Source organism: Solanum dulcamara, chromosome 4 (genome assembly GCF_947179165.1).
Source record: "Solanum dulcamara chromosome 4, daSolDulc1.2, whole genome shotgun sequence".
NCBI classification, from domain to species: Eukaryota; Viridiplantae; Streptophyta; class Magnoliopsida; order Solanales; family Solanaceae; genus Solanum; species Solanum dulcamara.
The window spans coordinates 7,252,709-7,313,656 of NC_077240.1; the positions used below are offsets into that span (position 1 = coordinate 7,252,709).

Sequence of the window (60,948 nt, forward strand, 5' to 3'; positions counted from 1 at the left end):
CATCCTTAGCCTCTATTATAGTAAGTATGGATGTTTGGAATATGTACAGGTTACATAGAGAATGGAAAATAAATTACTCATTTACTGATCATTTAAAACATTCAAAGTTAATGTACAATAATACATGCATCGTGTGGGGAATAATTAGAAAATAACTTTTACTCTTTTAGTCTATAAGAATTAAATATAAGAGAGTTGATGAGACAATGTTATTTAAGTAGAGAATAGAAATTGATGGAATTTTTTGTAACTCATGGGAAATAATTAGATGTAATATTAAATATTATGTTTTTTTAATTATTAAATAAATTAGTTAATGAAAAGAGTGAAGGAAAATTCAAAAAAAAGATATAAAAGATAAATAATTTTTTAGGCCATAGAGAGATGTCATATCACCTTTTATATATATATAAAATATCAAGAGAAACATACTTAAAATATTAAAATATATTGTCATTTTATAATTAGAAGAAGATCAAAAAAAGAGGAAAATAAATAAATTTATTAGGAGTAGAAATTAGAGAAGTGTGATTTGTGGATAATTCTTTGTAAATTGGCATGTGAAGAGTCTTTGTTGTAAATGTTCCTCCATTAATAAAATATTTATTTGTAATAAATTAAGTAATTCACTTTTACAATAAAATAATTAATTTAAATAAAATAAAGGTCAAAAAAGGAGAAACAAGATAAATATAAATGGACCACCTTGTCTATGATTCTCCATTATATTATATATATAGATTAATTTTATCTATCTTTTTGTTTGGGCCAGCTATATAACTAGGGTTAGACATAATATATACTCCTAAAAGTATATACCAGTTAGCTAGCTATCTGCCCAGTCCAGTTTCATTTATAATTTTCTTTTTACTCAAGTATCGATTGATTCATCGTTTTATGTTTCAAAAGTCTTGTTTTATTATTCGAACTTGTTAATTTTAATGGATTCTCTACAAGAGAATTTCTTCAATTGTTGGCCATAGTTTTGATAATTTCATACCATAGTTTGCAACTACTATCTAAACTTGATGAATACTTTACAACAATGAATTGGTATAGAGAAGGACATAATGAGATCCCCATTACATAGTCTAATAACTATACCAGCTCTACTAGTATTGTTTTCATATCTACCATTACTATTAACTTTAAACTACATTAACTGGTAGTTTATACTTTATTCCATACCACTGATCTCAACTTCTCAATGGTTGAGCATTTCTGCTAATATTATGGCCTATATGGGTCACTTTTGCCAAAGCTCCCATACATGTTCAATTATCATGCAAAAAAAATTATTTTACTATTGATTCAAGGTATAATTCCCTCATACCATGATGCCTCTTTATCTACTGTGTGATAATTTGTAACTTTCTCAGTTGCTTCATTTACATACATTTGTGTACCTTTAAATCTAACAAATTAAATATCAAATATAGTACTATATTTCAAGAGGAATATTTATCAATTATTATTACATTTTTAAAATGTTGCTTTGGTTGCCGAGGTATATGGAGAAATTGATAATAGTATAAGGTATTTAATCTTGACGAAATAATTTAGAACATATGTATTAATAGTACATATGTTACTCTTTTTTTATCAAAGATCAACTTGATATGATGGGGTAACAAAAATCTTATGCTAACAATTACATGAATTTTTTTTTATGAGAAATATTTTATTGTTGCTCCAACATCAGTCCACATGTATACACGTAATACGTGTTTGCTACTATTTCAAACACATGTTGCGTGTGTGCACGTAACACATGAGGTATTGTTTTTCTTAATTAATATGTGTTACACACATGTCTGAAACCTAGTTCTAATTTAAACATTTCTTTTAATGTAAATCCAATGGACTATATATATACACACTTCTTCAATTCAGATTTGATCAATTTTTATTACCAAAAATTCATGATTAGGTTAATGAAAAAAAAAAGCTACATTCTCCTATATAACATTATTAAAAGCCTGATTAGGTTAATGAAAAACAAGTAATTAAACAATAGTTAACATAATAAGCAATGATATATTTATATATATGAAAAAAATATAGACACTATAAGTCTCGTGCAGCAACTCAAAGTTCTACTAGAATCCATTTATTGATCTGTAATAAACTTAACTTTGAGAAATTTATTCAATTTTCTGTTATAATTTTATTATGAGAAAATTTAATTATAATAATACAAACGATGTTTTTCTATTAATTGGTTTGGTTGCATAAAATTTAAAATTTATATTATATTATGTCGTGCAAACAAAAACAAAGAAAAACAAATAATATTTCTTTATGTACTGATCTAATCATTAGATGTGAATTTGGGTCAATTGAACATAAAAAAATACTTTTTATAAGAGATTGATTTATGTAATCAGTTAAACTTAAAATTACCTAGTACAATTACATTTGAGAAAAATATTTTAATGTAAACCAATATATCATATATGGGATGTACACAATACACTAATTCAAGGATTGCATATATATATATATATATATATATCGCTAAAGACTTTAGCTATACTAGATACAATAACATTAACTTAATTGTCATTAAATATTTTTTTGCCTCTAAACAAAATCTATTGTCACTAAATATCTTTTTTGTTATAGTGATCGTGTGTGTGTATATATATAGAGAGAGAGAGAGAGGGGGGGGGGATGAGATGAGATATAGATATATTAATTTTGTTGGAAAATATGACAATAAATCACACTAAAATTAAATCAATGTTATAAAGTAATTAAATTAAAAGAGTAAGCAAAAGGCAGAAAGCAAATTAATAATAAGAAGAGAGGAAGAAGACGAATTTAGACTGTATTTGCATTGATATTTTCTGCACATTCTTTCATTCTCTGCATTGCCTTATTTATAGGTAAATTGAGGGATGATAAGAGGGGACAATTAATAGTGGTAGAATTTGGTAATGAGCAATTACAAATGGTGGACATCCACCATTATTTATTTCATAACACTCCCCCTTGAATATCCACGTGTAATCTGCCTTATTAAAAACTTTACAAGAAACAATATGCATAGTTATCATAAACACCCATAGATGTTGTACCTCGTTAAAACCTTACAAAGAAAAACTCAGTGGAAAAAAGTCTAGTGAAGGAAAAAAAGTACACACATCTGGTAATACGCCTTGAGTGTTGCCTCATTAAAAAACTTATCAGAAAAATTCAGTAGTACAAAACCTTGGTTAAGGGAAAAAGAGTACAGCGCGTATTTTACTCCCCTTGATGAAAACTTCATTTGATATTTTAGAGAAGACGCATTCCAATCTTATATCGTAGCTTCTCAAAAGTTGATGTTGGTAATGTTTTAGTGAATAAATCTACAAGATTATCACTCAAACGAACTTATTGTACATCAATATCATCATTCTTCTAGAGATCATGTATGAAGAATAATTTTTGTGAAATATGTTTCGTTCTGTCTCCTTTTATGAAGTCACATTTCAATTGAGCTATGCACGCAGCATTGTCTTCGAATATAACTGTGGGTACTTTGTCATCATTTTTCAGGCCGCATCTTTCTTTGATGATCTGTATCATTAATCTCAATCACACACATTCTCTACTTGCTTCATGAATTGCTATTATTTCTGATTGATTTGAAGAAGTAGCAACAATAATTACTTTGTAGATCGTCATGATATAGCAGTTCCTCCGTATGTAAATAGATAGCCTGTTTGAGATCGAGTTTTATGTGGTCTGATAAATAACCCGCATATGCATAACCAATAAGGTCTGCACAACCTTTGTTAGTATAAAATAAACTCATATCAATGATACCCTTTAGGTATTGCAAAATATGTTTGATACCATCCCAATGTCTTCACGATGAGGATGAACTATACCTTACCAAAAAATCAACATAAAATGTTATATTGGGCCTGGTTGCGTTAGCAAGATACATAAGTGCACCAACAGCACTGAGATATGGTACTTCAGGACCAAGAAATTCTCCATTCTCTTTTGGAGGCCGAAATGGATCTTTATCCACTTCAAGTGATCGAACAACCATTGGAGTACTTAATGGATGTGCTTTTTCCATGTAAAATTATTTTAAGATTTTCTCAGTGTAGACAGATTGGTGGACAAAGACTTCATCTGCTAAATGTTCAATTTACAGACCCAAATAAAGTTGTCTTTCCAAGATCTTTCATCTCAAATTCTTTCCTTAGATATTCAATCGCCTTTTGGACCTCTTCAGGGGTTCTAATGAGATTTATGTCATCAACATAAACAGCGAGTATAACAAACTCTGATCCCATTTTCTTAATAAAAATACATTGACAAATGACATTATTTATATAACCTTCATTTATCAAGTACGCACCATATACACCCTAATTATTTGAGATAATATAATGATCTTTGGAATTTGATTGAGTACATCTTCCGAGACTTAATACATGTTTCAGGCAATTTTAATCGTTCTGAAATTTTCATGTAAATGTCATTATCAAGTGAACCATAAAGGCAAGTTGTAACTACATTCATTAGATGTATTTCAAGATTTTTATATACATCTAAACTAATGAGATATCAAAAAGTTATTTCATCCATAACAGGTGAATATATCTCTTCATAGTTAATCTCTGGTCTTTGAGAGAATCTTTGTGCAACAAGGTGTGCCTTGTATCTTACAATTTCAATTCTCTCATTTCGTTTTCGCACAAAAATCCATTTATAGCCAACTGGTTTTACACCTTCAGGGGTTTGGACTACAGGTCCAAAAATCTCATGTTTAGCAAGTGAATCTGATTTTGATTGAATTGCCTTTTGGCATTCTGGCCAACCACATCTACATCGATATTCTTTGACGGATTTAGACTCAAGACTTTCACTATCTTGCATTAGGTTAAGTGCAACATTATTTACAAAAATATTATCCATCGTAATTTTCTACCGATCTAAATTTATCTCATCCCCGGTAGAATTTATTGAAAGTTCTTCATTCACTTGAGTCTCGGGTTCATTGATTTCTTCAGAAATATCAGGATTACTCAAATCTTAACCTTCTTTAGGAGGTTCTTTTGTAGTATCATCTTTATTATTTCTCATGCTTCTCTTTCTAATATTTTTATCCTTTGAACCCAATAGTCTACTACACTTCAAGTTTGTTTGGGATTCAGAAGCTATGATACTAGTAGATAATTCTTTTGGGATATCAATTCGGATAGGCACATTCACTGTAGAGATATGTGACTTAGTTATCTATTTTAAATTAGTAAATGCATCTGACATTTGATTTGTTATTTTCTGCAACTGAATGATCTTTTGGACCTCCTACTCACATCTGCGGGTACGTGGATGAAAATGAGATAGTGATGAAACTTTCCATGCAATTTCTCTTTCTCTTTTGGGTTCTTTTTTCTCTCCCCCTAATTATGGAAAAGTTATTTCATCAAACCGATAATTTATAAATCGAGCAGTAAATAAGTCTCTTGTCAACGATCCAAGGTAGCAAATTATGGAGGGTGAGTCAAACTCCAACATATATACTCAATCTTCATTGAGGGCTCATCTTTGTACGTTGTGGTGATACTACAGACACGTATACCGCACAATAAAAAATTCATAGATGAGTTATATTTGGCTCATTACCAAATATTAATTATGACAGAGAGTATTTATTATAATTTATCGGTCTGAGACGTACAAGTGTTGCTGCATGTAAGATAGCATGACCCTACACAGTAATTGGCAATTTTATTTTCATAAGTAGAGGTCTTATTATCAATTGTAGGAGCTTAATAAATAACTCTGCAAGGCCATTTTAAGTATGGACATGAGCAACATGATCTTTAACTTTTATCCCAATTGATAAGCAATAATCATCAAAAGCTTGGGGCGTAAATTCTTCAGCATTATCAAGGCGAATAAATTTAATTGGATAATTTGAGAATTGTGCCTTTAATCTTATTATTTGTGTTAATAACATCGTAAATGCTAGGTTGCGAGATGATAAAAGGCATGCATGAGATCATCTTGATAATGCATTTATTATGATCATAAAATATCTAAATAATTTACTATGTGGATGAATAGGTCCACATATATATTTCCATGTATACGCTCTAAAACGTCAGGATAATCAATGCCAACCTTCAGGGTTGATGGTCTGACAATTAATTTGACTTAATAACAAGCAGTACGTGAAAATTTATCATTCGTAAAAATCTTCAGGTTCTTTAACAGATATCTAGTTGAATTTTTAAAAATCGTCTCACCATTATTGCTCCAAGATGACCTATTCGATCATGTCATAGCACAAATGTATTTAGATTAGTAAACTTCTGCTTTACGATCAAATGTGCTTCAACTTCACTAATTTCTGCATAAAATAGGCCAAACAAAAAAGTTGGTAATTTTTCCAAAATATTAATCTGTTCTGAGACACTCTTGGTTATATCAAGGTATTCAATATTCATTTTATTTAGTGTCTCAACATAATATCCATTTCTACGGATATCTTTAAAACTTAACAAGTTTCTTTGGGATTTAGAAGAGAACAGTACATCTTCTATAATAATCTTTGTCCCCTTGCACAGAAATATAATACCTCTTCCGGAGACTTCAATTATTTTTAAATTACCAAAAATTATAGTAATATTTGCTTTTCTTCTAAGCAAATAGGAAAAATATTTTTCGTCTTTAAAAATGACATTAGTCATTTCTCTATTAATTACACAAATACCCTCATGAGTGATTATTGATCCAAAAAAAATTTGAGGCATATTCATATTTTTCCTCAAAAAAAAAGAAGTAAATATTATAATTAAAACATGACTCATTATACAAATTTTATTTACATGCATTAATCAGAAAAATATAAATATATCATTTAGTACAGACAAATGAAAAGAAAATTATTTAAATATTATTAGGCTTATTAATATTCATATTTTCTTCTGAAAAAATTAAAGAAATCAGCTACATTAAGATTTATAGGCTCAATATCGCCTTCAGATATATAGTTTGTCTCTCGATTATTTTTTGTTCTCTTAAAGAATGTCTGATATAGCTAAATCAGACGTTTTGATGACCAACAGGTCGTGACTAGTGCCCCATACCTCCACATCTATGAGATATACTTTCTGAATTTTTCTTTGGTATAATTTCTTGCTTTTCACTCTTCTTTTTATATTGCTGATTATTTTTCGATGGCAGACAAGTATCATGATTATAAAAAAAATTTCAACCACGATGACGATCACAACTAGGGCCATGACCTCTTTTTCGTTGGTTATAGTTTGTCTGATTCAATTTAAGGAGTGTCAAAGAACCAACAAGTCAACTATCATATTTTTTATTAATAGCTCGTTATGTTGTTCAGCAATAAGAAAGTGAGAAAGTAATTCAGAATATTTTTTAAAATTTTTTTTGCGATATTGTTGTTGTAGGAGCATATTCGCGGGTAAAAATGTGAAATATGTTTTTTTTAATTTGTCTTGCTCAGTGATTTCTTCTCCACATAAATTTAACTTTGCTATAATTCTAAATAAGGCAAAATTATCTTCAGTTATATTTTTAAAATCTATTAGTCTCAAATTGAGCCAATCGTGGCGTGCTTGTGGAAGGATGACCAACTTCAGGTGGTCATATCTTTCTTTTAGACTTTTCCACAGTTTAAGAGGGTCTTTTAATGTGAGATACTGTAATTTTAACCCCTCATGAAGATGGTGGTAGAGAAATATAATGGCTTTGGCACGGTCATGACAAGATGTCTTATTGTCATCTTTGATGACATCTGTCAGACCTATCGATTCTAGGTGTATTTCGGTATCTAGTACATATGATGAGTAATATTTTTCAGATATATCAAGAGCAATAAATTCAAGTTTAGAGATATTAGATATCTTAAGAAAATAAAATTCTTACTCTTTCATTACATGTTTAAAATAACTCAAAGTGAAGAAATCTCGTGCTGATAACGTGTTATAAAGTAATTAAATTAAAAGAGTAAGCAAAAAGCAGAAAGCAAATTAATAATAAAAAAGAGAAAGAAGACAAATTTAGAACTGTATTTGCATTGATATTTTCTCCACACTCTTTCATTCTCGGCATTGTCTTTTTTATTGGCAAATTAAGAGATGATAAGAGGGGACAATTAATAGTGATAGAATTTGATAATGAACAATTACAAGTGGTAGACATCCACCATTATTTAATTCATAACAATCAACAAATTCAAATGTCAAGCATAAATATTTTTTCTCCAAAATTATCTTGAAAAATATAAGTAAATTTTAGATTTTTCACAATATTTTGAAAAAATGTATGATGTGTTATATTTAAGTTTGTTTGTCTTATGTGCTAACACGTGAACATTTTCGTTGCTACGACTTTAACAAATAATGATAAAGGAGAAGTCAAATGTATTTCTAACAATTTTATTTTAAATGCCAATAAATTATAATTTAATATTCATTCAATTCCAATTTATTCAGAGAAATTATAATATATAAAAAAAATTAAACTCGTTTGTAGCACGGTGTGATAGTACAATAAAATAAATAAAAAGTATGCTTTTTTGACAATTTAGACTTTTACTAAGATGTTCACTCATTCAACATGGTATCAGAGCATACAAAAAGTCAATCATGAAAAAAAAATAGTGATTCAATTCAAAAATAAACTTGTATTCCCAATATATATTTACATCAAATAAGTAAATGTAAGATATATAGAGCCTGTTTGGATTGACTGGAAAAAAAAGTAACTTTTAAGTCAAAAAATAAAAAGTCAAACTTAAACGACTTATAAGTTAAAAAATAAAAAATAGGGAGAGTCCTACTTTTGATTTTTAACTTATTTTAAGTCATTTTTAAATTTGTCAAACACTCTCATAAGATAAAAATGACTTAAAATTTGATCCAAGCTCATAGTGTGGACTCAACCTCTAATTTGTTACTTTTAAATTATTAAATCAATATTTTTTTTTATATTGAACTAAATATTTTTTTAAGGTCGGTTTGAACATACGATATGGAATCATCACTTGATATCATAATATCCTAATGTGTCATATTGATAAAACGTATATCTCCACGTTTGTTTTATAAATAAATATTTTACTATTACAAACTTTCAAATGTACATAATCTTATACAGACTCACTGGTCAACAACAATAGAAATTAGTTATTCTTTAATATAATCCTTTCACATAATATGGACAGTCTCTTCACGTCGATCATGAGTTTCTTTTTGCAAAATTAGAAACGATGATTTACAAAATATTGATTTAAGACATTATATCACATTTTCATAATCAAGCTTAAAATAAGATGATCATATGAAAAATATAATTTCACCTCTAATTTGCCTATTCAATTAAAAGATATATGAGTAGAGATAGAGGATTATATCTTTTAAGAGGTAAACGTATGTCCCTACTAAGTATTTATATCATATTAATAAATGCACATGTCGTTACACATAAATGTTTTCTCATCTAGTAATACGATTACTTAATAGGGAAAAATGTCAAAAATACCCTTCAACTTTTATTTATTAATTGACTTTACCCTTAATGTTAAAATAAAATTGTTCTTACCCTCGCCTCTACAAACTTGTCATCCATACCCGTCAATTGGATGAAAAGCTCTAAATCAACTAGAATTACTCAATTTTAATTAAAATTAGACAAATTTCATTTTTGATCCAAAACTGCCCCCCAAAAATTGACATTTTCAGATCTTATATATTAAAATATATTATTATTTTATTATTAAAAACATAAAACTAAATTTATTTTTGTAAATGACTAAAAAATCATTTCTCCTTAACAATATTAGTACACAAGTGAAAAACAGTCGAAAATGTAGTAGCATGCAACACTGCGAGGATATATTTTCAACGGAATTTTTCTTCAAAAATTAGTTAAGCAAATGAATTAATTTTGAAAATCATTATTTCAAAAAATATTTTTTTGTGAAGGTGTAATAAATTGGTTCATTAGAAAATAGTTACTCCACTCGTTCACACTTCCAATTTAGATTTTTCAGAACCCTTAAAAAATAATGACTAATATAAATAACTTATCATAATATTCATATTTATTGATGTTTAGTCTTAAATTTTATAAAATAATTTGATAAATAATTAATTACCAACTATTAACAGTAAAATAATAATTATTTCTTGTTAATATGTTAAAAGTGATAGATAGAGTGAAAATTTAGTTTCATGATTTTTTTAATAAAAAATTAATAATATATTTTAATATATAAGACTTGAAAATGTCAATTTTTTGGGGTCGATTTTGAATTAAAAGAGGAAATTGAGTAATTTTAATTAAAATTGGGTAATTTTAGCTGATTTGGGGCTTTTCATCCAATTGAGGGGTACGGACAACAAGTTTGTAGATGGCGAGGATAAAAACAATTTTATTTTAATGATAAGGATAAAGTCAACTGATAAACGAAATTTAAGGGTATTTTTTTACCATTTTCTCAAATTAATATATATTAAGACTTATTTAAATCATTGTTTTCAGTATATATCTTTTCAAATGTTTTTGCAAAGATAGATAATCTCATCATTAGATTATGTCAAACAGAAAATTAAATGAGTTGTTGACAACATAATCTCATCATTAGATTATGTCAAACAGAAAATTAAATGAGTTGTTGACAACTAAATAAAACATTTATTAAACACACTATTAATAGATATAGATATGTCAATTTTGTTAAAAAATATGACAATAAACCCCACTAAAATTAGATCAACAAATTCAAATGCCAGTCATAAACATTTTTTCCTCAAAATCATTTTTAGAAAATATAAGTAAATTTCAGATTTTCCTCTATATTTTGAAAAGATGTATGGTATATTATATTTAAGTTTGTTTGTCCTATGTATTAATACGTGAATGTTTTCTTTGCTACTACTTTAACAAATAATGACAAAGGAATAGTCAAATGTATCTCTAACAGTTTCATTTTAAAGTTTAGTAAATTATAATTTAATTTTCATTCAATTTTAATCTATTTAGAGAAATTATAATATGAAGAAAAAAAGAATTAGACCCGCTTGTAGCACGACATGAGAGTGAGATCAAAGAAATAAAATGTATATTTTTTTGTTAGTTAAACTTTTAGGTGAGATGTTCACTCAGTTCAACATGGTATCAGAGCACACAAAAAGCTAGCCATTAAAAAATAATTAATAATGTCTAAATTAAAAAAAAAATTGTATTCCCAATATCTATTTACATCAAATCAGTCAATGTAAGGTATATAGTGTGAACTCAACCTCTAATTTGTTACTTTTAAATTATTAAATCAATATTACTTTTCTATATTGAAGTAAATATTTAATTAAGGCCGCTTTGGACATACGATATGAAATTATCACTTGATATCAGAATGTTATAATGTGCCGGATTGATAAAGCGTATATCTCCATATTTGTTTTATAAATAAATATTTTACAATTACAAACTTTCGAATATACATAATTTTATAAAGAGTCATGATCAACAATAGTAATAATTAATTATTCTTTAATACAATCCTTCCACATTATACATGCAATCTCTTCACACCAAGCATGTGTTTCTTTTTGCAAAATTTAAAATAATGGTTTACAAAATAATTGATTTAAGACATTATATCGCATATCAAATACAGGTTTAAAATGAGAGGGTCATAAGAAAAATATAATTTCACCTCTAATTTGCCAATTCACTTAAATAATATATGAGGAGAAAATATAACTTAGGTAATTTTCATATGTTACTATAGAGAGAGATGGATAGATATATAGATAGATAGATAGATGCCACTAAAATCAACAATTTCAGATGCCAATCATAAATATATTTTTTCCAAAATCATCTTTGGTAAATAGAAGTAAATTTTAGATTTTCCTCTACAATTTGAAAAAATATATGATGTATTATATTTAAGTTTGTTTGCCTTATGTCCTAACACATAAACATTTTCTTTGCTACTACTTTAACAAATAATGACAAAGGAATAGTCAAATGTATCTCTAATCGTTTTATTTTAAAGTTCAGTAAATTGTAATTTAATATTAACTCAATTTCAATCTATTCAGAGAAATTAAAATATGAGAAAAAAGAATTAGACCCACTTGTAGCAGGGTGCAAGATTACTATTTAATAAATAAAAAGTATATTTTTTTGATACTTTAAACTTTTAGATGAGATGTTCACTCAATTCAACATGATAGCAGAGCATGCAATTAGTCAGTTATAGAAAAAATAAAAATAAAAAATACCTAAAAAAATTTTTAAAAAATAATTGTATTCCCAATATATATTTACATCAAATCAGTAAACGTAAGATATATAATGTTGACTCAATCTCTAATTTGTTACTTTTAAATTAAGTTATTAAATCAATATTATTTCTATATTGAAGTAAATATTTTCTTAAGATCGGTTTGGACATGCGATATGAAATCATGAGTTGATATCGGAATATCCTAAAGTGTCGCATTGATAAATCACATATCTCCATGTTACTTTTATAAATAAATATTTTGTGATTACAAACTTTAAAAAATATATAATTTTATAAAAATTCACTGGTCAATAATAATAATAAATAGTTATTCTTTAATATAATTCTTTCACATGATACAAACAATTTCTTCACGTCGAGCATGAGTTCCTTTTTGCAAAATTTAAAATGATGATTTAAAAAGTCTTGATTTAAGACATTATATCTCATGTTCAAATACAACCTTAAAATGAGAGGGTCGTATGAGAAATATAATTTCACCTCGAATTTGCCAATTCAATTAAATGATATAAGTAGAAATAGGGGATTACTTCTTTTAACAAGTAAAAGTTTGTCCCTATACATAAATGTTTTCTCATCTAATCATATAACTAATTAATATATATTTAGACTTATTTAAAATCATTATTGGCAGTATATATCTTTTCAAACGTTTTTGCAAAAATAGATAATCTCATCATTAGATTGTGTCAAACGGAAAATTAAAGAAGTTGTTGACAACTAAACAAAACGATTGTTACACATATACTATTAAAGAGGGATCAAACACAAAGTAAAATGCAACACAAAAGCTTTCAGTCTTTAAGTCAAGAAAAAAAAGAGTAAATGGCAAACAACACAAGCTCAAATCTAAGTGATAATATGATGATAAAATATGGTGTATGTCTAAAAAATCATGCTACTAGGTTTGGTGACTACTTGGTTGATGGATGTCGTGAATTTACGAAGAGTGGTGATGATGGAACTAGAGAAGAATATATTTGTGCTAATTGTGGGTGTCTTAGGGGTTATCATCGAATAAATAATCAGTCATTGCATCGTTATCAAGTAATTCAATGTCCTTGCTTTTTTTACCCATATGTTATTTTAAATGGTAGTGAAAATCCGCCGCCTATTTTTCATCCTTTCATGACTCGAATTGTGCCAGTTCAGTACATCAGAAGGCCTGTTTACTATTTTTTTACCTGATCCGATAAGAGCTTCACTCCGTGAGAATGTTCTTTGTGACATGACTACTAGCTCTTATTTATCTCTATTGGCGTTATTTACTAAGGATGAAACGAGTCAAGTTCCTAAGCCTTTTTTGTTATTTTCAGAGACACCATCTTCAACTAGCGATACAATTATATTTGAGATTCTCAAAAAGAAAATAAGCTATGAATATAAACTAAGAGGCCAATCTTTATTTTATTAGCATGAAGTTGTGTTTATTAATCTTAAGTTTGTTCTTTCACATTAGAAAAAAAAAGGAAAAAATTAAAGTTAGATTCCTAAAGTTTTTCTTATTTTGATGAATTGTGTAAGTTTTTATTTCCATCTGTTTATCTAGTTGCTTGATGAAATAAAACTGTGACTTGCTTGATTAATTGCTTCCTGCAATATTTTACAAAAGAAGTAAAGAGAGTAAATGCGTAAGTTTGACTATGAAATAAATATGTTTATCAGCTTTGTTTTCTACTCATTTAAATAATTATTTATTGCAAAAATTACCTTATAGAACCATATCTAACTATTTGTTGTTTAAAAATGCATGATATCATATTTTTATGAGTCTATTATTTAATTATTTAGTTGTTTTTATTTTGTGAAAAACATGTATTTGTTTCACATTAAAAGCATGGTTTTGTTTCTTCATCTGAGAAAAAAAAATTAATAATAAAAAAGCATGTTCATTTTTCAAATCAATTTAATTAGATTTTTCTTTAAATCAAATAAAAAATTATCAACTTTTAAAAAAGAATTTAATACCAAATCAAATTAAATACTAAAAAACTTAATATATGCGGCTTTTCAATTTTCTTTGTACAACCTTCCTTGATTTATTGAAGAAAAAATCACATACATAATGTATTTAAGAACTTAAATTACAATACATAAATATACATTTATTTATTTTTTACAAAACACAAGACTGAGGATTTAGGCTGATACGTCCATCTTCCACCGTTGTTAAATCAAGATTAAAATGTTGCCACCATCTGCCGTACTTGCAAACGTTTAGAAGTGGCTCCTTTACTGTAAATAAAAATTGAAGTTCCTAAAGCAGATCGACGAAAATTGAATACAAATAATGATGTTAACGAGAGAGAAACAAATTATGTAAAGGAAGAAGCGGAATCGTGGAGGTTAGAAAAAACAAACTCCAAGAAAATAAAGGAAAGAATATCAATAATCTAGTTACACACTTAATTGTTGTTATTTTATTTATCGTGTTTTTTTTTAATTTAATTTTTTACTTTATTTGCTAGGTTTTGTTAGAGATCAATTGCTATTTGTCACGATCCAAAATGGACGATGAATGACACCCACACTTAACCTTCAATGTGGGAGAACCAACGATACAAACCTCAACTTATATTAACGATTCAACTTATAAAACACGACAATATTGCGGAAGCTCAAACTTTATTAAAGTAAGAAAGAACAATCCACTAGAGTCTACTATATAACATTCCACAAAATTTGAAAGTTATCACATCAAGAACATCTAATCTCAAAATATCAAATCTAAGAGTATCGAACACCAAAATAAATAAATAACACAATGTGTCCGAAAACTAAGGACATCATGTCATGCCCAAGAGAATCCAACACGAACTAGGAGGATAACTCACCCTCGAATCCGATATACCGGAGACTTGCTAGAGCTGAGGACGAGTCGAAGTTGCTGGTACATTCCCTGCACTCAACAAAAGAAAAACGAAGAAAAAACTAGTAGGGGTCAATACATGATAACATGTACTGAGTAGGTACCATCGGCCGACTCAAAATAGAAATCAATATGCATAAAATAATAGCAGAAAATCAACTACAACACTTAACATGCGGCAAACAACAAAATTAAGATCAACTGACAACATAATAAGACAATTATGTAATCAGTCAATAATATCCAAAGTATACATGAGAACTCAGGCATCCACACCACGCACTTTTGAGAAATGAGTTATTTGGAATTGAGTAGATTGAGTCATTTTAATATGTTTTTCTTTAATATTATCGTGCCGAAATATGACACCTGATCTAATAATATCATGTCGGAGCGTGACACTCGATCCAAATATACCATGTCAAAATGTGACACCCGATTAAAATATACCATGTTGGAATGTGACACCTGATCCAAATATATCGTGTTGGAATGTGACACCCGATCCAAATGTACCGTGTCAGAACGCGACACCCAATCCAAATATACCATGTCAGAATGTGATATCCGATCCAAATATACCGTATCGAAATGTGATATCCGATCCAAATATACCGTGTCGGAATGTGATACCCGATTCAAATATACCGTATCGGAATGTGACATCCGATCCAAATGTACTGTGTCGGCTCGTGACACCCGATCCAAATATAAGTAATTTATCATTCTTTATTATCACATTTCACTTCATTAACAATATTTCATCAAGCCTCTTTATCCAATACATCATTTTTGATAGGACAAGTTCAATCAATCATCCAAACCACAACAATAAAATGCATAACAAACTTCACAATATTACTCAACGACTACCGAAAAACCAAATCCAAGCAAACTAATTCACCAATAACTTTCCTTTCTTCGATGCCTCAAAACATTTTCAAACTATCAAATATATAATATTTATAAGTACACGAGTCCATAAACACTCGTATCACTATATATCTAGCCTAAACTCAATAACCCTTTCAAATCTATAATCAAATTCCTAAATTTTGATACTAACTAATATTTCAAGTCTCATATACCTAAATCTTAAGCAAGGCTTAAGTCTCAATTCTTCTAATATTATAAATTTAATGATATTTATATAATATAATACACCTAATATTTAATTATCTATCTCAATAAATCAAACATGAATTATAATGCAATAATTAAATAAGAATAATTAAAGGCGAAATAGTGGCGGGCATATGCAAATACGTTGCATAATGTTATATGTAACAATTCCATATACACTTCTCAATCATATGATAATCATTACTTAATTATTCCTTTCCACTAAAGCTTTGTCCAAAGTCTCAAAATAATGATATAGCAGGTGCCAATTTGCAATGCAATTGATCAGTAACTATTATGTCCCTTTCACAACTCAAACACTACATATAATAATAGTAATAATATGACCCTTAATTCAATCTTATCTGATCGATTTGCAGATTTTGTTATTTGTGATGCGGTGTTTTTCTTCACTGTTAGCGGCGGAAGCCGCGTTCCTTTCTCCTCTAACACGCTCTTCTTTTGTGCCCTCAATTTATGATCTAAAAATTATTAAATCGTACTACTTATTTTAATAAATACGGACAAATGGTATAGAGTATTAAATAAATTATCAATTTAGCCCATCAACTAAATTAAATATCTAAAGTTACCCCTCAACTAAATAGTTGTACCTACCAAATAGTCCAAAATACTCATAAAAATTAGTTCTAGTATTCAAAACGACTTAATGAGTCGTTACACTATTAAAAAAGTAGAAAGTATTGTTAGGTTTTATTTATTATATCGATCCTTAAATAGTATACGCATGGTTTTTTTTCTTTATTGATTTTTTTTTGCTTTCGATATCCGAAATCCATATTGGAGCCTCGATTAAATTCAGGTTGCACACTGCAGGGCCCATTCGAATGTGACGTTTCCAATAAGATTTTCTCTATATCCAGGACCCGTACTCGAGACCTCTAATTAAAGGTGAATCAATTTTACCACTACATCACAACCCATGCTGATTCCCTTGATTGAATTTGATTTTTTATTTTGGTAGAATAGGGATATTTTTATATATATCTTAGAGCATTACATCGGAAGGAGTAGATACAATATTAGCATCTCTACTAGTTTCATCATTAGGAATAACCATTTAGATTCCCAAACATTGATAGCTTAGTACAAGTAGATACTGATATTCGTTTACCAGTTGCCACTCCCAGGCCGTCTCAACAAGTTTGGGATCTAAAGCCAAACTTCATAAAAAGACTTTTTTTTAGTTATCATGTATATATTGAATAACTATAACATACTCATATGCAGACTTTATGAAATAAGAATGTTAACAATGAAAATATTCAATGAAAAAATATAATATAAAGTTGAAATAACAGAATCTGGTTTAAAATTTAAAAAGTTTATATAATGATACTAGTATGAATTTGTTGCAGTGCTTAAAATTTAAATAATACATCAAAAAATAAATTCGATCTTTTTATAAACACAAAACAATAGATTTTACATAATGCATAAGGTTTGACCATTTGGTAGACGTTAGAATATTTAATAATAAAATAATAAAAATTGATTGGGGAATAAAAAAGATAAATATAAGAATTGTAGTGTGGTTCATGATAATCACCAAAATATAAATAAGTTAATAAAATAGATAGCCACCTAAAAAGAATGCTATAATTAAATAAATACTATTCAATTTCTCAATTATTATAACGACATCCACATTAAATAAAGTGAACAAATACTATATATATATATATATATATATATATAAATAAAGTAAACAAATACTAAAAAATTTAGATCCAAGCAGTTGCTTTAGTGCCTTATGGTCGAGACGCCCGGCCACTCCGTCTCTATCTACTTGCAAAATAGGTCTGGCACTACCGAGATAGAGGTTTGATTAGTAGTACCTAATATGCTTCCTTCCTTTGCCACCTATTATCCTGTCGAAAGTTATGGCGTACCACTAGAATCCCCAACTTCTTCAATAGAGACCTTCAGAATTCCACAGCAGACTGATAATTAGGATGAGTATGCTGAAGAGTTCAATTACCTCAGTGAAATCAATTTTCACTTCTATTGGCACCATATGCTTTTCGAGATCAAGTTGCAGTCCAGTTTTGATAGCCTGCAGTTCTGGCATTAGTAATAGTAGGTTGGAAAAATAAATAAAGGAAAAATTACTAAAAAAAAAATACTATTTAATAAATAATTACTGATTTTAGTTATACTTTTTATTTATTATCATTTATAGTAATATATAACAATATTATGATATATCTAATATATATTAAAATTGAATTATGCATACAAAATAAATGTATTATAAGTGTTTTAAAATATATTATACTTGTTTGGTTAGAAATTGACACAATGTATTATAAGTGTATTAAAGTATGTGATAAATAAATTATCCATAAATAAAACTTGTATTATATGAGTTTTATAAATTATTCTGGCTAATATGTATTAAAATTATATTATACTTGTATTATAAGTATTCAGTGAAAAAAATATTATTATTATAAATAATAAATATTTTCTTAATGTAAATTTCCCATAAATAAATTAGTAAATAGTACTTTTGGGCCCAACTTATTATAGCCCAAGAGAATGCCTTTTTGGGCCCAACTTAGTGCCTAAAGGAAGTAAACAGGAATGCTTTCTTTTTTGGGCCTAACTTAGAGCCCAAAAGGAGTTAAACATAAAGGCTTTTTTAGGGTTGCCGTTTAGATCCTGTTATATATACGTAAACTTTATACTTCTCTTCTTCCCTAACGTCCCCTTTGCCTTTACTGCAGCCTCTCAAAGCAGATTGCTTCGTCTGTAAGCTCTTGAAGGTCAGAAACTCTTTTTCCTAAAACTCAACTGTTAACTCATGATTTTGGTATTTTCTTTAGTGCCTGGGAGGTTTAATTGGATCTTTTTACACTACTGTGAAATCAATTTTCTTTTTTAAATTTGGTGGTAGTTCAATTTTGGATGAGTTGACACGATATATTTAGTATGAGGGTTTATGGAGTCTTTTATTGATTCTATTTACCTGACTGAGTTTCGTGTTCGACTTTTTGGAAACAACAGGTTGCTGGGTTTTGTGGGTTTTAACATTTACCAAGAAAGGAAAAAATGTCTGGGTAAGTGTCGCCATTTGTAAGATCTCTTGTTAAAATTCAGTTTTTTTGATTCTTTCTAGTGATAAGTTGCTATCTATTTCGTTTGTAGTGATCTAAACATGTGATAAATTTTGAACGGTTTGATGAATTGCTTGTCCATAATAATGAGAATAGTCTTTACAAGTTCAACGTGCTAATTTGTTTTGTTCCGTACATTTCATGAAACAAGAACGAGAACATTCCCTGTACTCAAACTAATCTGTTGTTATTTTAATTGTTATTAAGGAAACCAACTAGTAAAACTATGTAAGACTTCACATTTGATGTGCCAATTGCTTGAAGCATAACGAAATACATTAGCCTAGCTGAGTTTTTTTTTAATTCTGCGTTATTTATTGTTAGAATTTCATTACATTATACTCCACTTGAGTTTTTTTTTTAATTCTGCGTTATTTATTGTTAGAATTTCATTACATTATACTCCACTTAATGTTTTATTCATTTGGTTGACCACTTAATCGCTATAGCAGTGTGGACATTGTTTATGTGATCTGGATGTAGACAAAATCTATCATTAAAAAAGGTGGATTGGCTTAGCCTGTATTAGAAATTGCATATGTAGATTAAGTTTTTTTAATTGCTTTGCTGTTCCTATCTTTAGTTAGAATGAAACTTTTTACAGCATTCTGTTATGATTTTTGTGATTCCTGTGGAATTTTCTTTTGACAATGGATGGTTATTCTTTTTTTGCCAATATGGTCATTGATGTTTCCTCATTTTGAACCTTTGTTGTAAGGTGTAGTTTAGCTGACATTTGTATACCTGTAGAGAGGATGCTGCTGTTGCTGTTCCTGTTGCCGAGACTCCTGCTCCGGCTCTTGGAGAGCCCATGGATATCATGACTGCTCTGCAGCTGGTCCTCAGGAAGTCTAAAGCTCATGGAGGTCTTGCTCGAGGACTCCATGAGGGTGCTAAGGTCATTGAGAAGCATGCTGCACAGCTTTGTGTGCTAGCAGAGGACTGTGACCAGCCAGATTATGTCAAACTGGTGAAAGCTCTTTGTGCTGATCACAACGTCAGTTTGATTACAGTTCCCAATGCAAAAACTCTCGGCGAATGGGCTGGTGTAAGTAGTTCATGTTTTTTCAATCTTTACTTTTCCTAATTAACTGCTTTCTTATGTGAAAATGAGAGATTGGACTTTGTTTTGTATTAGTTACCCTTGCTTTTAGGAGGGGAAAGCATATTTGGGAAATGTGTTAGATAATCCTCAGAATGATGTGACTGCAGTCTTAACTTTAGGTTCCACGTGAGTTATTTGATTTTGTTTAATCGATCTATGCTTGTTTCTCATTGTATGGAGTTTGTTTTGGTGATGGGGTTGGAGGCACAGGAAGGTTCTGCTTATCAACTTTGTTGATGTCTCTTTGAAATGTTTTGCTGTATTCAATTTTGTTGAAGTATATGATGTAAAATCAAAATCCAGTTACTCATTGGCTTGTGATCTTTCATCATTTACAGTTATGTAAGATTGATTCTGAAGGAAAAGCAAGGAAGGTTGTTGGTTGTGGCTGTGTTGTCGTGAAGGTACATACTATATATCCTTTTGTTGTTTGCATAAACAGTTCCTGATAAGTTACCAAACTAGAAGTTGTTTTCAATCATAATGAATTTTCTGATCGTTCTTTAGGATTACGGTGAAGAGACTGAGGGTCTCCATATCGTCCAAGAGTACGTGAAATCTCATTAGATAGAAGTTGGAGATGGAGCTTTAGGACTATGGAGCTAGAGATCCCGTTAAGCTCTCTTTTTTGATGATTTATCCGTACTTGCATTAGGATTGAGTTTGTGAGATTTCAAACAAGTTATTGTTATGTACTTTCAATTTTGTTTTTCCAGCAGGGAAGATCATCATACTCCTTGAAACTGCACTCTAGTCTATAATCCTATTGCCTACATTTTCTTCTTGAAGGTAGAATGGCTGATCCAATTACATGTCCTTACTCAAAAATGTTATAAAAATATTTTCTCTCGAAAAGTAAAGTTCAATCATGAATGTTAATGTTGTCTATTCCAATTCAACCTTGCTCCCTTTCTCCTTTTTCTGAATCCAACGTTCGTTCAGCTTGGTTGCAATATGGATGTTGAGGACTAAATAAAAGGTGTCATTTGACAACATTCTATTTTCTTTTATAGTAAATAAATAAATTGTAGTTTTAATTTATTAAAGTGAGATAAGGGTATCATGTTTGTTTAATCACAGAAAAAAAATTGTGCTTACTACTTTATTCATCAAAGTCCTTATTCCTTCTTCTCTCCACGTACGGCTCATTTTGTTTACAATTGGCAAAGATCATACAAATCTTCCGAAACAATAATATAGTACAAGCTAAACAATAAAGTAATTTTCTTTTTAGATTAGATAGACTTTTGTGAAATGGAATACAGGAATTATGATTCTCAATCTCCCCCAGAAATCCTAACTAATAATTTATTTATTTTTTTAAATAAATTCCTTTTGTTGCATGAACAACAGACTGGACAACACGATACAACTAGATATTGACACGAGCAAAAGAAAAAAACAAGACATTAAGGGATTATGATGTGTCATATTGGAGTACGAAGAAATTTTTGTCTAATCGAAACTTTTCTCAAATTGAAAATTCCAAGTGCGGTGCACCTCTTGTGTGATGTTACGTGACAGAATTAATCTTGAGTAAATAAAACAAATTAGAATGTTAATGAAACGTTAAGGTTGAGATAAATTTTCGATAGACCCTCCACTCGACAAACAAGAAAATATAACAAATACAAATGTTTCAGAAACGTGAGTTGCAAAATCAAACTACAAAACATTCTCCCAATGCAAATGTTGGAGAATTTCTCTATATTTCACTTGAGAGTATCCCAATAAAAAAAAGCCATAGATAGAAGCGTAACGTCAACAAAGTATAACACGGCATTTATAGGAAAAAAGAAGCATGCAAAATAAGCAGTAAATTACAGTATCTCTGATAAATATTCCCACTTCTACCTACTTTTGGGAATCTTGTGTTTGGCAATGCATGCCCCTAAAAAGCCTCATTATTGACTGCTCCGAGTTGTAATCCACTCAACGAGTCCATTCACTTATTAACTCAATCCGACTCGATTTAGATCAAAACAAATTCTCCAAAAGTTACGAATAGAGTATTAGACTTGTTCTGCTTCCATAACAGCATGATAATTATAACTAAAATAACAATCACTTAGTTATCCTCATATACCATCATTCATCAAATCATAGATAAATATATATATATTCAACATAATGTACATAGGTTTTTTTTTGGATAAAATTAACAAAATTGCAAAAATCTAATAAATAATAAAAAGTCAATATTCTGAATTCGCCTCTCGATTTACTCTGTGACTTTATCCGCCAATATTTCCCTAATCAACTTCTTTTCATGTTGTGCACATGTCTTGGTAACATTATTTGTAGTAATAATACTACAATTTTTTCTGCATCTTTTTCTTTTCCTTTTCAAAAGTGTTAGGCCTCGTAATATATTCCATAAAGGATACTTAATTGGCTCAATTATCACATTCTCCATTTCCATCACAATTTCTTCAATTGATGGTCGCATTATTTTCTTTGGAGAAACACAACGTGTGGCTATGCTTAACATGTTCTTTATCGTGGCCTCCATGTACCATGGCACATGCATTCTTTTATCACAAATTTCCAAAGCTTGTCCCTCTTTAATCAATTTTGTTGCCCAATCAACTATAGAAACGGGCGATTTCGATACATCGATCGCTTTTCTTGAAGACATAATCTCAAATAGTAAGACCCCAAAACTAAATACATCATTTTTCGTGCTTAATTTGCTTGGTTTGGTGTAAGCAGGATCGAGGTATCCGATCGTGCCAGCAGGACGAGCCACTGAGTTGGAACTATGAATCGGTGACTCGTCATCATGGCGATTTTCACGATCAATTTTCATCCTTAGGGCAAGTCCAAGATCAGCCAACTTAGCATTCCAATTTGAATCAAACAAAATATTGGCCGACTTTATATCTCTATGAACAATTGAATTAGGCTTAGTTTGGTGAAGAAATTGAATTGCTTTAGCAACTTGAATGGCTATTTGGGCACGTTTAGGCCAATTAGGAAGGATATTATTTTGTGCATGAAGCATTTGATAAAGGGTGCCATTTGGCAAGTACTCCATGATGAGAAAAGTTTCATTCTTGGACGAGTCGTCATGATAATGACAACTCGTTCCAAGAAAATTAACTATGAAAGAGTTTTCTGACAAAGACGATAAAATACTTACTTCGTTTTTGAGTTTGGAGTTGTCCTGAATTTTTTGAAGACCCAATGATTGTTTCTTTATGGCTATGATCTTACCTTCTTCTAAGATGCCTTTGTATACAAAACCATGGCTTCCTTTACCAATGAGTTTTGATTGTGAGAAGTTCTCTGTGGCTTTTACAAGCTCTTTATACTCAAATTCCTTCATTTTTCTTTAATATTTCTACCAACACTTGGAGAAAATTAGAGATTTTGGTTGTGTATAATCATATCTTGGTTATGAAAGGAGCATTCAATCTGTTGTGACTTTGGAGGTCTAATATAAATAGATAAAACCAGGGAATATATTATGCAGCAACACTTTTTAGTCTATTGGAGTAGTACATATAACTTGTAAATAAAATATTTATTGTTACAACGGATCACTTATATCAAGGCGAATTATTTTCTTGGATATGACCAAATCTAACAAATTTGAGTTATATGCATTTCTCACATTTTAATTTGATTGGCTCCAACACATTCTTGACCATGCTTTTAGGTTAATTAACAACACGTTTTTAGTGTAAACACTTAGCCGTATTTTTAGTACATATACAGGTATAAAAAACTTCTTATGTTTCAATCTGTTTGACACGGAATTTTTAAAAAAAATTAAGATTTTTTTTTGAATTTTATGAACAAATTAAAGATGTATGGGATATACCAAAATGTCCTTTTAACCTTATATTTTAAACATGTCATATTAAATGCTAGAATGAAAGAGTTCTAAGAAATAAAAAAAGAGACATTCATATTTAATTGAATTTTAAAAAAAATTAGATAAACAAATTAAAACGGATAGAATAAATTTCTGAAGAATAAACCTAATATCTTCTGAAATGTAAGGGTGTTTCTTTTGTTTCTCTCTTTTCACATTCATATTAAGCTTTTCCACTCCACAAAAAAGCCCTTCTAATCAGCATCATTTACAACAAATGTTTAAACAATTGTGTATTAGAAAATCTTAATTTATCGAACCTCACGATATAATAATGAGTCGAAAAATGCTACAACTATAAGTCCAACTAGACAATATAAGATAATTGAGGTTTTATTTATTTTTCCAGTGGTGGGGTTAAAAAAAGTTACAAAAGAAAAATGCGCCTAGTTGTCATCTAATAACTAATATGTGTTGAAAATAATTTATTCAAGTTTAAATTTGAACAGAAATAAAAGTACTAAACACTTTTTTTTTATATGTCCAATCAAAATTACCTGATATTTTTATTGGCGTAAAATAATATGTATCTCGTGTAATTAATTGACATGCTCACAAACGGACTGTACCATTATGATTTTTAAAAAAAATATCAAGGAGCACAACGAAAAAGTGAAGGGAGTTGGGCAGACCAAAAGGAAAAAATTAAAGGTAGCAACTCTGACGATGAATGAAAGTGGTAAAATTAGCTGGTTTTTGGGCCCTATTCTCCTTTTTCTTACTTTTTTTGTGTACCATAAGGACTAGTGAATTTTTTTTCTGGGGATCTATAAAAGATTCTCATTTTATGGAATTATTAGGTCTTAATACGCTTAATTCACTTTTGTAAAAGCTGAACTAAACTTTTTCATATTTTAATTTCATTGTCTTGGGCTGTCCCTTACTTTTTTGCTTTTCGAAATTTAGAAAATCTCACTCTCATTTTAGTCCTGGCATAGTTGTGGTTGTCACAGCTAAAATCACCCATTAAACTACAATTTCTTTACGAAATGTTCTGATTTTTTTTTATACCAACCTTAAAATGTCATTAACTTTCTATGGAGCAAAACACTCTATAGTGATTCACATTCGAGACATCTAATTAATAAACAAGAATTTCAACTCAACTCTTACACGTAAAACTCCAGGATAATATTTACTCGGAAAGTGGTTATTTGTGAATTTTTCCCTTAAACCTGCATGCAATTGACAAAAATAATAAAAAAATGGATTCTACCAACAGACAGCTGAATGTGATACATCCTTCAGGCTGGCCCAGCTTAAGATTGTGGATGTACTTGATTTTGGCCCACAAAATAGTTTTTCCATTAAGAAGCAGCGAGCCCATTAATGGCCCACAATACATATTCATTTCACAAAGAACTAATAAAAGCCCAGTACTCAACAACAAAAAAAGCCACACAATCAACAAACACTTCAGTTTCAACTATTGCGAGGCCCAGGTTTAGAGCACTAAGAACTAATAAAAGCCCAGATTCTTTTGCCAAGAGTTAAGCAATTACAGGCCAATACTTTTGTGTGATCTATTTTACAAAATATGTATGCAATATATTGATAGTGAACAGAGATGTCAAAAGAGTAGATTGAGCAGAATTTAGAGGAATTAAAACGAGCTGAGTTAATTAATGGGCGGGTTATTGACTCACCCAAAAGCTACTTAAACTTAAATGAGTTGGGTTGAAATGGGCTAAAATGCCGGTCATAATTCAACCCGCCCAATTCTTGTTAAACTTTAATTACATTATTTGTTCTCTTTAGAAAAATTTTAGTAACTAACAAAATAATTTTTTTCTTTATTATGGCTATATATATAATATAACATAACACATTTTATATATATATATATATATATATATATTGACAAGATTTATCATCAGTCAATTTGGGCTATATATGAACCCAATTTTTAATGAGCTGAAATAGGTTGAACTTATAAATGAGCGAGTTAACTTGAATGTATTGTGCAGGTTGAGTTTGATTTTGATTTTGTCTTCCCTAATAGTGTATACTTCATGTATATATACACAAATACAGTACATATGTATAAATACTTTATCTATGTTGGTAAACTAGATGGCCTAAGGGTTCACTTAGATAAGTTTCCCTAATCATTACTATTATTTTTAAAGTGGAACAATATTTACAATGTTTATAACGCCATCTTATATTAATTTGTACAATCTGGCACACACTAATAGAAAGAATATCAATATTTAAGTTAAACACCTACCTACATCCATATAAGGTACTATGGATGCTTAAAATCGACGAGTGTAGATGTGCCTAATAAGTAGGGAATCATATAAGTTTATAATCAATGTGTTGTGTACAACAAATTTGAAAATGGATCATTTTACACCAATAATAAATGCCCTACAAAGGAAGCTAAGTTCAAAATTTATGTAGTACCATCATAGAGGCAATAATGTTTCATAAAAGAAGGAATTTAGCGTCTCAACTTTGAGGGAAAATAGGCCCCCATCTTTCAAGGAATTGTCACAATCCTAAAGTTATAGGTTTTGTAGTTTATAGTATGATATTCTATTTAAAAATTTTATATCAAAAATCAATTTAATGCATATGAATGCTTTTTATTTGGAACGACATAGTAAGAGGAAATGATACTCCATATGCTTTTATTGGCATCTTGAAGTGGGTAAGAACAACAAATTTTTAGGTTCAAATTTTAATAGAAACAAAAATATTAGATGATTTCTTTTAATCTGTCTTAATTTTGATGGATAGAATTACATGCTATCTATTGCTAGTGGAAAGTGTTAGATATCTCGTAAAATTAATCAAAAATATGCACAAGCTGACCTAATAAAAAAAAAGGAGGACATAATAAAATAAATTTGTATCTATCATTCCAGCTTTTATGATGAGACTAAAGATTAGCCCTTAAGAAATAAGAATTACTTGAGAAGAATAATTGCGCTGCCACTCTACCATGGTTTTCTTTTAATTTAAATATGGAAAAGCTAAGTGATAGTGCAAAATGGTGAAAACTGATTGGAGTCCAAAATATTGACTGCAAAATTTTCACTCTTTAATTGGATTTGCAAAACTTTTGGACTTTTTTCATCTAAATGCAATCTTCTTTCCACCACCCCAAATCTTCAAGATCATATTTACCAAATATAATTAATCCTTTCATTAACCCTCAAATGATTGCATTTTAAACGTGTTGCTTTGCTATTGATCAATTGAACTAATAAATATCTTATGAATAATTACTCAATTAAATATCTCTCCTCCATTCAAGTTAAAAACATTTCAATGTTGATATACTGTACTAGTGGAGAATACAAAACTTTTGTAGAGCTTTAAATATTTGTTTTTATTTTCTCCAGTAGTACTGCACAGAATCTTTTATGTCATTTTATACATTTTGAATGATTATAAAAACAACTTACTCTAATTTCACAAGTGCAGTTGTGTGATTAATTAACACTATTTTTTTGTATTAATCATTTACTAATTTTATTAACTGATCAGCCCATTTTATCGATCCACTTAATTCACCCAATATAAAATAGGTAGATATGTGATCTATGAGATCTATTGTCTAAATATTTTTTAATTTTAATTTTATGTTATATATAGTAATATTATAAGGAAAGAAAGGTTATGATAACTATTCAAACAATTTACTTTTTTTAAAAAAGAAATTTAAATCATAGTTAGAATTGGATGTGTTAGTTTATAATCCGACTTTTAGCTCAATCCAATTTGTTTCAGCTCAAGAAATTTTTGAGCGGGTCAATGATCTGATTATTTATTAACCTCAATCCGTTTTGATACACTTAATTTTAATCTAATCCGCCCATTTAACACCCTATAGGATAGTGATGTTCGGATCAATATATGAGCAGTTCTACTAATTAGTTTTGTGACTCATCAATGAATATTTTACTTTGTAATATATATATATATATATATATATATATATATTCAATCTTCTAACTAGGGCAAAAAGGGTTAATAATTAAAGTATCATTTTTACCACCCATTAGGGAATTCAGGTAGCTGTACAAAGTTAGTAAAAATGAAATGATGGGATCAGATAGCAGAATTCAGGTGATGTAAAATTAATTCCTATTATATTACCCTAAAATGGCAAATAATTGGGTCAAATTCACTCATCACCATTACTAACAATACCAAATAAAATAGTACTATAAATTTATGTTTGACTTGGTTATAGGTGCATTGATTTTTAGCAGAATAGTACAAACCTACTCATGTGGTACCAATTCAGTCAATAATTCCACACACACGTACAATTCAGTGAAAATTAAAGAGGTTGTTCTACCAATTAATTACTCATAACTGATTGTAGGGTCATTTTTTAGGTGCTGTGTCTATTTCAATTTTATTTATTTATTTTAACTCTCCAGTGTCAATTTTCAAACTGTTCAATATCCTTGGAATTACGTACAATCAACTAAAGGAGGTCAAAAAATATATATTTTTTCTTTGAGACACTTTATGTGATATGTTTGAATTAATACGAAATTTAAAATTATTTTTTTTTTGTATTTTGTGGTCTAAAGTCTTCATTCACCCTTTTGACTGACCGTAGATCATTTTATTAAGGATGAAAGTGAAATTTGAGGATTAAATTAATTTTAATTATAAAGATGACATTATTGTTTAGATAAATTAAAATAAAACACCGTATGTTGCATAAATTAGAACAGAAAGAATATTGTATTTAATACTAGTTCATTGGATTCTTCCCATCTTAATCGTTTGTCTCCCAAAAGAACTTCATTTCTTCAATGGTCAAAAATATTTGTTTTCCCTTTCTTTTTACCGTGAAATAATTCCAACATTCATCTTAAAACGTTATTACAACAATATATGAGTGGTGTTGTTCAAAACCTTTATGAAACCCCGTTAGATTCTGAGAATACCATGTAGAGCATCGATCCAACATAAGGTGAAAATAATATTTTGGTATATATAAATTCTCGAATCTCCTAAACATAAAGGGAGTTTAATTTATAGGTATTTTTTTTGCATTTTTGAATTCCTTTATTAGGATTCCCGTAAAAAATAATTGGCGTCTCATATCTATTTTGGAAACTGACTAAATCAAATTTGCATTGTGAAGTCTACTTTGGGGGTACTCCCTACTAAGGACGACTTTATATTAGGGCTATAACTCGAAATCTGTAATTAAGAATTAAAGAGTATTTTATATTCTAGTTATATGATCTAGTAATACAACCTTTGGTCGTAATCATTTCCTTAATTATATACTCAAATGTATAACATTATTACATAACTCAACATGAAAAATCAACATACTTATGGAGAAAAATGAGTGCAGAAGCTGTTGTAATTGCATTAGCTCTATAGATTTAGTGTACTTTTTTAGAGGATGGGTGTTAATTAATTAACTTCCCTTAAATAAGGGTATGTAACTCCGCCCCTGGTAAAAGTTTATCTTATTTACTTGTACGTTAAATAATGTGTAGGTAAAATGCAATTAAACCAATATTTACTTAGAGTCTTTCTCATCTTGACGAATATAGAAAATATAGATAACTTTGTTGTACTAAAAATTCTAAATTATATTATTGAATTTTGGCTCAAATATAGCGAAATGAACATAGTGAAGATTCATATAATTGTTTGTTTTTATGTTCCTTACCTAACCTTCTGACATTTTAATCCTCTCAAAACACTGAAAAAAAGAAATTGAAAAGGAGATGCTTATATAATAAATCGAAAAACATTTACCTAAGTCGATCGTACAAAAAAATAAAAATCGAAAATAATTCTAAAAGAAATCTTTGGAACATAGCAAAAAATTCCAACTACTTTACATGACACACAAATTAAAATGGAGAAGTCTTTTGTAAACAAAACAAAATAATAGCATTTCCATTCAAGGCCACAATAATATAGAATCTCATAATTACTATAATCAATGTTATTGAAGAAAGTGACATTGATAATGAGAGATTAAGAGACAAATTGCCAGTAGTTGTCTAGATTGAAAAGACTTACGTGCACCATTTTATAGTATTCATAATAAGTTTATTCCATCAATTATATAAATATATATAGAGTTCACACCTCTAATTGAAAAGGTTTGTTTCTAATCCAAATATATATAAATTTGGTGATATCATTGTTTTTTATTCTAATTACCTCTTATCATATAATGCCTAAAAATAAGATTTGTATGTATGATTTGCTTTGGCATATAGACAATAATGATCTTCTGTCAAATTCTTTTTTCTTGATTGAATAGGTTGTTGTATCTAATTTGTTAGATAAACTCATAATCGAGATATTTTAATTACGCCCACCTCCTATTATTGATACTATCTTGTGAATTGTGAGATAAAAAACATTAATCATTTCGAGCTCTAGTGAAAACTAAAACCATAATACAAACTATTGAAAAATTAAACAATAATTGAATCCAATGAGATATTTAGTTTCCAAGTCAGTTTTCTAAGATAAAAAGGCGGGTTTTCCTCTTAGTGTGACAAATTGCCACGACACAAACTAGAGGCCCATGGTCGGTAACACAAACTAATTTGGTGCTACTAGCAAACTCATTGAATTCACGGTGTGTTTTTAAAGTGCTCACTTCTAAAATTTGAGGTATATAATTATTATTTTTCAAAACAAGTAAATCAATTTTAACCCACGACGATTCGATAATGACACAAAAAAAGATTCTATTCTCAACTCTTTAAAAGCTATAAGATAAGCGGACGAATTTTTCATTGACGTGACCCAAATTTCCTTTCTATAAAAAAAAAATTCATCTTCAATTCCTCCTCTTTAAAATTTGTCATTTCTCCCATTTTGAATTCTTCTATTTCACACTTATACTACTTTTTCAAGCCCACCATACACAATCATTATTCACCTAAGCATAGATCGAAAAACGAGTCAATGAAGAATGGATTACATTACATATACATGGCATAGGTCGACATACAGCGGAGGAGCGACCTATTGCTCACGGGTTCATCCGAACCCCTTTCGTGGGAAAATTATACTATTAATACATAATAAAAATAATTTTTATGTATCGAACACCTTTCGACAAATTCATTTGTCTACCTCTTCAAATTCTGAACTTCTAAATTAAAATTTACAAACGACAACAGAAGCCTCCACAAGGCTATTGGGGAGATCGCTATCAAAAGTCACTTAGAAGTGTGGCAGGACGTTTAAGCTCTTTGATAATGTCGAATCTTTTAGTGGAGAGCATTGTTAAAGTATCTATCATGTGCAAGTTCGAATTAATGATGAACTCTCGAATACTGAATGGTTAAATAAAAAATAAGTACAAAATTAGTTTCGTATGTTTTGTTGGTTTCATTGATAAAGTAATAATGAAACAACAACCTAGATAAATCTCACCAAACACACTGTTTTCACCCCACAGTGTATGTACCCTTATGATTTGCTATTGGACCATTAAGACAAAAACCCCTAATTGATGTTGAAAGTGACACATGATACATTTCACACTTTCTCATATAAATATTACCAAGCCACTGTAAAAAAAAAAGTACTAATGCACTAAAATAAAGGCCTACTTAACAAATAAATATATAAATAAAGAAATTCACTTCTTCAACATATAAGTACACTTTTTCTAAAGGACTCGTTATGTTTACACTTACTTTTTACCTCATCACAGATTTGAAATAAAAATAAAATTTCCAGAGAAAGTTAGAGGCAAAGTTGCAGCTTTCAGTTACTTTAGGGTAACTAACCCCACAAAATTTCAGTCTTTTTTCTTTTCTTCTTCTTCTTCTTCTTCTTCTTCTTCTTTGGGTTTTGGGTCAATCTGGACAGTAATATTTTCTTTTTTTAAACCTTGAGAGGAGAGTAAATAGTAAATATTTGGAATTTAAAGAGGCCAAAAGAGGTAAATTAAGGGGAACAGAAAGAAATGAAGATTAACATTTAAGTGCAGAGTAATTTGAGTACAAAATTTTCAGGAGTGTACTCTGACCAATAATAAGTTTGTTTCTTCTTTTAGCCCCTAGCTATAGGTTTGAATATTTCTGACAATTGTGTAATAATCAATTACTTTAGTTTGTTTTTTTAAAAAAAAAAACTCCTTTTGGGGGGAAAAAATAAAATATTGGTGATGTCATTTTATTAATTGGAAAAGGATTGAAGAGAAAATGGAAGGTCACAATCAATTAACTTCTTTGCATATGAGAAAGCAGACAAAAATTAGTGTCTGTAAACAGTAAATCCACAGTGAGCATTGTCTTTGCATAGCAAGCATAACAGTGAACAGTTTTCACTAAATTAGGAATAACAGTCACCAATTTTGGAATTTATATCTGTTCCCAATTTAATGTTAAAAGATTATTTTTTTTCAACCAAAAGAATTTTATTCATCTTCCAAAACAAATAATTACAGCTGATTTGAGGTAGACGTGTAACCCAAGTCTTCCCTATAGATGGAAGATGGGATGATCTACTTACTACAGTTGAGATGATGAGGTAAATGTCTATGATAGAATTTAATGTTAAAGACGTTTGATTCCATACGTAATTGAAATATTGACTTGTTGTATAATTAGGAGTTAGGACCACTAAAGTTTGAGGTGAAATGGTAAATAGTACTTATTTATGTTTAATTAGATTTTTTTGAGTTTAAGTTTAAATATAGTCGGTAGAAAACATTTTATTTGAAAAAAAAACTTTTTTTATGTAAATTTGAATTAATTGAACCTTAACAGGAACATGGAACCATGGTTGAGAAATCACAAAAAGTTGACGGAAGAAAACATTTAATTTAAATGGTTCTCTACACAAGTATACTCAAAAAGATTATTCTGAAAATAGTTTTTTTTTTCTAAAAACAAGTTTTACGAATTAAAACTAAAATCAAGCGCCTGGGGATCCTCAAAAGTTGATTTATAGAGGTTGATGTACAGAAGCTTTACAACTAATACCAAGTCAATTTAGCTCTTTTAAAAAAAAATTATTATGCATTTGTATAATGATAAAATTAGATACCATGAGAAGTATGGTGTTCCAAAATGAGTGGGTAGTTCAAGGACAAAATGATCAACACGAAATATGATGGGATAATTAAAATTCTTTCAAACTTATTCAAAAATTTCAAAATTGAACATCTGAAAATAACAAAAAAATCACGTTATCAAATATCAACCATGCTTTCCAAAAGTGGACCTTCCAATTTACCTATTTTGATTTAATCAAATTCTAATAAAAATATTGAATACAAAATGAAAAATGGAAAAAGAAAAGTGGGACAAAATGGGAACAAAAAGAAAGACATCTATAAAGCAGATGCTCCAAATCTAAAAACCTGGAAGTATCATTTGCCAGAAAGGAAGAATGAAGCAAGCTAATTGTCTTCCTTTTTCTTAAGACAATTAAAAAAACATTATATACAGATTGTTTTAGTTTTGATTACTTATATTATTTTTTAGTTTACTTTTTAAGTCATTCATTCAGGAATACTATAAACAGTATATCTGTATATGTCGTTTGTTAACATGGTAGTGCAAAAAAAAAAACTCAGGGCGTGGAAATTTAAACTTTTTAATCTTATATTGATGGGATTAGAGATTATAATCTCGGGATAAATATTGAAATTATTTATATCATGCTTGATATAAATTTTGATTCGACTTAGTAATTCAGAATTGTTTATATGTACCACTAGGGGCGGAGCCACATGGTGGCTAGGGAGTTCATCCGAATTTGTCACGCCCCGGAAGGGTATTCTAAACGTGGACGGCACTCGAAAATCATTATTGACCTTTAAGTTAACCATTTGGTCCAATCACACTTTCATTCAATCACATTCTATCAGCGTAAGACTCAACTTCCAATAATACTATTTATAAATAAGGCCAAAGGCCAACCACATATCCAATCAACAACTAGTAAGAGTGAAACTAGTCAAAATGAAACAATCAACATCATCCACACTCTAGTCCATGAAGCCTCTATCAACAATCTAAGAGGTGTCAATGACAGGTTCATGTCTACCACAAATCAAATAAAGGAAAGCTAACTCAAGCTGAAAAGATAACTACGGTATCCTCCAGAAACAGGGAGGACTCACCAACTACGGTATCCTCATGAAACGATGCAGGACAAATGACGTCAGTACGTGAAATGTACGAGTATGTAAAATGGAGGAATGAAACATGCATCAGGGTAGGATCAATCAACTCAAAATCTCAACTTAGAAGAAGGAACAATTAAATCAAGATGTCCTAAGTCTAAATAAGAATATGATTTTGACAAGACCAATCATTTACAACCCAATTAAATCCATTCTAATCCGACTCAGAGTACTATCAAGACTTATATGGGAGTTTTTCTTATCCGACAACTATCACTTATGAGCCAGTGATAGTACAACAAGCCGACGTTGTTGCCATGTCCGTTCATACCTTGACAGGGTAGGAACGAATCAACAAACATGGATCTGTAACCAATTAAGTCCTATCATGTCAGGACAGTAATTTAGGAAACATCCGATTTTAACGATTCAACCCTCTCCTGCGTTTGGTGACGTAGTTATTGAGTTCGAGTTATTACTTATCCTTACCCAATTCGGTGCTCGATACTCCTCCCAAGAGACAATGCTAATAAAACTCTATCCAATCAGTTCAATCTAATCATATCGACAAGTCTCCTTTGGACCCTTATCAATTCTATCACAATCAAACCTCTTGACCGATCGTACTATCCAATCAATCGCAATCACATTTTTTCAAAAGTAATTTAGGTATGCATTTATGACAAAAATTAATCCTATCCAATCATTTCTCCATTCATTTAACCAATCTTTTGGAGCTAAATCGTGACTCATCAACACTCCAAATAAACAATTAAGGATACTCAAAATATTTACGTTTATAACAAAAATATATATAACAACTCATACCAATCAACTCTTAGACCCAACCATAGTATAAAAATATTGTAATATAAGAATCAATTCGGGTGCATGGGGGTGAAGATAGGAAGCATTTATCAATTTCTCAACTTATCAACATCAACATAACAACATCAAGTTAGTAGATGTAAAAAACTCAGTAGGACATAGATTTATCAAGAAAACCCAATTTCTATAAACATTCAACTCAAAGAAGATGTAGGACACATGGGTGAATTCAATCCATGTTATTGACAGCCTTACATACTTTAGAGTAGAACTTGAAGAAAACTTGATGTTAGGTCCTAAATGGAGAGCTTGAATCCTTGAGTTTGAGAGCAATTTTGTTGGAGATGATTTAAGAGAGAAGAGAAGGAAGTTTGGGGGTTTTGAGGAGGCTAAAGACTAAAAAAAATCCCTAAAAACGCGTCCAAGATCGTATGTATATAATAGGGAATGGTCCAAGTTGCCCTTACTAAAATTTGGAAAAACTGGCCAAGTCTGCGCTAGGTCTGCGTCGCGGACTTGGCGCGCGCCTCTCTGGTCAACAGGGCATAACTTTTTACTACGAACTCCAAAAAATGCAATCTTGGTGGAGTTGGAAAGAAGACTCAAAGACCTTTAATTTGATAGGTCATTATCCACCCAATTTGTTATACTCTACTAGATATGATCGTTTAAAGTTGATCCTTATACGAACTCATATGAAAACTTAGCCGATAGAAATTCTTTGGACTCGACTTGGTGTTAGAGATCCCTTATGACCCTAAAACACATCTAATACTCCTTAAATACTTATTAATTGATCCTATCTCATATATACAATTTGAAGTCTTCGAGTTCAAGCCTATACACCTACAAAGAATGGTTCAAATCTTAGAATAGAGATTTTCAAGGTGTAACATAATCTCTCGGCTAGTTCGTATGTCTATTTCTTCAAATTTTAAAAAATTCTAGCTCCGCCACTATGTACCATCATACTCGATGATGGACAATAATACTAGAATATTATTCACGAGATATAATATCAAAATGACACATTTATCCTTCTTCAAAAAATTTCTCCCATAATTTTTAACAAAAATAATATTAAAAACACAAGTAATATGTATTCCAATTTAAATAAAACACCTGTCTAATATTATATCATGTATATTTTATTTATAATTATTAAGTCGTCTTATTATAATCACGGTATACTTTGTACCCAACCCTAAAAATACTATAATCGGATTAAAATGATTGAGGATGAGGATGTGGGTTGTGTGGTTTTTATGCTTAGTTTATATTATCTTTTATTTAATTTAATGGTAGATATACGACTGGGTCCAGATGGGACTTGTCTGGTTGATTATTATTATAAACTTTTTAAATATTTGTTGGCTTTTTTGAAAATATTTTCTTACGGTCAAGATGGTATGACTAGAGCCGTGAATTAAAGACTTTTAGTAGGTATAGAATTAGGAGTAATACCAATCAAATCAAAAAAATATTTACACCAATTTAACGAATTACTTAATTTTACATTCACACTTAAAAGTAAAAATATTGAATTATTCATCAAGTAATTAATAAAAAGTAATACTATACAAGAAATTTGTCCATCCATGAAGAATTGACAATAGTAGTTTTGTGAAGATAATTTTCTAAATCAACATGTTATGAATTAAAATCATATAATATGGAATAAGTCCATAAAAATGACTTTACAAAAGGTAATTTGTCAACATTATATTTTTGATTTTTTTCAAAATCTTCTTTTTGTCCTTTCCTCCGGGTGAGCACTTTGTGAACACTAGGTAAACCTCCATTAACTACTAGCCTACAAACTACAATAACATGCTCAATTCATAAGACGAGTGGGGATTAATCCCGAGTCATTCTTGTGAATAATCACCTTCCAAACCAACTGAATCATTCCGAAGAAAAATATTTTTCAAAAGTAGAAATTGTCATTATTTGAAATTTCAAAGTAGTTGAAAATCCCATTATAAAAATAACTAATATATTTTTGAACTTTGAAAAAATTCATTCATTCTGAAATTTGGACTGTCTAACAATTCATTTATATTGGACAAAAGAAAGCATATTGCTATTGGTGTTTGTTTGTACTGTCTTTTTGTCCAAAGTACAGTTAATTTTTAAGAAGATTTTTCGGGAAAAAAATCCAAATAAATAAATAACTATACAAATGTTAAATAAAAAAATATCAAGTAAGAAGCAGTGTGGGGTTAGGTTGGTATGAGTTGTCCTACTGCATTTGATGCTTTATCTGATGCACCCCTCACCCCCCCTCCCTACCCAACAACAAACACAAACAACACAGTTGATGTCTATCTGCTACTCTGAACAATATTTATACACGTTTAATGGTGTTTTAATCTTGGAACATCTGCACCATACAGTTAATCTCTCTGTCTTAATTAGTTTTGGGTTAGGCAAATGAAGAAAATAATGCTATACTAATACACCCATAATTAAACATGGTGGCATCTATTGGCAATGTAACACCTGTTACCAATTGCTATGATTATGTTATGCTTAAATCATGAGGTTAAAAAAAAACCTAAAGTAATTATGAAACATGGCATACATACTTTACACTCAGTTTCATACACTTACTATTTGTTTCTTAAAGTTTGTGTACGATCTAAACAAACACATATGATAATCATTAACCATAGTTATATTCACTTAAATCATTTTCATCTCCTCTATTAAGAGTCTCAAGGGAGTAACTAAACCGGTAAAAATAAAATTAGGAAAAAACAAATAAATATTTTTGAATTAAATTTCGCGAATTATCAATATTACTAAAATTGAGAGTAAATAAAGTAATAATAGTTCGTATGTAAATGATGCAACCACAATTATGGAAATTCAAACTTGGCAAAAAGGATACCATTGCCGTTGTCTATCAAATTATAACTCGTTTGGATAATTACAGTTTAAAAGAATGTTACGAACCCGTTAAAATTTTTGGATTTGGCAAATTTTATCTATTTTGATGTTAGTTAAACTGTAAAAAGTGAATTAAATCAACATCAACATAACATAACCCACCCCCCTATTGCTTGTTAGAAATAATGTAGTATGTAATTAATTATCGTAAGTAGATTAATTTGTGAGTATGTAAAAATCCTATGGTCATTTGTATTTTGTTAAGCATTTTTCATGCCCATGGTAAAATAATTTCTGGTGGGCACCTAACTACGTGGAGGATAATGACGACAATCTTTGTCTCAATTTTCTAACAAATTTTTTATTGTCCTAAACATTAAGATTAACAGACACAGAATAGTACTACTGCTTATATTATGAGAATTATGTGTGTCTAAATTACAGAAACACGATATTTATAGCCCATCACCTTAAAATGCATGCAATTGTTAAAAAAAATAAATAAATTTACTTTCATGCCTTCACCATGAAAGTATTTCACAATATCCTTTAAAACACTAGAGAACTTCTTTTTATTATAATATTAATTTAGGTCAGCTTAATTTTATATTTATCTATTAGATATTAAAATTTAGTTAAAGTAATTTTTGAATAACCTCGATGAAAATCATGTCTGCAATGGTCACAAAAATAGTAGATACTTTAAAAGATAAAAACGCGCAAAAAAACTACTCATTACTTATTATAACAAGTTAAAATATAATGATAATAATTATGAAAAAAAAAAAAATTCTTTTCATCCAACCAATTTTTTTATTAATTTTTTTAAAAAAAAAACATTTTATGAACAATACTTCCAACCCCACCTCCCCTACCCATTCCCATCACCTTTATCAAACTCCAGAATTCTTCTTTCTCCCATTCAGGTCCTCATCCACTTCTCTCTCTGTTTCTCACTGGGAAGAAAACAATAGTCAATCAGAGAAGAACCTCATGAACCCCACAAAAACTCTTACATCAACTTAGCCCCTACCCGCCCTTTGTGAAACACTTCTCTATCTCTGTTTTTCTATTACTTGGCAAATTAAAGATTTTATTTTAAAAAGAATTTTTCTTGTGTTTCTCTCTCTTCCCCACCTTCCTCTCTTTCTTTTTTAAGTTTGGAAGAAGAGACTAGGGGGGAAGAGATGAAGATGGGGTTGAGAAGTTAGAAAACAAAGAAGAAGAAAAAAAATAAATATCAGTTTTCTTGAACCCACCAACAAAATTCTTGATTACCCCACCCACCCCCACATTCCAACCCAGGTCCAGGCCACCACACACTCTCTCTCTGTCTCTCTCTCCCCTAAAAAAAACCCCAAAATATGGAACTCACTGATTTACAAAACAACAATACAAATAGTAATAGTAAACAACAAAGTACCACCAATAATACCACCCCTTCTCCACCTCTACACCACCACCAGCAACATCCGTACCAGCTACTCTCCCAGCACCACCACCACCAGCAGCTTCAACAACAACAACAGCAACATGGGAGATCATCAGTTCCTTTTATGACCTCTATTTCTATCCAACCTTCTGTACCAGCTGGGCTTACTAATTCTGCAAGTCCTACTGCTGCTAGTGCTTCTCCGTCTACTTCATCTCCTACTCCACCGCAGCAGCAGCCACCTCACCAAGTCGATGCTTCTCTCGCAATTGCCACTAGATCCGACTCCTTAATTGACCCAAATAAGAAATCTCAGCTGCTGGCAATACAACAAACACAACTTGTGCAACAACAGCCGCAGCAACCACCGCCTAAGCGACAAACAAAGGATCGGCACACCAAAGTTGACGGCCGAGGGCGCCGCATCCGAATGCCAGCAGCCTGTGCAGCTAGGGTTTTCCAATTGACCCGAGAATTAGGCCATAAGTCCGATGGGGAAACTATTGAATGGCTCTTACAGCAAGCCGAGCCAGCCATCATCGCTGCCACTGGCACCGGCACAATCCCGGCTAACTTTTCAACTCTGAACATATCCCTCCGTAGCAGCGGCTCCACTTTCTCAGCTCCTCCTTCTAAATCTGCTCCGCATTCTTTTCATAGCGCTTTAGCTCTAGCCGCTGCTCACCATACCCCTCATCCTTTTGAAGAAGGATTCTCGCACATGCTAGGGTTTCATCATAATGCTCATCTCCTGACGCAAAATCCAATCGCAGAATCAATACCCGGAGTTGGAGGTGGAGGTGGTGGTAGCAGCGGCGATGGTGGTGGTGGAGGTGGAAGTGGACAAGAGGGGGCGGATAATTACCTTCGGAAAAGATACCGAGAGGATTTGTTCAAAGAGGAAGGTTCAAGTAATCCACCAGGAGAAGCTTCTGGAGGATCTGGTTCACCTTCGAATAAGCAATTCAAGGGAAATTCATCCCAATTGCCTAATAAGCCTAATTCCCAAGAAGGTGGTGTAGCTGGACCATCGTCTAATATGCTTCGGCATACTAATATGATGCAAGCTACTGGCTTATGGGCGGTGGCACCACCGCCCAGCAGCGGAACGACTGGCAGTCCCTTCTGGATGTTGCCGGTCACAGCTAGTGGGAGTGGACAGACTATGTCCGCTCCCATGGCAAGTACATCAGGAACTACAACACTGGAGTCTCAAATGTGGCCTTTCCCTATGGGAAGCTCAAACACTATTCAAGCGCCATTACATTTCATGCCTAGGTTTAATATCCCACCAAATCTCGAATTTCAAAGTGGGAGAGGAAACCCATTACAACTAGGCTCAATGCTAATGCAGCAGCAACAACCATCTCAACATCTTGGGTTGGGAATGTCTGAAACCAATTTGGGCATGCTAGCCGCCCTTAATGCGTATTCAAGAGGTGGTTTGAATATGAATTCAGACCATCAACAAAGTCACTCATTGGATCATCACCAGCAGCAGCAACAACAACAACAGCAGCATCATCAACCTCAACCTACAGATAGCGAAGAAGATGATCCAAACAACTCTCAGTAAAATCTATAATATTGGTCAGTTCTTTTTAGTATATGCATTTACAAATGCTTATTTTCTTGATAATTTAATTCAACAATGAGATTTAATTTGTTATATTGGTTGTGCAGGATTTAAATTACTAAAGTGTGATGGAATGAGAGTGCTCGAAAGATTCATTTCATGGAAGACAGACAGAGAGGTATATGTTAGTTGTCATTTGGTTTTGTCTGTCATTATTACCTTTTATTTTTTGTTTGTTTTGGAGAACCTTTTGCTAGAGAGTTGTGAAGGATTTGAATTGTATTTTGTTAGTTTTGGTCCTTTGGGACATTAGCTAGGAGTGAAGAGAGAGAGAGAGAGATTTGTATAGGAGGATTATATATTTTGCTGTTGTGTGTATGAAAAAAAATGCAAAAAAAAAACAGTTTCAAGAAAAGAAAAATTACCAAGTACTACTATTACTATAGTATCCAAATATATTGTTTTTATAAAAAATTATATAAAGACCATTTTTCTCAAAGTTACTGACAATGGATAGTAAGACTGGAAAAGCCCTTTTCCATGGTCTCGTTTTTTCCCCACGGTGAAAGATGAGGAATTATAGCAGCTTTTCTTTTTAATTTTCTTCACTCCTCTTTTATTTTTCTTCCCCAATTTAAAATTTTTTTAAAAAATGAAAGAAACAGAAACTTTTTCTTGAAGGGGAATGCATAAGCCAGGAGCATGCATGTTGTTGTATTTATGGTACTAAATACCTTTTTTTGCTTTCAATAATTTCATTTTATTCTTTAACGTGTCCCCATGTGACTTCTCTACACATTTCTGGATAGAAATTTTAACAATGAAAAATGTAGTGTAAGTATTTTTGGAAACAAACCATATCTCCAGGCTACTGTTTTAGAGAGTGACATTATATTAAGGGATCTTTTGTTGGCACTTCGAGAAGACGGAATAAATTTTAACTTATATAAACACTCCACATAGTATCGTGTTTTAATCGACGGTAACAAATTATTTACTACATTTTATATGTTAGTAAAGATAAACTCTTTTGATCTCTATGTTCTGTTCATACGTTCTTAGAGTGACATTTTGCAATTTGACTTGCACAGTCAATTCATGAAGACTTTCTTGTTTTCATTGCATAGTGATTTTCTTGCATTAAATTATTAGGGGCGAGGGTAGGTTTGCCATTTTCTACCATTTTTTTTTAAGCACATCTGGCAGCAACATTTTGTCGTTAATTAGTGATTTGTTGGTACTAATAAATCATTTTTTCATGTAAACCCAAATGTCATTCTGACATTTTATTACACCTCTGGCAAAAAAGAACAAATATTGTTTTCAAGATTTTGTTTTGTAAATTATAGTAGTGGGTCACATGTGACTAGCAAGAATTTTATACGACTGAAAATTTATTTCCCTTCTGTCTTTGTTTTCTAATTTTGAAACTTTTATTTTAATGTACTCTGGCACTATTTATTTTTTATTTTAATATATGATCATACTTCTCTATATATAATAATATTTTGTTTTAATGCTTAATCTATTTTTGAAATCGACTTTTTTTTGGTATTATAGTATATGTTTTTTATAATAATATTATACTATAGAAATTTAAATATATTTGAAAAACTGATATCGTTATACAGAGGCTCGACTGTAGTACAATATTTCTTAGCATTGGATTCTCTTTTGGTGGCTTTGTTATTTATTCGTAATAATAATTACAGAATTCTCAGTCTCGTCCGTTGAGATAATTTTCTTTTAGTTTTTTTTTATCGGAAATATTATAAGATCGGATATATAGTATTATTTAAGATACAAACTAGGTCTATGATAAAACTTAGCTTTAATCAATTATTTACAAGTAATTATATTATTTTACTTTATAGGGGGGAAAAAGCCCAGAAATGTGCTTTGGGATGTGAAAACAATTCGGTGAGAATACACAGATTGCACATGTCTGTCTGAAAGGCTGAGCAGTCACTACGCACCACTAAATTATTTTACCTTTTCTATTTAACTACTATTAGTATAATATTATATACTCAATGTTCAGGCTAATTTGAATTCGTAAGATGCAAGTCTATAAAAATTTCTTCATTTTTAAATCTTAAATGTCAAAAGATTTATAAGGGAAGGATTACTATACGAGAAGACCACACATTGTTCGGTATTAAATGCTCCACTATCACTGTTCGACTTTGACACTATATTAAATGAATCTCGACTATAACTTAATTTCAAAAATTAGTTCACGATGAAAGAATTGTCCAAAATCATATAAGTAGACCACTAATTTCATTAATCGTGTGGAATTTTATTTATCAAATTTACTTCTAATGCTACAATTAGGGGTGGAACCACTTTGAGTACGGGGGTTCATTCGAATCCTCTTTGGCGAAAAATTATATTATTTATATATGATTAAAATAATTTTTTATGTATACCTTCTTCAAGTGTGTCTATTTTTTAGATTTTGAATCCTTAATGCAAATTTTAGCTCGGCTGAATTAAGTGTATTATATAACTTATTGTTAAGAAAGAGTAATTGCGCTAGTTTGAAAAGTAATGCTAGTTGAGTTTCCATTATTCCGTGATTTTCGCAACAAAAGAGTGAACCTTTTGGACTTGCAATCAATTTTGTATAATTATTATTATTATTATTATTATTATTATTATTTCGGCAGGAAAACAAGCTTTTACGCTATCCCCATGGTTTACTATATTATAATTTTTGTTGACAACCAATAATATATGGAATTGGGCGATTGACTTACTTAGGTGGTAGCTTTAGAACTCATTTGCTTGATAATTGATTTTTTGTTGATTAAAAAATTATATAATTATAAATTTTATATATCCATATTGAATAAAAAATAATATATATGTCATACGCTGTCGAGTGTATTTAGCACTAATATAAATTTAAATTAATAGAATCAATAGATTTTTGAATACTACTATCATATGCCTAAAAAAGGAAAATGTTGTTGCATTGTCATTTACGTCATACGTTGTGTTGGTGTTGACCTAAATTGAATGGCACTCAGCTTATTATATATTGATATTAGGAAAAAAAATATATCTTAAGAGTTACATTGCGGAGGCTGCTGTTTTGACGAAATGACTGGAGGACCACATTTCACAACTTTCTTCTCTCCCCTATTTGTTTTTTTTTTATTTCTCATTCATTCGATAATGAAGCCGGTGAAATTCCAATTAAATTCGAATCACGCACGCATTGTCAATTTGAGTGGCTCTTCTAATAGGATTTTTTTTCATTTTTAGGACTCAAACCTGAGACTTGTGGCTAAGAGGTGAAGCAGTTCTACTACTGCACCATAACCCATATTGGTCTCTCCCCTCTTTGTACAATTTGTTGTTTTGTTTTTGTTGGTTTTATTTTTCCCGAATTTTGCATTTGTTTTGGGGTTTGATTTGTATATTTATTTGGATTTATGTCGGAATTTGGTGAATAAAATATTTACAGGACTCAAACATTAAAACTTCTTATTAAAAAAATGGAGATATTTACTTTTCCGGTACATTTTTTTTGATGAAATCTGGAGTTTGGGTATTGTTTATTAGATGTAGTAGAGAATACTATTTTATTTTAGTTGTTTTTTACTAAGTGGATGAACGGTGTTGTCAAATGGTCACGGATGAAACAGTAATACTACTAGCCAACAAAATACAATATATATGTAGTAATACATGTGTTTGTATGTGTGAGTGTATATGAATGATCGAAGAAATAAAAAACACTTCAAATATCCTTATTGTTTAAGTTTCATATCTAAATTATTAAATGTGCGAATACGTTTATTGAAATGCATCTAATTATTTCAACTATCAGTTGTTCACTTTTTTTTAACCTAAAATTTCATCACAGTTCAGGTAGAAAAAAAGTGAACAACGAATAGTTAAGGTGTGTTTCGATAAGTATTTGATGATAATCAAGATAGAAAATTAAACTTACATATTTAATAATTTAGATATAAAACTCAAAAAATTAAAATATTTTAGATATGTTTTTGATACTTTAAACTCGAAATAAATATATTCCATATACTCTTGAGAAATTTGGAGTTATTGTTATGGATTTGTTTCTTCTCCCACGGTCTTAACGTGCACCCACTAAATGTACATTTTTTTCAGTACATCCTCCTCTTTTCTTGCATTGATTCTTTGCAGGACATCATCAATCCCTCTTACCTATAAAATATGTATCCACGTAAAAATAAAAAAATTACTCAGTAAATTTGGTTGTTTATAACCAAGTACACTAATTTGTCTTAAACGAAAAGGACAACATACACTAATTAATCATGATTAGGTATTGAAAATAATTCAACATCCATATTTTCGCAGTCTTTGGAAGGTTAATTCTTCGGAAATGAGTTTATTTTGGACCGAAGAAAAAGTAATAAAAATTCACTATTTTTTTTTTATGGAAGATAGTATATGATATTTTCTCTTTTTATTTTTATTTGTCACGTTTCATTTTACGAGAATCAAAATAACTAATCTTCGAAGCTAAATTAAATTAGATTAATTCAATATGTTAAATTTAAATATTTAAAAAATATATATAAAAAAATATAAATTACAATCTTTATTATATTAATAAAAAGTAAAATGACCAAGATGTATTTGCCAATACCCACATATTTATGAGCTCAACACACTTAATGGAAAGTAAAATTTCCGCAATCTTTGGAGGCATGGAAATCCCTTTTCCAACTGTAAAGACCATAAGAGCAATTTTCTAGAAAAATATTGACTAGCCAGCAAAAAAGCAGGGCTGGAAAAAGTAAAATAAAAAAATATATAAAAAAAGTGGGAAACTCAAATTTCAAAAGTTTTATGATACTCCATCAATCCACATCATGACATAGATATTTCTATTTTATACCTCAATTTTCCATACAAATTTTCAAAGTCTTGCTTTTGATTTTGGCTCAATCTTATTACTATTAGTAATATTCTCTTTCTATCTGCCAACAGCAAAATGTATTATTCACATTGTTAGTCTTGTTCCACAAGTTTTAACTTGTTACTCACAATAATTATTTTTTGTACTCAAACAAGAAATTAACTTTATTAAGACAATGACACTTTAACTTTCTTAACATACGATGAAAAACTAAAATATTTTAATAAATCATGACACGACCAATTGATTCGGTTAAATTAGTTGCCTACAATTAAATGTAACTAATGATATAAGATACCCCTTAATAAATGAGGGGTTAAAATTTCACACTCATAATTTTTTTTACTTGATACATAACCAATTCCTTAAACTTGTTAGGACAATTTATTTAGGCATTCAAATTAAATTTTATTTAATTAAATATTTTAACTTCTAATAAAGTGTTCCAATGCACTTTTGGTTCAAAATTTGGAATAAATAATGTGTGTCTTCTTATTTATCTATTAGATAGTTAACTTAATCTTATAAAATATGTCATTTTTTTTAATTATATGCATTCGCTTTGCATATAATTAAAAGAGATGACACATTTATGTGGTTAACTTAACTATCTAATAGAAGAAAGAAAACTCATGCAAACGGTTTCTAAAAAAATTGAATCGAAAGTGTCACACTGAAACTTTATTAGGAGTAGAGGACCAGAGGTTTTCAATTGAAACATGATATAGTTTAAATGTCTTAATGAAATATCGTGACAAAATTAAATGCCTATTGTTTTTTAAGTAAATTAATTTTTTCTATCATATGTACATGCATAAGCTTTAACTATTCAACGAGAATCTAAATTCAGCCGGGCCCTATTATAATGGTATTACATGCTCGGAGTACATAATGCTATTTAGGAATAAGTAGTTCCAAGACGTGAATAATGTTAAATCAGCAATACATACTAATCGAAAATACATGTAGAGAAAGCTAAGATTTATGTTTATTAATGAAAGCTCAGCTGTTTCAAGACTTGGCATTAAGATGAGTGTCTAATTCCTGAGTAAGACATAATCTGTATAAACCTATGTATATTAGTATATATAATTTATGTATATAGATTAGAAAAATTAAAGAATATTAAATTTGCTTGTTTATTTGCATAAGCTAATAGCACCACTATATAACAAACAAATCTAGAACATTAAAAAGACAAATTTGAGGTACCCATCCCATTACCTATTTGGTAAAGCTAAGGCAACAATTTTGTCAGCTTGTAAGGTCAATTGAAGGCAAAACAAACTACAGGCAACAACAGTAATTATAAGGATTCTTTTACCCACTAGCTAGCCAACAACAGCAACAACTGTGGAAAAAGTATAGCCATCATCCAGTAGCTCACTTGCGTTAGGAAACAACTATATATCTAGGACACAATGATTTAATTGAAAAACATTATGGCACATTAACATTTGTAAGATAGATAATCTTTGACGGATCGACTAAAATTTTCGCTAAGGAAAATTAAAATATAAATAAGTAAACACATGAAGTAGCTGGCAAGTGAATTCAATATATAGCATATATATACTCTCTTTTTTTTTTATTAAAAAAAAACATTTTTTAACTAATCTACACAATATAATATTCCGACGAAAACAAAGGTGGTTCCATACAATTTCATAAACTACTGATATTCTTGACTCTTGAAGCAGAAAATTTGTCGAAAGGGATAAGTGATTGGGGAAGGCCCGACCATAAGGGTCTATTGTACGCAGCATTATCTTGCATTTCTGCCAGAAACTGTTTCCAAGGCTTGAACTCGTGACCTCCTGGTCACATGACAGCAACTTTACCAGTTCAAGGCTAGGGATAAGTGATTGTATGATTAAAAAAATGATTCACCCCAAAGAACTAGGCTATTAAGTTTGAACAAACCTCTGCTGATCATAACTCTGCTCAAGGTAAACAAAACAACCAAATAAAAGGTAATATTTCCCTCAACCTAAGGTGCCGATAGGATTTGCAATAACTTTCTAATAAATAATTTTCTTACTTACTTTATATGTAGATATAATATATACAAGGGTTATAGCATGCTGGGGTCTTTTAGTTATTGATTAATTTTAATTTTAGTCCTTTTTATATATGACTAAGCATATTTATTCTTTAATAATTTGAAATATGCACTTTTGATCCCTTTGTTTAAGAATATTCACAATTTTTCAGGATTATTACTGAATGTTACTTCATATACGAGGGTAGTGTACTTTTATATAATAGTTCAATATAATATATTTTAAAAATAAGGACTATTATTTATGGATAGGGGTAGCAATTAGGCGGGTTGAGTCAATTTTGGACGGATAATAATGGATTAAAATAATAAGGGTCAAGACCTAACTCAATTCAAATTAGATTGGGTCAAAACGGGTTCAGTCAAATTGAGTTAGGAAATAAGTTATATAACGGATTAAGACCCAACTCAATCTAATTTTTACTAAGCTTAATTATTTTATTTGTTCTTTTAAACTATTTTAGTACCTAATAAAATTAATTTTTCTTTATTATGGCTATATATGACATATCAAATTGAAAAAAAAAAATCAAAAATATTTTAACAATATTTTTCATAAGTCAATTTGAGTTACATATCAATCTCATTTTTAATGAATTGAAATGGATTGAGCTAATAAATGAACGGGTCAATAACCGACCCAAATTTAAACGGACAAGTTGGATTTGATTTTGTGAGTACTATTTATGGAGTACTTTGCTTGTTGCAAAGCCTCATAAACGCCGAAAGGGTTTGTTATGGAAAATTTAAACACTCTTTTTGAATGTATATTTTTTCCAACTAAACACCAGCTTAAGACTCCTAATGGACATAAAAAAAAAATACATGCAATTTGCATGGTTTTCCTTTAAATTGGTTGTTGATCGCTAAACATGAGTTTTATAAGAATGTGGACCATAACTTATGAATATAATGATATGAAAAATATAAATTTATGTCACACTTTGTCTCGAGGTCAAAAATGAAAGATGAACACAAAACAGGCCCAAAGGGCAAGTGGCCCATCCAGTTTGACTACGGGTAAGTCAAAAAACAAACGGAGCTCCGAATAGAACCTTACATATATATACCCGAAGTCGGCTTCAATTCAACGCATTGAAAGTTGAAACATGAACAAAATTTATTGAAGATCCATTTAGAAAGTAAGAATTCTGGAAAACCCAAGAAGAGATTTAAGGGTTTTTAATGAAGGTTTGAAGATACAAATCATTAAATTAAGAAGAAATGGCACAGGCGAGTAAAGAGCCCTGTAAGAAACAGGCTTGCGATATTCAGGCTTGTCTTTCCAAGAACAATTTCCTTCCTCAAAGGTCTGTTTCCTTGCGATAAATTAAGTTTTGCTGCTCTTTTGGTCTGTTATCTTTTAATTTGACATGTGTTGAAATACACAAACATCAAATGCGGGATCCGCCTTTGCCTTTCAGTTTATTTAAGAGATTAGTATGTTAGTAGAAAATGTAGAGAAGAACCCCCAATTTGCCTTGGACAAGTTATTTAGGGTTTGAATAAAACAGGCCCATATAGGGCAAAATGGATTTAGAAATTATACAAGAGAGATTGTGTATTAGTAATTGTTATATAAATATTTTTGGGGGTTGGAAAAGCAGGCAGAGAAAACTAAGAATTGTTTGATGCTACGGGGAACTAAATTATTGAGAGGTGAAAAGTCTTATTAGTTGCTTTTGGATTGTTGTCACGTCCTAGAGAGAGTTGTTTTTCAAGTAATTTTGTGTGTAATCAATCAGTAAGGTTTCTGTTCAAGTGAATTTGCATACTGTAGCTGAACTGCCACTGTCCTACCAGAATGCAAAATCAAATTATTTTCCTTCACCTGCTGTTCTTTGACAATAATGGTTAGGGGAAGTGTCTGAGGAATATCGTAAACCTACTGGATATTGTGTTCAAAATGAGGAAAAATTTGCTAATAAAAAAACTCTGCTTTTTTATATGAGGTGATGTACAGCATTTAAGTTTAAAAAAGATCTATTTAAACAGTCTTAACCCTAATGTGATGCAAGATTAGTTATTATCTATCCTCTATTTTCTTATTCTCACTGCTCTTTGGTTGCCAACAAAAGAAGGGAATTATCATCAACCATGGAAAAGTGCTAGGTTTGCAGATATGCAATCTTTCACATACATGCTCAGATCGAAGTGTTCTTTCTAGCCACTTCTTGAATTGAATTGAGAGAGTTTGTTTTTTTGATGAAGTAAATAGATTTGTTGAAGCATCACGATTAGCAGAACTACTGAAGTTACAAGAATGATTTTGTTAGCTCCAATACATGACATTTAGACTAGGACTTAGGGAGCTTACCAAATCCAAGTAGATTCATAAGACACCTAGCCCTCAAGGAGTGATTTGAAGTAGTGATGCCATTGAACATCTGTGATTTCTTTTTATCCAGATACACCAAAAAATACTAGCAGACGCCATTCTCCAGATATTCTTTATGGTGAACTGAATTAGGAGACAATAAAGCGATAATGTGGCTATAAGTTCCTAGACTGCAAACTAATTGACAAAACCTGGCAATAGATGTCATTTCTAGTTGCTTCATAGTCTGACTGGAAAAATTTCTAACATTGCTCTACGTCCACTTACTTCTGGTCTTTATTTTTAGAGATACCTATTTATCAGAAGAAAATTGTAGAGAACCTCCGGTTTTCGAGAAATTTTTTATATCCCCTCTTAGGCAGATTTTTTCTTTTTGAGTATTTCAATGAAATGAGTTCAACTAGTGTGGAATATATATTGAGAATTTATATAGCTGACCGACTGCCCCGAACTAGTTTGGAATTAAGTTGTAATAGCTTTAAACTCTTTTTTCAAGATGAGAATCATAGACTTTTTTATTGCCCAGGCAAGGGAATCCATTTGCCTTTGACTCTTATCATTGTGTATTGTACATCTGCGTGGCTGCCTCCATCTGCATTATTATAATTTTAGCTAATAGATCCATAGGCACATTTCATCCCTTAGTATTTCTTTAAAATTTATGTTTAAGTACATGCTTATTTAGTGAGCTAGAGGCAGTAGCTTGTAGATTCCCGAGGACGATTTGGGAAGCTACTAGCTCAACCCATTAGTGTGGAATACTTTTACTGACTATTTCCTATTTTGCCTGTGTTGATAGGTGTGTAAAAGTGATCGAAGCATTGAAATATTGTTGTGAGCAATGTGAATACAAGTCAACACATTGTGCTTCTCTGTCTGGGCTGCTAAAGCAAATACAGAAAAAATAGAGTTCAAGAAATGACTTCAGACCTCAGATAATACAATATCCTGGTTGTTCTCCGTAGCAAAGGGAGCCAAAGTGAGGTCCTCCTCAGAAGATCTCAGAGCCAAATATCTTGTTACTTTATGGACGTTCTTAGTGCAATCAAGAAAGCTGGATCACTGCTCAGTTTTAGAAGTTGAGCATGACATTTGTGGAATTATTTTAGTTTTATGTCATAGGTACCATAGCGTATTGAACCTCAGAAGACAGCGGCATACTTAATTTCATTAGCAAATAAATAGTAGTGATGATGGCCGTGGCGTACTGGAACTTGTAGATTGAACGCATTCTCTCATTTTGACCAGCTTGTATTGATGAACAGAGCAAGATTTTCTCATTCGGCATCATATACTATTTCAGAATTTGAATGTTTGAAATATAGAATTGAGATTTATTTCATTGTTTTAATCCATGAAACGTTGATTTTTTTTTTAAAAAAAATAGTATAATGTACATGCAAACACAATTGTGCAAGTTTGGATATAAGCAGATTTGATGCTAGAGTCGATTTTAGTTCCCTTTTTGTTAACTTGGTACAATAGGTCGAATTTTTTTAAAACTTATTTCAAGCAATCCCAGGGTCTGCGTCCTCATGGTAAAGTCGAGCAGATTGCTGAATAATGAAATACTCTTTGATTTTCCAGAATTCTATTCTTAGCACGCTGCTCTGGGCTCTGAAGTATATTACTAACTGGCAAGAGTGTAATCAACTATAGGCACTACAATTGCATAGTTTCTGCAAATTTCATGGCTATAAGGATTGGTAGAAAAGCTCTTGTTACTCTCACTACATATAACAAAAACAGTCCATAGAATACAATTGGTGTGGTCTCTTCTCGGAAGAAGAAGAAATGAGGGAATTGTGTAACTGAATTTGGGTGGTTAAAATGGTTTCATGGACAAGGGTGAAAAGAAAAGAGAGGAAAAGGGGGGAAAAAAGAAGAGGAATACAAATATCACCCTATGATCTCAAAGAATCTTGCCGCTTCAAAGGAATACCTTCTTGTCCAAAACCATCCTCCTCATCCGTGTGCTTGGGTAGTCGCACAGGTAACATTGGGGGACCTGTATCAGATTCCACAATTTGAGAGCATGTTATTTAGAAACTATCGATGTAGTAAATGTATTGAGTATAAACTTGTGCAAGAATACCAACTTAAAACCCAAAGAGCTTACCATCAACCATGTCTTTGGTTTTGTGAAGAAGAAAAGTCCCAGAAAGAATAGTCACAAACCCACACAATTCTGTTACTATTTGTGTTGGATTTTGCCTATCCCAGTCCTGTTCACACAAGTGAGAAGACGAATAAGGAAATCTGAAGCATATCCCGAGGATTAAATAAGCTTTCTAAATTAAAAAAATGAAAAACAAGTCCACTTGCTCAAGGCCTCAAGCACTAAAATGCATCAGCTGTATTGAATGTCACTAATATTTTGCAACATGCACTACTGAGAGGAGTTACCTTGAACATGATGACACTGGCCAAAATAGTTAAAGAAGTAAACATGACATAGTATATCGGTGAGACAACAGCTGTATTGAATGTGTCGAGCGCCTGCATTGACGAATCACAAAAAGGGAAGGTGAGGAATATCACAGATGACAATAGGGTAAATATCCTTCGCATGTGAAAAAATCAATATCTTCAATTTGGCCTTATTTGGGGGGAAATGGTTGCTTCACGTGTAGGAGCATAGTTGAATCTGATCCTAATGCACTGGCTGATACACCAAACAATCTGAACGTAAACCTTACCAAGCTCTACTCTTATTTTGAGCTAATGTTGATTTTGCATGATTATCCCCCTCGAAAGCAAATACCTGATATGGGCTACAAGTTACTGGTTTCCGGTATATCTCATTCATCCATGTACAAGAAAATGCATATGAATTAAGATGAATAACTATTCTCGAAGGGGTCGTTTAGTTGGTGGATAAGGTATTATTATCCCAGGATAAATTGTGGGATTATCTTATTCCAATAATTGGTACAATTTTTTATTCCGGAATTAGCAATCCCAGAATAATTGTTGTGTTATTTTTACACCATACTATATGTCGGATAACAATTAAGGGATTACCAATCCCGGGATAAAACAATAAAATGACACATTTGCCTTACTATAAAGCTTTTCTCCCAAAGTTCTTAAGAAAGATTACGTTACAATTGTAAATAGAAGTTTATCTCAACTTTTCCAATTTAAACCAAACACATGTTCTATATTATACTCGATATATCTCATTCTTAGTCCAATGAACCTATCATCTAGCAATAAGAGTATATCCATTATATAATCCCGTCATTATTATCTCAGGATAACTTGCTCCAAAACCAAACGATCCCTAAGATTATTGAGGCTCTTTTGTTTTGTCTTTGCGACTTAATTCTTATTATGAATTTTGACATTTGAATTTCATATTACATGTAAAAGTAATTGACTTGCTCATTTTACTATGATATTTTGCTTTTAGCCCAAGCTTCATCATAGAAGTAAGATCGCAATCCAAAGTGAGCATGATCCTAACCTTTATGATCCGCAGTCTTAGATCACAAGACACTCCTAAAGAAGATTAAAAAATACATCTAAACTTGAACTAATACTACCAAAATAAAAATACAGAGTGCATTTTTTACTAAGAAAACAATCATTAAGCATAATGTTGAATAAATCGTGAAATCATAGATTTGCGAAATGATTTGTTGTTAGAGCAGAGAGGTGATATTCTCCTTTATGAAAACAAAACAGATGGCACTTTATTGCTTATATTTATTTCAGCAATGAACCAATAATGTCTAACCCCAACCCCACTTCACCCATATAAAACTATGTTCCAAGAGCAAGTAGGGACTGCAGCATGCAAAAGTACTGGAAGAAATTTGGGGACAAACAAGGAGACAAGAAGAAGGAACAACTCTCACCTTATTTAAGTAATTCATTTGTGTAATAATACAGACAATGACAATCATAGTAAACGCCCAAGTCTGTGGATATATTAACTGATTCATTCCTGATAATGTCAACTTCAAAGCAATGCCAATTGCTTTTACACTCATAACCTGTTATACCACAGCATAAATTTCTATTAGAAAAAAAAAACACGTGTTGAAGTTAAAAAACTCAAAAGCAACATCATTCAGATAGAAATAAATAAGATAGTTACAGTCACATACCGATAAAGAACCTACTAGCGAGCAAACTCCAATATAAAACATAATGTGTGTCTGCCCATATCGTGGAAGATAGTGAAATATGAGAACTAGGGAAGTTGTCATCACCAAAGCGGCATAAAAGAGAAAAGCTGCAGGTGAGCCAAAAGGTGCTCAAGGCCTTAAGCTCTAGGAGATTATATTAAAGAAAACAAAGCAGCTAACATTACCCATATGAAAAAAGAAACTACCTGGCTCAGTAGCAAGATCCCACACTTCTGTCACAGATTCAATCTCACGTTCTTGTGGAGCATGCAACACAATTGTGATGGAACCAACAACACATAAAGCACAACCTAAAATTCCAAACGTATGTAGCCTCTCCCGCAAAATAATATGTGCAAGGACAGCACTGAGATTTACAACATCATCAATACTCAAGATTATAAAAGTCAAAATTTGAACTAGCTATGAAAATTACACAATACCTTATTATAATACTGAGAGCACCAAGAGGAGTCACCAGAATGGCAGGGGCAAATGCATAAGCCGCAAAATTAGCAACCTCTCCAACAATCACTGTTGGAATAGAAGCTAGATGTTAGAAGCATATCTTCAATAGAATTAAGCCAAAGGTTAAAAATATCAAAAGAAGAAAAACATTTGCACGCCAGACAGGATAATGTGCAACATTTTCATAGCTCCACACAATATCTTTAACAAAACATAAAGAACAATGGAAAACAAGGTGCAACAAACACCTAATGAAAACCATACTTTTAACTAAACCTAGCTCCACTAGAAATTAACCAAGTAGATGGGAAGAGGAGTGCACCTTGCAATTAGTTAATCTACACATCATGAGCCATAATGGCACTTCTTATAAATCATTTTCAAAAAAGTTTTGATCGATGAACAAGTACGGAGAAGCCATGAAGCTCCTGCACAAAGGACTGCTATACAAACAACTTCATCTTTATTAATTAAGGTCATGCCTAAAAGGCTAAAACAACCATGAGAACATAAGAAATAAAATGGTAACCAACACCAAGGGCCACCACATTTTGGGCAACTGAACTCCAAAAGAAACCAGAGAACGTCTTTTAATTGTAATAAATATGCAACTTGAAGAAAAGCAGCATCCCCAAGCTTGTCGCAAAAGGGGGCTATCACATGCAAGAATAGTAGTCCATAAAACTCACTTGTTATCATGCCCACCCACCAGAGTGGCTCAAAAAGATACGAGTATCCTCCAACTCCTGTAAAAATATATCAATGTCAAGTCACAGAAAATGTGCATCTGAAATGAATAAAAGAACATTGTGAACTGTAAACTAAATTAGTGATAGGAAAACATTTAATTGCATCTTAGATTCTTAATCATTTTTATGCTAGCAGTTAACCTACCACAACCCTTCTTTAATAGAAACATATAAATCTGGAAAAACTTTTGACAGACAAATGAAAGAATGAAGATCACATATCAAAACTTTTAAATCATAAGTTAAAGACTATATAACATTAAGCGTTTTTCCAGGTAATAAAATCATTCAAACAAATGTTTTGGGTAAATAACTGGCACCAAGAAACTTTTGTAGTAAAATCAAACAAATACAAAGAATGTCAGCAGTACTTTACAGATGGATCAGGTCATCCATATCAGGCTAGATTGCATCCATGAATCCTAAGGAGTAAGGATACAAATTTAAGTTCAAATTTCATTTGCAACGAAGCCCAATCGATTCGAATCGGTCAGTCGAACAAACAAAGACTATAGTTCGCGATCAAGTCGTTCGCTTCTATAGCGACGAGATTTATTCTACTGTTTCATCTTTAATGACAACCAAGACCTAACAGCATAATAAAGAAAAATACAATGAGAATCACGTTCGGAGTAGCAAGGAGTCTGTTATTCAAAGAGATTAACATCATTCCTCAATGCCACAGTTGAACCTGTGATCATCAAGTGAACTCTCAGCACTTTAGTGTCCCGGAAAGGCGGAAACCACAAAGCCACTTATAACTAAATATCAATTTCCGACACAAGGCAAAGTCCAGAAAGAAATATCCATTTACAAAATCCTATTCCAGATGGGCATGGAATAAAGTATGGTATCTGCCTGTATACCCCCACACCACACCCAAAGCATCAAAATAGTAGCTTTTGTCACTTAGTTAGATAGATGGTACTTTTTCCCTTCTACTATCTTTGTAACATATGACACATCCAAAGTTGAATTACTTAAAATACGTTTGTTCACGTTTTAACTTCCAGCTGATTAGTTTGATTTAGCGAAGCAGGTAGGTTACTAGCTAAATGACACTTTAACTCAGGACTCATGGAAACTTATAGTCCTCAGACCACATTACACTTCAACACTCTTCTGATCTACCAATAAATCCATAAAACCCTGCTAAATATGACAGGTTATGATCTACCATCCCGTAGGTGATAAACATCAATCAACTACACCCAATCCCAAACTAGTAGTAGATAGCCACATATCCATTCTCTCTATTTGGGCCCATTTCATTCCATCAATTGATAACAAAATCTGAAAACGTCACTCTACTTGACACATCTACATGATAACTTGAGATCTCAGCCAAGAAAATACCATTACAGCTATAGCAACAGTGTTTTATCATTCATGAGATCAACTTAATACATCGACAGACACAAACTAAACCCACTAGTAAATTAAACATAAAGCAAGTAGTTTGGTTTTCAAAATTTGAATAGGAAGTTACCAGCCCTGACGCCAGAAGCACCAGCTTTCTTTAGCCCCTTTTTCTTAACGATGAAGCTAGCACCAATGAATATGCTTGAAGACAATGCAAGAACCAATCCTTTAATATTATCAGATGACATGCCTCTGTACACATCTTTCCAGCTCTGAGTAGTACCCACAACCTCTGACGCCATCAACACCCCCAATAAACCCAATCAAGAAATGAAAGATCTTGAACCCTAAACTTCACTACTCCATCATACCCACGATTAAATTAGCACTCCAATGGGGAAAAAAGGGAAAAGACCCAGGTGGGGTTACATACACTGCAACAAGTGTGCAGTGTAGGATCTATGAAATACCAAGAAATGGATATGGGTAGCCAAGAATTGAAAAGGGGAAAGTGGGAATTGAAGTGGGTATGAAGATCTGTCGGTGCTGAAGCAGAAGAAAGCAGAAGATGACGAAGAAGAAGAATGAGAAACACACAATTAAGATGAAATAGCTATAAACAACTGGGGAATTTACGGGTTTAGTGAAAGAGTATAGTTGATAGATCGAGTGGGAATTGAACGAAAGAGTAATATATAAACTTTATTTACCAAAATTAAGCCTCTTCCCCGACTCGGGTTTATCTTTTCATTTTTTATTTCTAAATGACATTTTTATTTTTTGTTATTTTATGCATTGTTTAGCTTTATATATTTCAATTTACTACGTTTATAAGCTGGTCAACTTAATTTATAAATATTTTTTAGTTTCTTTTTTATATTTGCTAACACGAAAAGTTTCTTATAAATCAAGTGTTTATTTTGAAATATTTATTTTTTATAAATAATTCTCAATTGTATCGTCCATATTGCAATATTTATTACAAGTTTATTCGTTGTTCTAACATTGCTAACAAATAAGTTTAAAGTAGACGAAAAAAAAATCTTATGAAAGACTCGCAAAAGAAATCAAGAAGCTTACAATTTTACATGTTTATATTCATTATTTTATTAAAAACCTCACAATAAAAAAGAATAAAGATGATATTTTGCCGCTACACTACATTAGTGGGATGTGGACAGTAGTAATGTCATTCTCATAATCTCATTAGGTTACTGTTGATCGTCAATATTTTTATTTGATATGTCTACTTTCTATTTTTGAAGTGTTATTCATGTGTGGATCACATTTGGTGTGTTACTTTTGAATATTTGCTTCTTTTTTAAAAGTAATTCTTGTTGGCTATAAATATATGATTCTTTTACAGATAAGAGATGATTTTTTAAAAGATTTCTACTTTATCTTTTTGTAAAATATAAGTGCGATTTATAATCGATGAGTGAGTTTGAAGTTCAACGGAATTTAATGTATTGCTATTTTGCTGAATTAATATAAATCATTTTATCTTGAAAGGATATATTGTATATCTTCAAATGCTTGAGAAGAATAGTTTTTTGAATGTCTCAATGTGATTTTAGTAAACTCAATTTTTTATTCTTTTATCTTGTTTTACTATTTTTTTAAAATAGTATTTATGTATTCATATTTTATTGAATACATATCCAAGATAACACATTCACCCATAGGTGATATGATTTTCTTTCTTAATTTCATTAAATTTAAGTTCATACACAACTTCTTCTTCTAAATTAATTAAATGACAAAGAAATAGTTATTCAATTTTAATTAGAAATTACTTTTATCGCAATTAATATTTCAGTTATCCATGTAGTCTTCTTGCAATTAAGATCTAAAATACCAAAAATAAAATGATAAGTTTGAGAGTTGAGACCAGTAATATAAATAGAAAACCCTGACACATAAAGAAAATAATAATTTGTATAATTGTATGAAAATAAGGAAAAAGAAAACACGTTGAAAAAACTACTAGTATGATTTGTCTTCTCTAAATAGAAAAAAGAAGAGAGGAAAATTTACAAGACAAATCTGACAGTGTGTCCTATATTATCGAAATTTATAGAATATGTGTTCAAAATTCATTAGAAATTTATATTATGTGTAATTGTTATTGTACATATGTGTGGGTTGTAGGGACATGAAAACATAGAGTTTGTCATCATGTATCAACTGTCTTAACGTGTGATAATAGCTAATTGCCCATATACGTGTTATAAAATATTAAAAGTTATGCATCAGGCTGTGCTTTAACAATTGTGAGAGTTATTTCTTTTGATTATATTTGGTTGGGTTATATTCCTATTATTTTTTATAGAATTAATAGTCAAAAACATATTTAAATTATCTCAATTTTTTGAAAGTTTCTCATCTGAACTATCACGCAATAGTTAGCGAAACTCACCTCAACTAATTTATGATGATTTATGTATAAAAATTAATTTATTCCTATAGTAACATCCACCATCTTTTTCTCCACTGTTATACCCAAGAAATATCACAGGGCGCTCGCATAACGTATCATTCCTATTTTTTTTTACCAATCCGAGGCCAAAATATCGATTAGGAGGGAAATCATGTGATAAATGGTCTCAATTGAATTTTAGGCCAATCGGATTGAAAGATAATTTTTTGGGGCAAAATTGCATTTCCAGAAAGGTGCGCGATCAGTCTGCGTCAAGGATCTGCTCCCCACAGTACAATTTTCCCGAAATCTGGCCAAAACTCAAAAATTGCTAAAAATCGCATGTCAGGAATGCGATTTAAGAGTTGTTCATAAAACGCATTCCTCGAATACGATTTACGTGTATTTTTTTTGTCCATTTTCAGTTTTAATAAGGGGCGTTCTGATCTTTTTTCCACCCCTCCTATACCTAACTCACGATGTTTGGGACCAAAATCCGTCCCTTATCAGTTTCTAAAGGAGCTTTTCTCTTATTAAACACCCAAAACTTTTGAGAACGAGGATTGGAGAAAAGAGGAGAAGCTACAGTTCAAGAGTTTTTAAGCCAAGTCTTTAATTTACACTTAGATAATCTTCATTTCAGGTACGTAAGGCTAACCTAAACGTTGAACTAAGTTTGTTCACATGCACTTTCAATTCTATTGACCTGAATTTGAGTTTGAGATCCCTAGTTTCTTGAATTGAATTCTTGAATTATTTGTTATCTTGTTAAGTTTCTAGTACCTATTTAAACATGTATTGATGTTATTCATGAGTTGAGTAATTTATTTAAGACACATGTTTATGTTTTCATTCACATGAACCTTAATTGATGATGAAGGTACGAATTGTGATGGTCCTAATTGGATTGAGCCGAGCACGAGTTGAGTTGAAAGAGTCTTTAAAATTATAATTATTTTGATCATGATTTCACTATGCATTATTTTGAGTTGAGATTAACGATTGTCGTGTATTTAACGAAGTACGATTTTTAAATTGAGTCTTTGCATGTTTTAAAAAGATTTAAGATAATTGAGTACTAAGCTCAATGAGTTAATTTGATTGAGTTGATTTGAGATGAGATTGAGTTTTGAAAAGAGTCCAATAAGACTAGTCGAATGGTTTGATTGAACTAATTGATTTGAGTTAACCGAAGGGATTGATTGGAGTTTTATGAGCATTGAGTTTTGGGAGAAGTATC

General features: G+C 30.8%; 4 protein-coding genes and 1 long non-coding RNA gene across 5 annotated transcripts; 3 read left to right on the plus strand and 2 right to left on the minus strand.

Moving 5' to 3' along the window:
* The first annotated feature begins 18,977 nt into the window (after positions 1 to 18,977).
* Positions 18,978 to 21,328, plus strand: LOC129885875 (40S ribosomal protein S12-like). The gene is made up of 5 exons (XM_055960340.1): positions 18,978 to 19,084; positions 19,326 to 19,378; positions 20,186 to 20,483; positions 20,879 to 20,944; positions 21,048 to 21,328. Exons 2-5 carry the CDS (start codon positions 19,371 to 19,373, stop codon positions 21,105 to 21,107), a joined length of 432 nt encoding a protein of 143 aa, XP_055816315.1. The 5' UTR covers positions 18,978 to 19,084; positions 19,326 to 19,370; the 3' UTR covers positions 21,108 to 21,328.
* A 1,349-nt stretch (positions 21,329 to 22,677) lies between these two features.
* On the minus strand, positions 22,678 to 24,020 carry LOC129884606 (serine/threonine-protein kinase-like protein At5g23170). The gene has a single exon (XM_055958890.1). The coding sequence runs from the start codon at positions 23,866 to 23,868 to the stop codon at positions 22,762 to 22,764; it is 1,107 nt and encodes a 368-aa protein (XP_055814865.1). The 5' UTR covers positions 23,869 to 24,020; the 3' UTR covers positions 22,678 to 22,761.
* Positions 24,021 to 39,137: 15,117 nt separating this feature from the next.
* Positions 39,138 to 41,684, plus strand: LOC129885876 (transcription factor TCP8-like). The gene is made up of 2 exons (XM_055960341.1): positions 39,138 to 41,267; positions 41,361 to 41,684. The coding sequence occupies exon 1, from the start codon at positions 39,610 to 39,612 to the stop codon at positions 41,251 to 41,253; it is 1,644 nt and encodes a 547-aa protein (XP_055816316.1). The 5' UTR covers positions 39,138 to 39,609; the 3' UTR covers positions 41,254 to 41,267; positions 41,361 to 41,684.
* Positions 41,685 to 49,262: 7,578 nt separating this feature from the next.
* Positions 49,263 to 51,894, plus strand: LOC129885878 (uncharacterized). The gene is made up of 2 exons (XR_008766151.1): positions 49,263 to 49,546; positions 51,374 to 51,894. It is a non-coding gene; the product is annotated as an uncharacterized LOC129885878 (long non-coding RNA).
* A 307-nt stretch (positions 51,895 to 52,201) lies between these two features.
* Positions 52,202 to 57,985, minus strand: LOC129885877 (probable magnesium transporter NIPA4). Its single transcript, XM_055960342.1, has 9 exons — positions 57,417 to 57,985; positions 55,868 to 55,924; positions 55,154 to 55,244; positions 54,917 to 55,077; positions 54,690 to 54,817; positions 54,438 to 54,575; positions 52,981 to 53,073; positions 52,694 to 52,799; positions 52,202 to 52,582 (listed from the first exon to the last, which is right to left on the minus strand). Exons 1-9 carry the CDS (start codon positions 57,589 to 57,591, stop codon positions 52,479 to 52,481), a joined length of 1,053 nt encoding a protein of 350 aa, XP_055816317.1. The 5' UTR covers positions 57,592 to 57,985; the 3' UTR covers positions 52,202 to 52,478.
* Positions 57,986 to 60,948: the final 2,963 nt, after the last annotated feature.

Excerpts from the sequence above, each read along its gene's own strand:
- LOC129885876 (XM_055960341.1), top strand. The coding sequence starts at position 39,610 with ATGGAACTCACTGATTTACAAAACAACAATACAAATAGTAATAGTAAA.
- LOC129885875 (XM_055960340.1), top strand. Across the intron at positions 20,484-20,878 it reads CTCTCGGCGAATGGGCTGGT|TTATGTAAGATTGATTCTGA; the intron begins GTAAGTAGTTCA and ends CATCATTTACAG. Across the intron at positions 20,945-21,047 it reads GTGGCTGTGTTGTCGTGAAG|GATTACGGTGAAGAGACTGA; the intron begins GTACATACTATA and ends ATCGTTCTTTAG.
- LOC129885877 (XM_055960342.1), bottom strand. The coding sequence starts at position 57,591 with ATGGCGTCAGAGGTTGTGGGTACTACTCAGAGCTGGAAAGATGTGTAC. Across the intron at positions 55,245-55,867 it reads GTGGGTGGGCATGATAACAA|TGATTGTTGGAGAGGTTGCT; the intron begins GTGAGTTTTATG and ends CTATTCCAACAG. Across the intron at positions 53,074-54,437 it reads AAATGAATTACTTAAATAAG|GCGCTCGACACATTCAATAC; the intron begins GTGAGAGTTGTT and ends TCGTCAATGCAG.
- LOC129884606 (XM_055958890.1), bottom strand. The coding sequence starts at position 23,868 with ATGAAGGAATTTGAGTATAAAGAGCTTGTAAAAGCCACAGAGAACTTC.